Source organism: Halichoerus grypus, chromosome 5, assembly GCF_964656455.1.
Source record: "Halichoerus grypus chromosome 5, mHalGry1.hap1.1, whole genome shotgun sequence".
In the NCBI taxonomy this organism is placed as follows: domain Eukaryota; kingdom Metazoa; phylum Chordata; class Mammalia; order Carnivora; family Phocidae; genus Halichoerus; species Halichoerus grypus.
The window spans coordinates 48,097,759-48,169,847 of record NC_135716.1 but is presented as its reverse complement, the minus strand read 5'-3'; the positions used below and the strand labels follow the sequence as shown (position 1 = coordinate 48,169,847).

General features: G+C 39.2%; 2 protein-coding genes across 5 annotated transcripts in view; one reads left to right on the top strand and one right to left on the bottom strand.

The window, feature by feature from the left end:
* Window positions 1-5,267, bottom strand: part of PSKH2 (protein serine kinase H2) — a 20,554-nt gene extending 15,287 nt beyond the window's left edge. The window contains exons 1-2 of the mRNA XM_036080501.2: window positions 5,083-5,267; window positions 465-1,131 (exon numbers count right to left, since the gene is read on the bottom strand). Of these exons, the coding sequence (XP_035936394.2) occupies window positions 465-1,131; window positions 5,083-5,267 (852 nt within the window). The remainder of the gene's footprint in view (window positions 1-464; window positions 1,132-5,082) is intronic.
* A 16,392-nt stretch (window positions 5,268-21,659) lies between these two features.
* Window positions 21,660-65,524, top strand: ATP6V0D2 (ATPase H+ transporting V0 subunit d2). 4 transcript variants are annotated; one of them, XM_078072256.1, is made up of 9 exons: window positions 21,832-21,870; window positions 32,248-32,460; window positions 32,859-33,030; window positions 52,644-52,822; window positions 54,025-54,104; window positions 55,529-55,606; window positions 61,965-62,141; window positions 63,323-63,400; window positions 65,019-65,524. In XM_078072256.1, exons 2-9 carry the CDS (start codon window positions 32,430-32,432, stop codon window positions 65,178-65,180), a joined length of 957 nt encoding a protein of 318 aa, XP_077928382.1. In that variant the 5' UTR covers window positions 21,832-21,870; window positions 32,248-32,429; the 3' UTR covers window positions 65,181-65,524. The 4 variants fall into 4 exon arrangements, with proteins under 4 accessions (XP_035936395.1, XP_077928381.1, XP_035936396.1 ...); XM_036080502.2 differs by lacking the exon at window positions 32,248-32,460 and having other exon boundaries at window positions 21,660-21,870; XM_078072255.1 differs by lacking the exons at window positions 32,248-32,460; window positions 55,529-55,606 and having other exon boundaries at window positions 21,660-21,870.
* Window positions 65,525-72,089: the final 6,565 nt, after the last annotated feature.

Sequence of the window (72,089 nt, the reverse complement as noted above, 5' to 3'; positions counted from 1 at the left end):
CTCTCAGCCAGGGGTGATTCTGTCCTGCAGGGGACATTTAACAATGTCTGGAGACAATTTCTGTTGTCACAACTTGAGGAAGGTGTTGAATCTAGTGTATTTACTAGATATCCAGTACCTACCAGTATCTACCAGTAGTGTATAGAGGGTGGAGTGGAGGCCAAGGATGCCTCTAAACACCCTGCAGTGCACAGGACAGTCCCACTCCCAACCCCTACCCTACCACCCCCCGCTCCCCCGTAAAGAATCATCCAGCCCTGTCTCTCCTGCCCCCCATACAACCTCACTGTGTGGCTCTGGGCATGCCACATACCCTCCAGGACTTGTGAGTAATAAATTACTAACTCTTGTTTTTGTTCAAAGTTAAAAAAAAAAGAAGAATCATCCAGCCCTATCCAGGTCAATAGTGCTGAGGTTGAGAAACTGCACTAGGCTAACTCAATAGGAGTAAAATTATTTCTTACCTCTCCTGTATAATTATATTTGCCCTCCAGAATCTTCCTGTAAAGTCTTGTATGGCTTTCATCATCAAAAGGCAGGACTCCGCTAAGTAAAACATATGTGATGACGCCAAGAGCCCACATGTCCACTGCACTGGTATAAGGTTTCCTTAGCAAAATCTCGGGGGCTATGTACTCTGGGGTCCCACAGAGTGTCCTCATCGTCCAGTCTCCGCTTTTGTTCCCAGAGTGTGCCAAACCAAAATCTGTGATTAAAATTTTCGACTCAGCCCCTGGATGATAATATAAGAGATTTTCAGGTTTTAGGTCCCTGTGGGTTATTCGCAACGCATGCAGATACCTGATGCCATCAGCAACCATCTGGAGAATTCTGACAGCGTCCTGCTCTGTAAAGGATCCCTGAGTCACGACTCGGTCAAAGAGCTCTCCTCCCGTAGCCAACTCCATCACCATGTAAACTCGATCTTGGGCCTCGAAGATCTCCACGAGCTGGACAATGTAGCGATGGCTAACCCGCCTCAGGATGCTGAGCTCTGATTCACACGCTTCCCGGCCTTCCCTCACTCTGGTTTCCATCACTTTTATTGCAAAAGGTTTCTTGGTGATCTTCTGCTCCACCCTGACAACCTTGCTGAAACTGCCTGTCCCAATTAGAGCCTTGATGTCGTATCTATCGGGAAGAAAAGCCAAATCTGTTATCCTCTGAAGGGAAGATTCTTAAAATTATCTAAGTTGGTGCTTTATATCATCTCTTTTTATCTTTACACCCCCCCAATCCAGTTCCTTTGCTCATTGTTGCTTAATTGTATTTCTTATTTTTGAAACCCTCCCCAGATTCTTCTTTGAAATGGAGGTAAGTGATATAAAAGTAATTAGTTGGTGGAAAGATAACTATTACAACAGTCTTAAGAACAGCAGCTACCATTTATTATACGTTTATTGTGTGCCGGAAAATTTATTTTTTGAAAAAAATTCTTCTTACAATATCCCCATGGGCTAACATAATACTATCCCCCTTTTTCAGATAAGGAAATTAAGAATCATAAAAGTTAAGTGATTTCCCAAGGTCACACAGATTGTAGTTGAAATGGATAGGATTTAAATCCAACCCCTTCAAAGGTGTTTCACCTAGTGAGGGCACATGCCCCATCTCGTCCACCGGGAGCTCCTTGATAGATTAGCATTCATAACGTAAACACATCTGGTGGGGATGGGGTTACAGCCACAGTTTCCTCCCAGCTAACCCCCTGCACTTGCAATTTCTACACAAGAAACAGAATTTTAACATGGGATATATGTTAATGCATGAAGTTATTCTCCCTCTTTCTCTCTCTCTCTCTCTCTCTCTCTCTCTCTCTGGGAAAGGCCAGGAAGTCAGCTAGGATTTCAAAGGCTGGCAATCTTAAACTTGAATTATCTGTGTAAACATCTATGTGAATTTAAGAATTCTATCAAGTTTAACCCTCTATTTAAGAAATGTCGAGAAAGTGCTCCACTTAGAATCATGATTTTATAGCTGGGAAAAATATTAGAGAATGACTTAATCCAACCCCTCATTTTGCGAATGAGGAAATTTGAAGATCAGGTTAGCAAATTGGTTGTTTAAGTTCTAGAGTGAGGATGAGAACCCAGGTAGCCTTACTTTTATTGTAATTTGCTGCCCTTCCACCTTATTAAAACTTCTCCCACAAAAGGGTGCCGGCGAATGGAATGTGCTCAGGGAGTATGCAGGGGAAAGTAATGCTTTCAGTTGCATACTCAGTAACAGAGATTCAAATGCAAATATCAGTCTGTGCGGTAAATAGCCTTACTTCTTTTTGCTGACTTTATTCTTCTGGTAATTTTTTCCCCTACCTATCTGTTCCTCATATTCCTGTGCTTCCTGAATAAAAATGGCATTTGCTGTACCAGCTTACAGAAAACAGCTTTGTTCTATGCAGTGCATTTAATTTTCTGGCCAATTACTTTATCAAAACAGATAGCAATTTACTCAACTTAAATAGATTCTGTCGCCTCTTCTCTTTCCAACTTTGCTTTTTTATTCACATGCACTTTCAGGTTGATTTTTGAAGATAATCCCAGGCATTTCAAAATTCTATTGCAATATTTACATTTACCTCTAATGTGGATGAAAGCACTTTGCAAATACTAATTTATCACTATGCTTTCAAAACCGCAGGCAAATTCATTTGCTCGTGGAATTAATCATCAGATATCAGATGAATTACCATCGCTGACTAACTACACTCTTTTGTTTAAAGAAAAGGAGCTTTATTCAATACTGCTAAGGGGCCTTCATATACCAAATACTTGAAAAAAAATGCTAGTAATTTGGCAGTGAAGGGAACAGTAGGCTTTAAGCCAAAATGTAGAGTAGTGGAAATAAATGGTTTTAGATTGAACAACAAATGTCCCATAACAAATTCCTGTAACTGCAGCCTTGCTTGTGAGCCTGTGATGGCCATGGGCGGTGACTATTTTTATGACTTGAGTGGCTATATCTTCCGCAGCGCCTGGCACAGAGGGTACAGCAATAAATGTTGAATGAAAGAATCATTCATTGAACACCTATTATTTCCAAATGACCACATATATTTTGAAAACATTAAGGATCGAATCAAGCCTCGGAGAAGGCATTACAAGGTCATTCCATTCCTTCCCCTTTCCACTGCTCCACTCCTACCCACCGCCAACAGAGCAGCCTCAACGTTAATTTTGTGGGTGGTGCAGTTTTACATCATCCTCGAAATTGAAATTATTACTTTAACTTCAGCTGCGACAAACTAGGAATTTTTTGAACATGTATTAAAAAAAATGAAACCCGGAAACAATAATAATACCGCAATCTATTTGATAGAAGCAATGGAGAAAGTGCATATAGTCAGATTTAAATTCTATCATCTCTATTCTGCAAGAGTTATAAGTGGAATCACAATGGAGAAGAAAGACAACTGTACTCTAGACTCAATCCTGCCACTAACTTGGACAAGTCACTTAATCTTCTGGGGCTTAACTCCTCATCAGGTAAAGAGCCTTGAGTTAGTTACCAGAGCCCTTACACTGTTGTGACCCTCCACCTCTCTGACCCCTTCACACTCTAAAGGACTGGGACTACCCTGCAGATGGAGGTTATGAGAGTGGATAAGACTGGACCACAGCAGCCTCATGTCTCTGGCTATGGATGACCAGAGACGCCATCTAACCAATTCAGTCATGATAAGATCCTATGTCCGTTCTGATTCAAGTTCAGTTGGATCAGCCAACTTTGTCTCTGAGCTTAGCAGCTACTGGACTAATCCACAAGGTTTCCTTATATTAGAAGTTCCCAAGTAGGCCAGGAAGTGGCTCTGCATAGACTCTGTTCACAGCACTGCAATGAAGTGCGCATACAATTCGAGGGCTAGAAATGTCCCTGAGAAGCCAGACGAGCCATCCACCACTGTGTCCCCCCAAGCCCTGTAGAGTGGAAGAGGATTTCATGATTTTCTCCTCTATATGTCCAACATGGTACACTCTGAGGAAATTATTTTTTCAAGTCCAACCAACCTGTCATCTTTGCTCATTTCTTACAGGGAGTCAGCTAGGTCTTACGTGTGCCCTATGAAGACAATACTATATACCGCACTAAAATCTCAATAAAGACTTGTCATGCACCGTGCACCGCAATTTGCATATATTACTTTAATTATCCTCGCAACATTTGTGTGGGGTAGATATTATTATTATTCCCACTTCACTGAGGCAAAAACTAAGGAAGCAGAAAGGCTAAGGAACATTCTCAATCACACATGATAAAAGACACAGGAATGGATCTCAAGTCTGGCTGATTCAAAGACTTGTTTCTATTCCATGATTTATGGTCTCCTTTTCCAGAATGTGGTAAAGATCCTTCACAAACAGGCCTGTCTGGACCCAGTCCCAGCATATCTGTGGCAAGGCCCCCATCAGCCCTGTAAGGGTTGGGAGGCCTTCCTCCTTCCCCAGCTCTGAGGTCAGGGATTCACTCCCTTTCCTTGCTCCTGTTCCTCCTCTACTTTCACTCTGGAATTTTCCCAATCCTCTGCCCTCCCTGCTCAGAGGTGTCAAAGAGAATTTGCCCCAGACACTTGTTAAAAACAGTAAAGACTTTATTCCAGACTATTACAACTGGAGTCAAAACTATTGCAGTAGGGGAGAAAGACTGACTTCAACTCGGTTGAAACAAAAGGCAAGAGAGTTTTCCTCACTGGGCGGGCTTGTAGAAAAGCCCTAGAGGACCTTGAGGGGGTGGGAGGGGGGGTTGGTCCACGTGACTAGGCCACCTGTGTTTGCTAATTGGTGCTTGAGGAAGTTGGGCTCCTGCCTTCCCACAGAGACTGGGAGAAAGTGGCCTCCTGATTACATTTCAAAGAGATGGCTGCCCCGTCCTTGAGAAAGACATTCCCGGGCTGCGGAAGACTTACATCTCAAAGGGACAGAGAAAGAATTTAGGGACATCAGGGGTCTGTCATCTGAAAGAAGGTTGTTTAAGGTTTAATCAAGCTGAGGGGAACGTTAAGGCCATCTTGATGGGTGCTTGGTTTATCTTCCTCAACCCAGTCCCAGGCCAGCCCCTCTGCCACTGCTTCACCTGGCGCTTTACCTGGCAAGGACACGGGGGTCGAACCTGGCGCGGAAGCGGGCCACCTGCATCCTCCGAGCCGCCTCGGCCACGGCCTCGGGCCCGGGGCCTACGCCTCTGGAGCTGCCCTGGCCTTGACCCTCCTGCTTGACCGGGGACAGCACAGGCGACCCTGGGACCACCTTGGTGCTCACGCCGCAACCCATGCCTCCCGCGCTCGGGAGAGGGGCCGGGAGCTCTAGGTGGGGCTGCGATTTATCCCCAGAGCGGCCGAGGGGAGGCGGGACAGATCGGTCCGCCCCCAAGGGCCGGCTTGGAAAGAAACCCCACTGTGGGTCTTTGTTAGGAGAATAACTTTCAAAAGGTCCCGCTGCCATGAGGCCGCCTTGATGGTCACTGACCACTTATCTATGCGTAGAGTTTGACATGGTAAAAGCAAAGTGGACAGCGAAAAGACAGGAGCCTCGGCTTAATTCTCTGGGCCTGTTTACTCATCTGAAAAGTGAAGATGTGAACATAAAAAATTTTATGAGTCAATGAAGGATATCATCTCTCTAAAGGATCTTTATGTCTCCAAGGCTGAGCTCATATCCAGATAATATGAACATTAAATATATATATGTTTTAAACTCTAAGAGCTTATAATATTTAAGGTATGTAATATTACTGTACTGTATTGCATTAATTAAACACACTAATCTGTTTCTGGTACTCCACTAACTCTCCTACAGCTGGAAGAGCCTTCCCTCTGGATGATTCACCTGAAATAGGAAGACTGGGAGAGGGGCACCTGGGTGGCTCAGTCAGTTAAGCATCTGCCTTCAGCTCAGGTCATGATCCCAGGGTCCTGGGATGGAGCCCCACATCAGGCTCCCTGCTCGGTGGAGAGTCTGCTTCTCCCTCTGCCCCCTTGGCTTGTGCTCTCTCTCTCTCAAATAAATAAAATCTTTAAAAAAATTAAAAAAAAAAAAAACTGGGAGAAAACCGGATGTCTAGAACCCAGTCCAACACGCTATGCAGTTACAAGAATAAAATATGTAAAAATAAGAAGAAAATTATATAATCTCTCTATATATTATGTAGAGAGTGTGTAATCTTATTATCATATAATATATATTATATTAATTATAATTATACATATATAATCTTATGTTTTATATATTTCATATTTGCATTCATAATTACCATGTATGTATGGATATGCATATTTTATATATCTGATAAATATTTCTTTTTGATAAATGGTATTTTATGTATTGATTAGATATCAATATATTGATTGTATATGATTTACATTGCTAAATTTTAAATAAATGATGTGTGGAAAGTGAAATTCAGTCAAGACCAAGCAAATCAAGATCAGGCACCCCTAACAAGTTGTAGAACCAGAACTGGAGCCCAGTCTCCAAACGTCCAGGGTGGTGCTCTTTCAGTTGAGCCATTTCCTTTATAAATTCATTTAATTTTTAGTTTGATGTAACACAATATCTGTGATGAGTCAATTAGTCATGGATTTGCCAAAAGAACTGTATATTGAAGGAAAATTTGAAATATGACTTGGGGGTCGCTGAGAGAAAAATGAGCCTATCCTGCAAAGGGAGCTGAACTACCAGATAATGGACTTTTCCTGATAAAGAACCCTCAAAATCCTCCGAGTACTAGGAAACGAAGAGAGAAGATTGGTTTTAAGCAGGTTTTAAGCTGGTGCTGGTGTCTCAAGCTTTTCAAATAATTCGCAGAGTAAACAATATAAAGCAAAATGGAAAAAAAAGGGGGGGGAACAAAGGGACAGGAGTAAAACGTCAAGGTGCTGCTCAAAGAACAATGTCTGTTACTCAGACAGCCCTAGTGTATGGGTTGTTTGGATATGTGTGGCCCAGCAGCTAGGACACATCCTCTCTAAATCCTGAACCTGGGCAGCAGGGAAGGCATCAGGTAGTTAGGAGGCAGCCCTTCGGTGTGTCTGGGTCCCCCAGGCTGCACAAAGCTCCGGCGTCCTGGCCACAGCTGGCTGCACCCCAGAAAGAGCTTTGTCAAGAGCCTCTCACGAAGCCTGCACCACATTCCTTGAAAATTGGCTAATATAGTCACTGATTTTAAAGCCTTTTAAAATGAAAACAGTAACAGACACCACTGATTAGTTCTCTTTTGGAAAGTACCAACTATTAACTGGAAGTATTATTGGTAAGATAAATCTTGTGCCTGGAGAAAAAAATTAACTACTTAATGCATTCAAAACTGCTCCTTTTAAAGCTTTCACCAAATTTTGAAATGTTGAAATGTTAAAATCACATCGTAAGCATGTTCTTTTAGCCTAAGTAACCTTCGAGAAAGGGTGATACCTAAAGTAACGTGTGGAGTAATACCCTACTACACAATCTCCTACGTGTATTTCTCTTTATTGTGCATAACTGCTTCATTATTTGGGAGACCTCTCAAACATTGCTTGGGACACATGCTATTTTTACATTAATTAACTATTTATAGTTATTTAAATTATATATTTTATCTTAGGTGAAGTAATAAAATTGTTAAAATGAGCTTTAGACTTAAGGCCAGTTTTAAATGAATTTTTATTTTTACATCAAGTGTTTCGTGCCTATGAGTGGCTTCCTATAACACTCAGCTAAATAAATGGAAATGGTGTTTAGCATCTGGTTCTGGGCTAAACTTTACTCCAATGGTGTTTTCTGAAGAGAATTAAATGAATTGAAACTCCAGCTTCCGAAGGAAAAAAACCTTACCTCATTCTCAACTTCCACTCATTGCCCAAAAGTCACAAATTCTTATGAAATTGTCAGCCATAACATTCATGACAATATGTAATATATTGCTGCAATGACTCCATGCTAGGTTCCATCCTATAACTAGTTTTTTAAAAAATCAGAGGATAAATCCTAAAAATTATTCTGGGCAATACAGATTCTGAACCCATAGAAACTTCCTAAAATAATGCCCTGGCTTATACTTCATAAATAGATTTCTGTAACTTGACCTGTGAGAGCTATACTCCATAAATTATAATCCAACTCTTAAAGAGTATTCCACTGAGAGCATGTAAGGAATTATGCCAAAACAAAACCCATGAAAGACTCAGATTATCATTTAGAAAGAATTCATTTAACTCTTACATGAGCAAGATTAGTGGAAAACATGAAAAAAAATTATCAACATTTTGTATTCTAGTCTATTGTCGATCTTCAGTACAGTTCAGTAATGGAGAGCAAAACAAGAAATTAGGGCTATCACAAGGAGCGAAACATTGGGAAGCCCTACAATTCTATACCCTCCCGTATCTTAAAAACAATATATATAACCAAAAGACATTTTAAACAGATAACATGAAGAATTTGCTTCATTTAGAATTAGATCCTTCTGGAATAGCTGCAATTTGGTTGTGGTTGTTTTTCAAGTCTTACTTCTCTTAAGAGCCCTCCTGCTGGGATCCATTTTCCCTAAAGTGATCTCACGCCTGAAACATCGGTTTGAAGGTGTTCATCTGATTGACTTCCTTTTTCCCAAGGTGTAGGATTTGTGTTTGTAATGACAACTCGCATGGGGCTCTTTTAAGCCAATTTCACAAACACAGCGATGCGACTACATGCAAGCAAGAGCGCAAAGCTGCTTGCTGAGCTTTGTTCCCATGAACAAGTAATAAGAGACTCTAAGTAGGATGCCTTTGTGTGAAAGTCAGAGACGGGAGAAATTTTCCTGCTTCCCTTGGCAGACTATTTCTCATTCTCACGACACCTTACCAAAAAAGAAAGAAGAAACAAAGACCATAATCCGGACAAGTCAGGAAGAAATTTTCAATGACTGAAAATGTTTTTCCTTCACTACAGTAATGAATTATTCATGTTAACTTGCGTATCTCTGCATTTGGCACTAAATAAAGAATACTTAACTTTTGTAGAATTTCAAGTTTTAAACATTCTTTACCTTATAAGTACAAAAAAGAAGACAAATTATTAGTATATATAGTACTATACTGTAGGTAAGAGCTCTGTTGTCAAGTAAAAACACAAATTTCACTTTTTTTATAGTAGCGAACCAAAGAAGTGGACAGCCATCATGGTGAATGAGGTTTCCCTGTTTTAGTGCATCAATTCAAGTGGGAAAGTGTTTCACTATTTTAGCTGATTCACCTAAAGAAATTCTGTCTTTTCAAGGTGGCAATTTGAATCCAAAGCCTTTAAAAAATGATGGTTAGAAATGTTTAGTTACATTGAAAAACATTTACAATATCTTGGTGGGCAGAAAAAAAAGAAAGCCCTATGTGGTGTGATCTCATTTTTAAACTCACTAATGAGATGAATTCCTGTGGCAGGAAGGAAGCCTCTGGCTAATAAACAGTAAGGAATTAGGCCTGCTGACAACTATGTGAGCAAACTTGGGAACAGATTCTCCAACCCCCACTGGGCCTTGAGATGGCTAGAGCCCCAGCCTACAGCTTGATGCAACCTCCTGAGAGCTTGGCTCAGGAAATAGAACTCCCACGTTCAAGTCCCAGTGACACTCTCTACCAGCTCTATGACCTTAGGAAGGTTACTTAACCTTCTGGGCACCCCCCACAATTTTTCTCATCTAGGAACAATATAAATATAAATGTCATAGGGTTTTTGTGAATAACTTAACTCATGTAAAGCACTTAGAACAGTACGTGGAAGAGTATAGATGCTCAATAAATATCATTATTGTTGTATATTATATATAATTACAATATGTTACATTAAAAACAAATATAAGTAAATGACTTCAAGGGGTATTAGTTATCTATTATTCTGTAACAAATTTCCCCCAAATTTAGCAGCTTTCAAACAACAAGCATTTATTTTTTCCCAGTTCTAAAGATTAGGTATCTAGGAGGGGTGCACCCCAGCTGGGTGCATCTGGCACAGGGTCTCAGGAAGTTATCGTCAAGCTGTCCAATGAGGCTGCAGGCACCTCATGGCTACACTGAGCCTGAACACCCTTCCAATTTTATGTCTGTAACTATTGCAGGTCTCAGTTCCCTGCTGGCTGTTGGACAAACAGCCTCCTTGCACACGCTTCTCCACAGGTTGCCTGAATGTCCTCTCCACACAGCAAGCAGCCAGCTTCCCCCACAACAGCAGAAGAGAACCAGGGAGCACGCACCAGGTAAGGAGGAAGAAAGCACTCAAAACCGAAGCTGCAGTCTTTTATAACTCCATCTCAGAAGTGACATCCCATCACCTTTGCCATCTGTTCTTGGTCACGCAACTCTGGTACCCTGTGGGCAGGAGCCAAGCAAGGCTGTGACTACCAGGAGGTGGGCATTTGAGGGGGCCATCTTGGAAACTGGCTTCCTCACAGGTAGAACTCAGACCAGAGAGGGAAACTTCATTATAAAGAGGCATTTCGAAAGTCAAAGATAGCTAGAGAGGAAATTGCAGGCTCTTTCTCTCACTGGAGTTAAGTAGTCTCTCAAGCACTTGGCCTTGTTGGGGAAGAGAATATTCAAAGTGATTGGACTTGATGAATAGTCAAACCTCTTCCAAGCCTGGGTTTCTATGATCTTTCATGTGATCAAGTCTAATCATAACTAGATAGTAAGTCTCTTGAGGACCTGGACCACTGTGTCCATCTAGCTGTTGAAAAAAAGGGAAGATCTCCATAAATTCTTGTTGATTCAGTCTGTAGCCAATAGGCATTAAAACTATTATCAGACTGAATCAATATGAATGTATGCACATCTGTATGTTTATACATACCTTTGTAATCAAACGCTTTGATTTTGCCATAGTAAGTCCTTTATATTCACTTTTTTTTTAAAGATTTTTTATTTATTTATTTGAGAGGGAGAGAGAGAAGGAGAGAGAGCGAGCACAAGCCAGGGGAGGGGCAGAAGGAGCGGGAAAGGGAGAAGCAGACTCTCTGCTGAGTGGGAAGCCTGACATGGGGCTTGATCCCAGGACCCCAAAATCATGACCTGAACCGAAGGCAGACACTTAACCGACTGAGCCACCCAGGCGCCCCTTTATATTCACTTCTGTGGGATTTCATTTTATAAACTTTTCAAAGGTCTGAGATAACTGCAGAAATCATTTAAAAAATTAAGTTGAGATAACTACAAACACATGTGATTTCAGGTAAAACCCCTCGCAAGGAAAATGTGCAGTTGCTAGGAGATAGAGAAATAAAAATTTCAAAAAGGATCGAAGATATTTAAGAAGAAAATGGAAATACAAAGGGGATAAATGACTACCAGTGGCATCTCAGCAGAGTAGGACATTTTGTAATTTTCCATCCCTGCAGTCTCAATTCTAGCTCCATATTCTTCCTTTATGGAAAAAAAAAATGCATGTCTACTCCTACACTTCAAATTCAACCACTTTAACCTCCCATCAGAATGTAATTCTGAGAGAAGAAACTACCAAAGAGATAGTGTGTTATTCCAGGCCCTGCAAGAAGCAGGTGCCAAAATAGGACTAAATGTGCAAGAATTTTACTCGTTGAAATGCTTGTGCAAAAGGAAACAGGGAGGGAGCCAAAAAAGACTAAAAGAGTCATTAAAAAAGATTGAGTCCTAAAGTGCCATGCAGAGTGTCATCAGGCTCTGAGAAAAGAGTCCCCTGTCTCCCAGGAACAGGTCTTAGGATTCCTGCCACCCCGATGCTGGGGGAGCAGGCAGCCTCTGCGCAAACGCAGCAGTGGATTTCAAAGCACAGCGGCTAGACCTCAGTCAAGCTCCCGAAAGTAAGAGGTTCTCAAGGTGCAGTTCTCATGGCTGCCTCAGATACCAACTATCAATACAATTATTATGAAAAGAAAGCAGTATTTGAATTATCTAGACGAACTATTTTCAGATGAGCATTTTAACAAAAATCAAAACTTGTATTCAAAGAATTTTTGCAAAGTTTTCAAAAATATTTCAAATACCAGTGGCTTAGAGACTGATTTCTAACTTAAATAAACCAACGTTTTTGTTACTATTTACTGAGACATGCCCTGGATTTCCTTGCTGTAATAGTTAAGCCAAACCAAACTCTTTAAAAGAAGTCGACAGGAAAAAGAACCTTGGTTCTTGATTGACTTGTGGTTTCGAGGCATTTCCACATGTACCAGATACAATTCTCACACAAGCCTTTCTCTCCAAGGGAAATAGCTTTCTCTTCCTAGAACACCGTCCACTGCATTCTTGGCAATACTCTTCTCTCCAACTGTTAGTCTGCGACCAATGTTTTCAAGCCAACATTTTGGAGAAACCTGCTGGGGATTGAAATTGGAGGTCACAGTTTCCTTCCAAAACATTAGTCTCAGAATGTAGGACAAAGCCTTTCTACCCAAGAGGAGCCCATGGTCAAGCTGAAGCCAGCTGTGAAAGCTTTCAAGACTAATTTTCTTCACTCTATTAATAATCATCCCTTCTGGTGTCCAAACGTGTCAGGTGATGTTTGGCTTCAGGAATAGCAGAGAATGCTTAAGTCCAGATTTTATTCCTCCATTATATAAAGCTTTATTTCTGAATTGCTGATTTGTTTTGCTTATCAAGAAATTCTTTCTTGGTTTATTCACTTCAATTTCCAAATCATGCTGGTGCTTTAATGAAGTAGTAAATTTCGGGGTGGCTGGTGGGAAGATCTGAGGTTGTTAAAATTACATCACTGGTTTGTCCCTATATGTGTGTGCCTTTTAAAATGTGGAGTAAAAACCATTTGCCAGAAAAATAGTTCAGACAAGAAGTCTAATAAATAAAATACAATGCTTAAAATCATTCACTACTTCAAATATTTTTGCTCTCATTTTTCTCACCCTTGATCCCAGACATTACCAATTGTTCTCAAATTTTAATGTGCATAAAAATAACTCAGGGAGCTAGTTTAAAATGCAAATTCCAGAATGCCATTTCCCAAGTTTCAGATTCATTGAACCTGGGAAAGAGCCCAAGGCTCTTTTTTAACCCAATGCAAATGGTCTACAAACCACAATTTGAAAATACTATTTTAGACAATCAAATTTAAAAGTGAATTAAAATGTAAACCAAAGATTCACAGCCAAAAAAAAAAAAAAAAAAGATTCACAGCCATACTCAGTGCGATAACTCATAAATGGCAAAACTGGCCATCTAAACAGTTAATTCATAGCCCCCAAATGCCTTACCTCTAGGAAAATGGGGATATGAGGTAGCTGCCACAGGATGTGGGGGTGGAGAGGAGTGGAGAGAGAGAGAGAGAGAGAGAGAGAAACAACTTTAACTTATAGATGTATATAAATGTCATTCATTTCCATGTTTGTATTTTATTATTTATTAAAAATATCATGGTATATATAATGCAAAGTAACATTTTTTTCTGCCTGTCCGTATCCTTATTTTCCCATCTCAAAAAAATATACATTTATCTAAAGGATGATTTAATTTAAAAAAATTTTTTTTAGATTTTATTTATTTATTTGGACAGAGAGACAAAGATAGCAACAGAGAGCCCCTGGGAGGAGAGGGAGAAGCAGGCTCCCCGCTGAGCAGGGAGCCTGACTGCAGGGCTCTATCCCAAGGTCCTGGGATCATGCATGACCTGAGCCGAAGGCATCTGCTTAACCGACCGAGCCACCCAGGCATCCCTCTAAAGGATGATTTTAAATGGCTGACCAGCATTCCATCATGTATGTGCTCTACAATGTAATTAAGCATTCCTTTGTTATTGAATATTTAGTTCCACTGTGTAGAGGACACTGGAATGTGCTACCATCAACCCCTTCAACACAGAGGATTTTTTTTTTTTTTTAGGTATGTGCTAAGCCTGAGATCAAAAGTCTCCTGCTCTAGGGACCTAGCCAGCCAGGGGGCCCATTACACAGGTATTTTAAATATTTGTGTAAAAGTCTTTTCAGTTTTTTCCTTTATTGTTTCTGCCTCTTGCATTGTACTCCGAAAGGTCTTCTACAGTGGAAACATTCTGATGCTGAAATGCCCTGTGTAATCAGTCTCAGTACTTTTGATTAAACATTCTCGTTTTCTACTCACCACACAGATGTGAGATCACCAAAGCGAATTGTATCTCAGGGTTCAACGGTCATTGGAACTGGCTCTCACTACTTTCCCAGTAAAGTGGAGGAAATGATGACCTCACTCTCAGCAAGCAAATCCCATTCACCTAAATCTTTACAACTTCCTATCTTTTGTGACTTTGCAATTCACCACTCTTTTCAATGACCCTATTTACCCTCTAGATCTATAGGCGGTCCTGTGCCTATTGTGGGTCATTCAGTAACCTGCCATCTAGTGGTGTAAATAGAGAAGTGTAGGGTTTTTTTCCCCCAGAAGAATAACTCCATTTCAGATTATAGCTCTAAGGACAATTGAATAATAAACTCATATTTGTGTAAAATTATGAACAGCTTATAAATCACTTTTAAAATAGTGGAATGAATCAGAAACCTGGAGTCAGAATATCTTTGTTCTATCCCCAGTTCTGCCACTATGGATTTCTCATGTCTGTTTTAAAAAAAAAAAAAACCTCAACTCTTTTGAAGCTGAGTTTCCCTTTCTTTAAGGTGAGAAGGATGTTTTTTATGTTCCCAACTTCTCTGTCATTTCCCTATATGTTTTATAATTCTATTCCATGTGGCATTTGAAGCACTCTTACGTTAAGAGGTTTCTTTTCCAGAAAAAAAAAATCATTTCAAATGTTTTTTAAAAGCCATTTTGTAATAATTTTTAAGAGAATTTGGTGACCCAAATAATATTAAAAAAAAAAAAACCTATCTTGCTGAAATAGAAGAGTGTATTGGAGTTCTATGGAAGCATGCTTTTCTTTACTAGGAAGTAGATATTTTTAATACTTGGAAATATCTGAAAATTTAATGATTAGTCTCAAAAAAACATGAGTTCCTCCCTATTTCTGCAGTTGGTGTGACATTATGTTAAATGACATCCAAGGTCCCATCCTGTTCTGATTTTAAGGTTTATTAGTATAAAATCTTTTCTGATTACAAATCTTTCTTCTGTGACATTTTTCTAGCCTTATAATAATGTAAAATAATGACCTTTCTACCTATAATAATTTATTTTTCTTAGTTCATACTTCCTCATAGAAATAGTGCTCTTGGCATAATAATGCCATTTATTATACCTAGTGGTGAATTTTCCATCATTAGTTCATGTAATTACCATAGGAGCTTACCACTATAGCAAGACAGGTCCTGGGATCTCTGCCATCAAGATAGAAAAAATTTAAAAAATGGGAAACACTTATAGGAGAGAAGAAAACATTGTAAGGTTGTTACATTTTAAAATACACGTGAATTCAAAAAAATACATAATTTCTTCAAGTTACAGATACTGTTTATATAATAGTACAATATGAGCTTTATAACATTTAAAAATAATTAATGTTATAAATCAGGGTTTCCCAAATGTTCCAAAGAATACTACTTCTGGTTTTAAAGGCATGAATTACCCAAAGAAAGGGAGCTACTGTCCAACCAATTGCTTGGAAAATGCTGTTTTAAAGTTAACCAGTTTTAATCACCAAAGGACTTCTCAGAGATTTTTTATGTTAATATGCACTTTGTCCAAGGTGGGATATACTTATCTATTGCATTTCTCAAACCTATTTGTCCACAGATATTTTCTTCCCCTCCTTCCCCCAGAACATCTCTCAGGGATGCTGAAAACAAGATAAATTGCTGTGAATATAAAGGGTAAATGAAACCAGTTTGTGAAATAACAGATGAAAAAGTAAAAAAAAGTAATTTGTAGTCTAGAAAGAAGAAAAGAAGGGCTTGCATTTATGAAGACCAATGATGGCTTAGGGCATGGAGTAAGAGACAGGTCTTGGCAGGACTCCTTGAACTTAGTGAGAGGTCTAAAAGAAATCTTTTAACATAAACAACTGGAAGTCACTTGTTTAAACTTTGACGTGACATTCTTCAAATGAAAAGATTTATAGGTAAGGCAAAGCAAATGAAAAGAGGCTTACTATAATGTTATGGCGACCTCTTGTGGTTCAAAACCAAAATGACCCTCTCCTTGAAAATTTAAGTCTGGCACCGCAGTGGCAAATAGTTTGGAGCTTAAATAACATTTTCCAATGTCCATCCAAACTGTTATTAGTGGTTATCTCTTCAGAGTGGTATTAGAGGCAATTTCATCTCATGTATTTCTGTAACGGTTGAAGCTTTGCAGAAAGTATGCATTGCTTTGGTGAGCAGAAAAGAAAACAAAAAGAACAAAATATAAAATGTAAGAGGAAATGATCATCTTTCTCGAGTAATTATTCAGAATATGGAATTTGGATTAAAGTACTAATTAATGTCCTTAAGCTTTGGAAACAAATAGCCATTCCAAGATTCTGAACTTTTTAACTTTGCATAGTCATACCTATGTAAATATTGTATCTGGATATTATGAGTGATGATTGATTTTTGTTCTTTTCTAATCAGATTAAAAATTTTTGCCATAGAGCAGATTTTGCAATAAATGAAATAGGGCCACTGAGGAACAATGAGATATTATGAAGGAAGGCATGTACTGTATTCGGTCCAGGTTTAATTAATATATGAAAGCAAAAATACTCTTTTGTTAAAGTACAAAAAGTGAATCATTAGGGCAGACAGCACATGGCAAATCACTGACCGAACAGGTTTCATAGCCAGCCAACACCTGAAATACTTGTAGTTTTCTTTTCAGGAAGAAGAAAATATTAAAATACCCTTAAAACTTTGAGTAATCCAAAATCAACAAAGTGTGGATAATTCCACTTCTAACCTCAAACATAAAGTAGCCGGGAAAAGTCAATGGTTCTGCTGACAGTTCGCAAATTCTCCCGTTCACAAGAGTTAAGTGAAGCCAGAAGCGGACCGCGGCTGGTAACACGAGAGCTGTTCCGAGTCAACGTCAAGGGAGCCGTGTTGGTCTGCCTGCAGCGTTCCCGTGCCGAGTTCAGAATTCAGTTACATGCTTTCCGTGTTTTCTCGCCGTGATCCACGTTAATCAAGTCGAGGTTCTTGAAGAACATACACAGGAGTTCAGTTCATCTGGCTTTAAAACTCTTTTTTTTTTTTTTCAGGATAATGTTTTTCTTGGGCTGACCTGAGAGGTTTGCTTTGTTTTGACAAGTTCCAATTAGAACAGCTGAAGTGCAGGGGAATGTTAAGGAAAGGTAATAGCAAACCCATCTACAAAAACACTGCCTCTACTGAGCACACGTGCTCCGAGAAATCCGCCACCCCTGGTTACTGACCTTGGCTTCCAGGGAACAGCGCGGGGCCATCGCCACCGGCTGCATCACCCACGACGCTGCAGAGACTTTGCCTTTTTTCTGAACGCGGTGTTAAACCAGAGCTTTGGGAGAAATAGCTGATTGCAGGTCTGGGCAGAAACTGTACAAAATGAGCATGGAACGTCCTGTCATTACAGAAAGCAAGGAAGCTGTCAAAGACTACCAGAGTTATAGCAGAACATGCTGGCTAGGTTTAAATCCGTAAATTAAAAACACTATTTTTTATAAAAATAAAACTCTTATTGGTCACTTTTGGAGGATGCTAGGGAACAAATTCATTATTTGGAAAAGGGATAAGTAGTAGTTAATGAAGCATTTATCCTGCCTTTCTATATAAGAACTATAAGTTAGGGGCACCTGGGTGACTCAGTCTGCTAAGCATCCAACTCCAGAGATTACTTAAAAATAAGAAAAAAATCTTTAAAAAGAAAAAAAAAAAGCAGGGAGAGACAGATGTTACATGTATCCTCATGGAAATACTCAATACCGCTGTGAAGTGTTCTTCCAAAACAATCCTACGTAAGGGTAATCTAGCTTCCAGATCTAACTACCAATTTATAGGAATTACAGGAGACAGAGCAACAAGTTAAATGACACCTCAGGGGCAATCAGCAAATTCCAAACTGTGGAAACCTCTATAGAACATGTGACTCAGTTTCTTAAAAAATAGCACTAGCGGAAGGGAAAGTATACCTAGAAGAAAGTTAACAGACATATAAACCAATTGTAACGTCTCCTCCTTCAAACAAAGCAAATGTAAAAAAAAAAAAATTGCTGAGACAATTTGAACATTGGATATTTAATATTAATAAATCACTTTAGTATTATGATAGAATTATAATTTTATTATAAAAGGGTCCTTATCTTTTAGAGATACTGAAATTTGGGCAGGGTCCTGGGATCGGGTCTGCATCGGGCTTTTCCTAAAGCTGTATGTACTAGTTGTTGGTTTAGATTTTAAAGCATTACATGTCCCATAATATAATCTATATTATATATATATATATATATATATATATATATACTATATCTTCTTTATCCACTCATCTGTTGATGGGCATCTGGACCCTTTCCATAGTTTGGCTATTGTGGACATTGCTGCTATAAACATTGGGGTGCACATACCCCTTCAGATCCCTACATTTGTATCTTTGGGGTAAATACCCAGTAGTGCAATTGCAGGGTCGTAGGGTAGCTTTATTTTCAACTTTTTGAGGAACCTCCATACTGTTTTCCAGAGTGGCTGCACCAGCTTGCATTCCCACCAACAGTGTAGGAGGGTTCCCCTTTCTCCGCATCGAGGTAAGTATTATTATCCTCATTTTACACATGGAAACCCTGGTGCTTAGAGGGGAAGTAACTTAAACCCATACTCTGCCATAGTGCAAGCTGCTCTCCTAAACGTCATTGGTAGTTTAAACACTGAAACGAACATTTTTCTTTTGTTTACACCATGGGGACACATTTATAAAGAAGCTCCGGATGCGTGTCACTGTACTGGGCTTCCTCTCATCTCTCAGGAGTTGGATCTCATCTCTGATAAGTACCTTTAGCAGGAATGAGACATTTTTGTTTGTGCCAAGTTTAAAGGATTATGTGAAGAGAAGTGTTTGACCTGCCTCTTTCATGAATTTTATAATCACAGAGGAAGTTGGTATCTATCATTTTTTTATTATTTTGTAGTCTTTTAAGAAAAATTTTTTAAGTAACCTCTACACCCAACATGGGGCTCAAACTCATGACCCTGAGATCAAGAGTCGCATGCTCTACAGACTGAGCCAGCCAGAAGCCCCTGATCTATCATTTTAAAGAAACATTGGAACTTGGCTCTGCATATAAATGTAAAGGATGGCAAATTAAAATGTCTTTTTGGGGCGCCTGGGTGGCTCAGTTGGTTAAGCAACTGCCTTCAGCTCAGGTCATGATCCTGGAGTCCCGGGATCGAGTCCCGCATCGGGCTCCCTGCTCAGCGAGGAGCCTGCTTCTCCCTCTGACCCTCCCCACTCTCATGTGCTCTCTCTCATTCTCGCTCTCTCAAATAAATAAATAAATCTTTAATTAAAAAAAATAAAAATAAAAAAATAAAATGTCTTTTTGCACACACACATACACAAAATTTTTTTTGAGCATGTTGACATGCAAGGCTAGCTCTGGGCAAAACGGTGAGGATTGTGTGTTGTATTGTGTTTAACAACTGGTTCTCCCCCCAAAATATGTTTGTATATGTTTATTATAAATTTTACTATTATAAAAGATATGACCACACAATTTACAAATAACAATAAAATAATACTCCATATCGTAAATTCCATATGGTCCACCAATTTTCACAGAATGCTTTCATTGATCTTTGTTCAACTCCAGTATCTGTAGCCAAACTTTATTTCAACCAACAAATAAATGTGGTTCCAAGATGAATGATGGTTGATATATTTTTTTTAAGATTTTATTTATTTATTTGAGAGAAAGGGAAAAAGAGCACAAGCAGAGGGAAGAGGCAGAGGGAAAGGGAGAAGCAGGCTTCCCGCTGAGCAGGGAGCCCGATGTGGGGCTCGATCCCAGGACCCTGAGCTCATGGCCCGAGCTGAAGGCAGACGCTTAACGACTGAGCCACCCAGGCGCCCCTGAATGATGGTTGATATTTTTATTTACACTAAAGAGTAGAATGAAATTGAAACAATAAAGACATATATCAGAACTTCACTTGTTCCTTATTATGTGAATGCTATCTTTGCTAAATCAGGTAAGGGTTTTTGAATACTAAGAGACTATTTCTCCAAAATTTGCAATTCACAATGTAATGGCTAGAGAGATTATTAACATGTTCTCAAGTCTGGACAAACAACCAACAATAAATCAAGCCCTGATTTTTACCATTTGCCTATTTCCCCGTTCTCAACACTTCCACCGTGGTCAACTTCAAATTTACAATAATGATATCATTAAACCCTTACTTGAAGAGGGATGCATGGTAACAAGCCATTATGCAGAATATCTATCATATATATACAGTAGACATAACCTCAAATGCATAAATAATAGTAATATGCTAAAATGATTAGGGAATGATGAATTTGTTTTCTAATTTATTGAATTGTAAGTTTGTATTAAATTGAAATGTATAAAATTACTGATAGGCAACCATTTTTTGATCTACAAAAGTTATAAGTTCATATGATTCAACCTAAAACATACTCAGGGAATTTGGTGGATAATGATGATGGTAATCAAAAGAACCTCTACTGTTTATTAAATGCTTTCAAAATGCTGGACACTGTGCTAAACCAAGTCTGGCTCTCTGCGATTTTCAACAACTAAAGCAGAATTTCTTGTGATTTAATCTTATCTAGCTTCTCCCAGTTTGAAAATACTGAGACAGAGACTGGAGAATTTCTGGCACTTTAAATTCAATTAAGAATTTGACATCATATATATGAAAGTGAAATATTATATATATATATAGTGTTCAGGATATTTGACACAATTTTTGAGCTAAGTATAGGAGAGAACAAGCACTCCTTTTTGGAGCATTAAACTCAGTAAGTCCTGGCTTAATTAAGTACGTACTGTATTACGTGCAGTTTGAGCTGTCTCTCAAACTCTGAGATCTGGTTTCTTATCTGTGATTTGGGTAATAATACTATCTGCCCAGATATATGTTCCAGTGATTGTGAGATTTAAATGGGAAAAAGAAAATAAAAAGTGCCTTATAAAGGGTCCAATTTTGTAAAGGTAGTAGCTTATTATAGAATGTTTGCCTCCAGGATTGCTTTCCGGGCTCTGCTCCCAGATTTGGGGCTGGGGGCAGGGAGCAGGGGGAGTGGAGGGGTGGGGGGTAAACAGCTATTAGCCTTTGCAATGTTAAGACATTACTAAACATTTGTTTTACAAACAACTGCATTGCTGAATTAGCTTCTCAGGATTCTTCGAACTGCCTGTTCCCAACTGATCTATTTACAAAACATAATTAAAAAAAAAAAAAGCCCTCCCTTTTCTCATATTAACAGTCCTCAAGAAATTTAGGACAAATGCAATTCACAACAGAAAGCTCAGAAGCTCAGATGGAGGGAGGAATGTTCACAAAACCAAGTGTTTCAGGACTTGCAATGACAAAGCTGGGAGGGGGCTAGTTGCCCTGGGAGGGACAGAGCAGAGGCCTGACCCTCCCTCTCTCCCACTCTCCCCTCTCCCGGTGGCGGTTTGCGTCCGGGTTTACTTGGCTTATCTCGCTGATTCACTGTTGCTGTGAAAACAGGGCTGAGCATGCTGATGAAAGCCACAGAAACCAGAGGAAACTAGTCATGAAAACCCTGACTATCAGCTGATAGGTTTCTTCCTGATAACTGCTAGTACTTTTTTCCAGACTAGAGCAAATCATCAGGAGCCCACTAGGATCCAGAGCTGCTTCAGCCCAAATTGGCTGTGATCTCTTTCCCCATGCTTGAGGGCGCCGAGTTCTACTTTAACGTGGACCATGGCTACCTGGAAGGCCTGGTGCGAGGGTGCAAGGCCAGCCTCCTGACCCAGCAGGACTACCTCAACCTGGTCCAGTGCGAGACCCTGGAAGGTACGTGCTGCTCTTCTCACCATTTAAAAAGGGAACAAGGAAATGATGCTGCTCATTGGAAGCATGGAGAAGGAACTGTGTTCCCATGGCCTGAGAGTCCAGAACAGGTTCTTATTCCCAGAGTCCAGACTTCAGGGGTCCATGAACTTGGATGAGGAAAAAATACTACATCTTCCTTGTCAATTTTAGCATTTCCTTTTATTATGAATGTAGGCAACAAATCACAGTGGTTAGTACTTTGTTACCAGTAAAAATTTGATATTTTCATGTCCCTACACAATTCTTGCAGATACTTTGAAATATCATGTATATTTTCATGATTTCATAATTATACTAGGTATTCACTTATTCTTTAATCTTGGTACTTAATGTCTTAATAAAGAAGTGTATTAATAAAGTGTACAGAGTTACACTTTCTATTTTTAAATTTTTTTTTTGAGAGAGAGCACATGTGCAAGAGAAAGGGGGAGAGGGACAGGGAGAGAATCTTAAGCAGACTCTGGGTGGAGCTTGATCTCACCAACCTGATCCGAAATAGAGTGGGACTCTCAAACCACTGAGCCACCCAGGCACACCGCAGTGTTACACATCTTAAAACATCTTGATAACTATATTTGAACATGTTTTGTTTACTTTGCAATCCTATGTATTTTCATTCTACATATTTATAAATAATATTTGCAGAAGGACTTCATCAAACTGCCCAGGGAGAAATCCCCCCCGCCAAATGCTAAGAAACTTGGTCTAGAGAATTTTATTCTATACCCAGTTTCTCAGTATATATTGATATGAGATTTGTTTGAGGTTTATCTTTAATTGAAGCTTAAGAAAAAAGTCAAGAGATGGATGGGTGGTGAGGCCAGCCCTGGATTCAAAAGTACTGACTTTGCCCTCTGCCAGGGCTAGGTAGGTGGCCTAAGGCTCACCGCCTCTGAGCCTCAGAGTCCTCACTTGTAACATGCAATGGTATAATGCCTGCTTTGCCTGCTTTGTTTGGAGAACGAAGTAATACCTGAGAGATACGTTAGAAACCATGGAGCACTATGTAAATAGAAAATATCTTTTTTTAAAGCACTTTATTGAGGTATGATTGACATACAAAAAACTGTATATATTTAATGTATACAACCTGAGGAGATTAGAGGTAAGTATGCCTCCATGAAATCATCAGCATAATCGATGCCATAAATCTATCCATTACCTCCAAAAGTTTCTTCCTGCCCTCTATTACTATTTGCGTGTATGTGTGTGTGTGAGTGTGTGTGTTAACTACTTTCTGTCTGCTGTACAGTAGATCTCTAGGAATTATTTATCTTGTGTTTCTAAAACTTTGTACCCATTGACTTATACCTCCTCATTTCTCCCTTTACTCTGGAAATCATCTTTAAGCTACAATATTTTCAAAACTTTACTGAAGATTTCACATCTATAATACAGGATTTTTATTATAAAAACAGCTACACTAGTTCATTCTGAAATGTACTTATAAAATCAACCTATATCAATAGTAAGATGCTTTAAAACCACAAGATTATTGCAGAAAAAACAGGGAAGCAATAAGGATCAAAAGTGCTAGGAAAGGGGCGCCTGGGTGGCTCAGTCGTTGAGCGTCTGCCTTCGGCTCAGGTCATGATCCCAGGGTCCTGGGATCGAGTCCCACATCGGGCTCCTTGCTCGGCGGGGAGCCTGCTTCTCCCTCTGCCGCTCCCTGCCACTTTGCCTACTTGTGATTCCTCTCTCTCTCTCTCTGTGTCAAATAAATAAATAAAATCTTTAAAAAAAATAAATAAATAAAAAAGTGCTAGGAAAAGGTGTTGAAAGCAAAAACAAAAAATCTGAAGGTGACTTTGCTGAGGCTGAGTGTCCTGGGTCACTTGTTTGTGGTTCTGACCAGTTAAAGCCAGAGTTAAGGAGGAGCTGCTCAATTTGAGATAGACGCTCTCCTTTCCTTAGTAATGGAGACAGCTAGAAAAATCTTTCAGATGAGAAATAATTCTGTGATCTACAAATAATCACAATATAATCCCAAATCCTAAATCACGTCAGCATATTAAGTGAGGAGTTTGGTGACTGGAGAATGTTAATCATGTACAGAAAATCTGCATAAATATTGTGATAACTTTGTAGAGTGATAGATGGTAACTACACTTACCGTGGTGAGCATTTCATAAGGTATATAGTTGTTGAATCACTGTGTCATATACCTGAAACTAATATAATGCATGTCAACTATACTTGAATAAAAAGAGAAAATGTGCTTAAATTGAAGTAGAGAAAGTGAACGAATGCAGGGAAGAATGAGTGTTTTTAAGAAGCCACTTGAATGAATTTGTATATAGTTCTCAGTCAAGCTTTTATTTTTTTAATTTTTTTTACGTTTATTTATTTAAGTAATATCTACACCCAACGTGGGGCTCGAACTCACAACCCTGAGGTCAAGAATCCGGGCTCCTCCAACTGAGCCAGCTAGGCGCCCCCCAGCCAAGCTATTAAATGAGCTAAGGAATGCAAATTTTAACACAAACAATATACGTAAAATGCCTAAAATGTGATACGAAATCAGGTTTAGCCAGCTCACTAAAGAATTCAAAGAGAAACCACCCTCAGCTTCAATTTGGGAGAGAAAAAAGGGTTTCAGACCCTTTTGAAGACCTGAAGAAAGAATCTTCTTAAAAAAATACACACAGGTGCATTCATACAGAATTTTCCATGTGATAATCAGGGGTCATGGGCCACCCAAAGCCATCCCTGCACCCTCTTAAGAAACCCTGGCACCTACATCATTGCTTTATTGTCCTTGCACCTCAGCTTTTATCTTTCTTTCCTCCTAATACTAATTTTTTTTCAACCATTCATTTCACAGCTATGTTTGAATCTGTGTGCCAATCTGTTTGGAGACTCCCAGGAATATCAAGTGTGAGTCATTAACTGCAGGTTATAATGGCCACTGAGAAAAGAAATCTAAATAAGGATTTCCTATCTGCAGGTAATAGTTAAGAATACTGAGGCTGGGTGGCTCAGTTGGTTAAGTGGCTGCCTTTGGCTCAGGTCATGATCATGGAGTCGCGAGATCGAGTCCCGCGTCCGGCTCCCTGCTCAGCGGAGAGTCTGCTTCTCCCTCTGACCCTTCCCCTTCTCATGTGTTCTCTCTCTCTCATTCTCACTTTCTCAAATAAATAAATAAATCTAAAAAAAAAAAAAAAGAATACTGAGGCTTAGCCTGGCTGTGTCTGAGCTGACTCTCTAGTCAGGGAGTGTAGGCATATTCGCATCTCTTTTTTCCTCTAAAATGTCCGTGCCTCCTGAGCATGAACTAAAGATAAATGTTTATTGTCCATGTTGATGCCAGCTCCATTTTTTTTTTAAGATTTTATTTATTTATTTGCCAGAGAGAGAGAGAGCACAGGCAGGGGGAAGGGCAGGCAGAGGGAGAGGGAGAAGCAGACTCCCCGCGGAGCAGGGAGCCCAGTGCTGGGCTGGATCCCAGGACCCCCCGGGATCACGACGTGAGCCCAAGACAGACGTTTAACCGACTGAGCGACCCAGGCACCCCAGCTCCATTTTGATACAGAAAATAATAAGGTCTGCCCTATCTGATTATTCCATAGGACGTTGGGAAATAACTTCTGAAAAACAATACAACTGTTGCACCTGCAGATGCACTGAGAGAAACCCAGCCACCTTCTGAGGTGGATTAAGAGTTGAGAAGAGGGGCGCCAGGCTGGCTAAGTCAGTACGGCATGTGACTCTTGATCTTGGGATTGTAAATTTGAGGCCCATGTTGGATGTAGAGATCACTTAAAAATAAAATCTTAAAAAAAAAAAAGAGTTGAAGAGACGAAATCAAGGTCATTTATTGGGATAGATGTTAAGGACTTTGGGATTTCTGTTTATATTTGCACAAAATGTGCACTGTCCCAATAATGGAGGAAGAAGAGTAGGTAAAACTGTCACTGTGGTATTCCGTGTTGACACAGACACTTTCTGTAAAAGAAAAGCTAACTCGGCAAAGATTAAAGTTGCCTTTAGTCTTTTCAAGTTCTCTAGACTTCAAAAGTGTTCTGATACCAACAAATTATTTTAGAATTACTTAGAAAGAACACATAAGGTTTCAGATAAATTTAGAAGAGAAAATGAAGATTGTGTAGAAAAACTTTGAAAAGTCCTAGAATGCATACTTGTGCTTAACTGCGTGTATAATTGTGCCAGTGTGATCAGAAATACTCATCTGTCCCAAGGTCTGCCCCTGACTCACAGTGACCTGAATCAGTTCCTAGACACTCCATGACTCAGTCCTTCCCAGAGACAAAAGAGCGAAGCTGGTTCACATGGCCCCTCCCCCTCGTAGTGCTGGAAGGCTGAACCACATGGAAACTTTAAAACCTTCAAAAGTGACTTTGCAGCAAAATAATAATGCTAAAGGGACACGACATGTTCTTTTTAAAGAATTAACACTTTTTTAAAATTAAGATTTTGGTTTTTTAGAGCAGCTTTTAAGTTAACAGCAAAATTGAGGAGAAAGTACAGAGGTTTCCCATATACCCCTTGCCTCACGGACACACAGCCTCACCATTGTGAGCTTTCCCCACCACAGCCCATGGTACCACTTGTTACAATCGATGAACCTACACCGATGCATCGTAATACCCAAAGTCCATAGTTTACGTTATGGTTCACTCTTGGTGTTATACGGGTTTGGACAAATAAATAATGACATGTATCCATCATTATGGTATCGTACAAAGTATTTTCACTGCCCTAAAAATCCTCTGTTGCACCTGTTCATTCCTCTCCCCCCAACCCCACTTCTGGGAGTCACCAGTCTTTTTTGCTGTCTCATAGTTTTTGCCTTTTCCAGAACATGATATAGTTAGAATTATACAGTATGCAGCCTTTTCAGATTGGCTTCTCTCACTTAATAACATGCATTTAAGTTTTCTCCATTTCTTTTGATGGCAACACGACTATTTTCATTAGAATTTTTTTAATTACAAATAAGACTGTTGTAAATATTCTTTCCTCTTCAAAAAAGACAGGGTAGTAAAATTAACACTTTAGAGCCCTAGAATTTAGTACCTGATCTTTTCTAAAATATATGGTGAGAAGTGTCCACTGGCTCTGTGGATTGAACCCTTTCCTTTGTCCTCTCTGCCATATTTTTTTAAAAGGGAATGAGGGAATCTGATTCTATCTTACTAGCAATTATGTCCCTTTTAGGGGATATGACCTTCCTTCCTTTCTAGTAGGAATTAATTTAACAACAACATATTAAGCATTTCTGGCTAGAGTTGAGGAAGTAAAACTAAATAAGATACAGTCCCTGCCCTAAAAGGGCTCCCACTCTGGAGAATAAAAATATTGAAAAATAAGAACTCTTAATGGGGGCAATTGGGCAATACCTATCAAAATTCCAAATGCATATACACTTGGCCTGGGACTCCATATAGCATTGGTTAGAATAGCAAAAGATGGAAGCAAATCAAATGTCCATCTGCAGGGAACTGATTAAACAAATTATGTAACACTCACATAACAGAATATTCTGCAGCTATTTAAAAAAAAAAAAAAAGGCATGAGGACACCCCCTTAGAGGACTGATATGGAAAGATCACCGAGATCTATTAAGGGAGGAAAGCAATGGGAAGATCTATGTGTGGCATAGTGCTCTTTAGTAAAAAGACAGATAAATTTAAAAATATATTTTCTATATGATGGTCTAGATACAAGGAAACTGAAAGGATCCAACAGAAACTAAAAATAGTAGTTACCTGCATCTAGGAGTGAGTGGGTGGTGGTGGTGGATGACAAGTTTAGGCGACCTTTCACTTTTTACCTATATTTATACCTACTATCTATTTTTAAATGAAAAAATATATATATATAGAAGGAAGACTTAGTTCAAAGGGCTTTCTTCATGCTCCCTTAAATGCTACTTATACCTCTAATTATAGCACTTTTTCCACCTTGTATTAAAAATGCATATCCAATGCATTTCACTTTGCTATTTCAAAAATATTTCAGTGGCTTTCATCAGGCGGGATCAACTTCACCCTTGGTTCAAAAGGCTGGAGCAGTCTTGCTGATCTCTACCTTGCGAGCGTTTCCTCAGAACCCTTCTACCTTTTGTAAAGTTTTTCCTTTCAGTCACAAATTCCATTCTCTATCCTGTTTGCCTGGAGAACACTCATTCCTCTCTCAAGTCTCCACTCGAGTTACTTCCTCTGTAAATCCTTTCCTACTGCAGCCATGTTGGGGTACAATGGACAAGCCTTAACTTCGTACTCTATTGTACCTTGTGATGGACCTAATTCTGTGACATTTGCATAGATGCATCACGCCGGGGAGCGGACATTTGTCTCTCCCGACTATCTACCCCCCTGAATTAACAGTTAAGGGCTTAACTCATAAATGAATAAATTAGTCTATCTTCTCCTATATTTTAAGCTTCTTAAGGGCAGAAGGTATCAATATGTGAGTACACTGAGGTGTCAGGTCGGTGGGGGGATACTTTTACAATGTATATGTATATCAGATGTACACTTTAAATATCTTACAGTTTTATTTGTCAGTTGTACTTCAATAAAGCTGAATTTTATTTTTTTTTATTTTTTTATTTTTTTAAATATTTTATTTATTTATTTGACAGAGAGAGACACAGCGAGAGAGGGAACACAAGCAGGGGGAGCGGGAGAGGGAGAAGCAGCCTTCCCACTGAGCAGGAAGCCCGATGCGGGGCTCGATCCCAGGACCCTGGGATCATGACCTGAGCTGAAGGCAGACGCTTAACGACTGAGCCACTCAGGTGTCCCAATAAAGCTGAATTTTAAAAAGAAATACCCACTTTTAAAAAGGGGGCAGAGATGATATACTTTACTGTCCTAGTTCCTCTAGCCTAAGGCTGTGTTTTGCACATAGAAAGAATATGAAAATTCACATTAGAAAAGTGTGCATGTTTGGGTTCAAGTCCTAGCACTTCCACTCTGGCTCTAGGATATTAAGCCAGACTGCTTAACTTTTAACATGGTGCCTTCTTATCTGATACTTAGATAATATCTCCCTGGCCTAACTCCCAGTTATCAGCAGCATCAGAAATATCTGAAAATGTTTTGTAAACTGTTAAGTAAGAATTCCTGGGAAATCATAAGCACCTCCCTGAACGACAGTGTATATACAAGAACTAGTTTTCCCTCTTTTGCTAGACTTTTGAATTCCTGAAATAATTCTTCCCATCTCGTGGTTATGATTAATGGTGTTTTGTATATGGTTCTATGTAGCTGATTGTGTTCTTCAGAGAGCACCTGTTTGTTTGAATAAGAACCAAAATGAGGAGTTTCAATCCTGGTAACATGCATGGAATTATGTAATGAAGTGCTATATGGTCCTATGTGTTTTGTTGTTGTTGTTTTTAAGATTTTATTTATTTATTTGAGAGAGAAAGAGTGAGAGCAAGCACAAGCAGGGGGAGCGGCAGAGGGAGAGGGAGAAGCAGACTCCCTTCTGAGGAGGGAGCCCGATGCTGGACTCGATCCCAGGACCCTGGGATCATAACCTGAGCCACCCAGGTGCCCCAAGGTCCTAGGTTTTAATCAGAAATTAAATCTACTAATATTTGAAGATCATCTATGCGATAAAAATTGTATTAGGTGATGTAGAGAATATGATAAACAGTAAGATATTATGCACTCCCTAAACAGCTCTCTAGTTGAGAGGATATCATAAATAAGTAAAAACAATCAAAATTTTAAAATACAAGAACAATTTAAACCTATAGATCACAAATATATTCAAAAGTGAAGCAGATCTGCAGGCCTCTAGGCTAGGAAAATGCCAATGAGATGCGAGTAAGCAGTGTTGCGATGGCAGGGCGTTCTGGGCCAGGAGGGAAAATTAATGAACTACAGATTCCTCTATTTAAATAAAAGCTTTTGGTGAGGAGTAAACCAGTTTGGCTGCAATACTAGAATACCTGGAGATAAGGCCAGAATTTAGGCTGGGAAAAATCTTGAAGGACCTTGGAGATCTGATTGTGGAGCTTTAGGAAAATGAATGAGGACAAGAAGCATATCTGAATCTTCAGTCAAATACTCGCAAGCATAGAAAACATGAACATGTTATTTCTCTGGGCCTCAGTTTCTTCATCTATGAAATGGGAATATTTGTTAAGGTTAAGAGATGATGTCCATTAGAGCCATTCTGTCAGTGGTAAAACATTACAAATATTAGGAAAGTCCTTTTTAATCTGCCTACAACTGTCAGTGACTCCAATATTCTTACAAGGTCATTACAAACTCAAAATAATTCTTTGGAAAGATTGAATCTGAGGCAGGGAGTGCATGAGGAGAAATGAGCTTGGGAGAATCAATTTAAGAGCTCACAGCAGGAATCTTGATGTCAGGTGGCCATTCTAAACCAGGGGCACGCGGAGTGGAAACCAGAGAGGACATTAAAGAACAGTGCAAGGGATTTGGAGTAAGAAAGCACCAAAAAGGACTTGGAATTTTATCACCGTAGGAATGGCAATAAATTAGCAAAAATGGAGGGAGAAGTTCCGGTTTTATAGATACTGGTATAGTATTAAAATCTGAGTAATTATAAGATCTGATGGCCGACGCCAATATATTAGCTGAGAATATTCTGATGTAAAAAATAAGTACCGAAGTCTTTAGTCAACTGAATCAAATTATCGCTGAAGTAAGTGGGTCCAAGTGAGAAGAAAAAAGGTAATATTATGGAGTAGCACCTATATGCTGGCTCTTCACTTACATCCTCTTGTTTAATCCCCACAACAACCCGAAGGCATGGATTCTATATCCATTTTATAGGTGAAGAAACTGAGTTCAGAAAAGTCAGATAACTTCTTAAGTTCAGCGCCGGCAGAGAGTGGGGAAAAGGCAGGGGATGGCTCAAGGGAAGCACCCCTTGGGGTACCTCTTGAAGGTGCTTCCTTGGCATAAAGCCTACCTGGAGTGTAAAAGGTCTGGACATTCACTTTTATAGAGAGCCCCAAACAGGAAGCTGCACAGGAAAAAAAAATTACCATTTTCTAAAACTGATCTGACCAACAAATTAATAGAAGATAATCATGATGGCCCAGATCATCATCCTGCCTCACTAGCCAAGTGATCTCAGAGAATTCACTGAACCCATGATTGCAACCCACAGAAGACACATTTTTACGTGATGCCCCTGTGTGCACACACGTGTATATGCTACTCTGTGTTATATGCTCATATTTGTTACAAGAGCCTAATCTAATACTTTTATTCTTTGCTGTTTGGGACCTATTAAATGGATTTAGTTGGTAGTGATCCCAGTTTGGAAAACATTCCATTATCTCATTTGAATAAAAAAGAAAAAAACGTCACTTCTCCGGATAAAAAAGCAGTGTAATTTTCCAAAGTGTGCTCTGTGGGTGGCTCCATTGTTTTCTAGTGTTTTGGGAGGTTCTGAACCATACTCTTTTCAAAAATCACTCAATGTGTTAAAGGCTTTCAATTCCTACAGCTAAGAAGCCTGTTTATTCCAATTTATTTGACCACAAAGTCCTTTTTATTACATACCTATTTAAATAAGCACTTGGGGAAATGCAGAGAAAAAATTATGTGAGCCCATTTTGAAAACTATAAAACTATAAGCGTTGTTGATATTATTAGCAGTCTATCATCATCTCAGAGCAAACATTTCAGGTTTTGAGATTTTCTTAGAATCCTCATTCAAGTGTCCCTTGGATTGTTTTGGTGCTGGGAAAAAAAAAATTCCATTTGCCTCTCCATTGACTACAGTATTACATGATTCCTATGGGGTCTGAAACACTTGAGATGTTGAATTTCAGGATCTCACTGGCAGCTGAAAGGTTTGGAAGTTATTTTGCTTAAAAGAAACATATGCCGCATGAGCAAAATATCATGGTTTTGAAAGAAATAACATTTGTGTTTCTTCTGTTGGCAAATATTCCTCAGTGCTGAGAATGCAAACTGTCAAATTGTGTAAAAAATCTGAACTGCCAAAATAAAAGCCAAACAAGAGATGGCCAAAAAAAAAAAAAAAAAGGTATAATTTTTAAAAAATTAAGTTAATTAAACAGGTAATTAAACAAATAAATTCTGCAGTCAGATAAAGAATATTTCCAGTGCATAATCTTCTCCAGGTACTAAGGAAGAATGCCTGTCCACTGAATCTCAGATACTTAAGAATCGCTTAAGTGCCAAATTGCAAATCCACCCTCTCATCAGCTACGACAGCTATCAGTTCACAGCCTACAAGGGCTCCTGGTTATCCTCAGGATAAAGGAAGCCATGCCAAACCTTTCTTGGACAACCCTGCTTACTTCTATGGCTTCATTTCTTACCTCTCTTTCTCTCCCACTTAATGCTTCAGCACTTACTTGGCATTCAAAAACACTGCCATTTAGAGGATTCCTGGCATGGTCTTCTGGAAATGATGTTGGATTTTAAGAGTAAGAAGATCCATCTCCTAATTCAAGCCTTACTACTCTATAACTCCACCACTCAGCCCTATTGAGACTCCATTTCTTCATCTATAATAAAAGGATATTATTAATGATTGCCCATTCCACCTCCCGTACCCATGGTAAATATTACTAATAAATTTCTCATTTCCATCAAGCTGAGATGAAGCTTTAGGATCCTTCTCAATAGTTTTCTGAGCAGCTATTTCCAAATGACTACAACTGGCTCAGGTAAACTTAGGACTAGGTGGTTGTTAATGTTCTTTTCAGTTGTGTTAAATAGTTCTAGATTGTTTAGATAATTGAATTTTTTTTTGTTGTACTAGAATATCTGTACTAACATTGAATTTTTTATTGCTTTAGAGAGTAACACTCAAGGCTAAATCATACATAGACATACATATCTAATAAGATAATAATTTAATATGCATTTATCATAAAGTCACAATAAATTCAATTAATGTTGTAAAAGCTATTTATGCATGTTCAAACTTTAAATGAGGTTTCATTTAATTTTCAGATGTGAAAATTCATCTCCAGACCACTGATTATGGAAACTTCTTGGCTAATCAAACAAATCCTCTTACTGTTTCCAAAATTGACACGGAGATGAGGAAAAAGCTATGCAGAGAATTTGAATATTTCCGGAATCATTCCCTGGAACCCCTGAGCACGTTTTTTACATACATGACGTAAGTGGTAGCAGGAAGCCCTGTTAATCCCCCATGTGATTGTGCAAATGACCCCTAATAGTTACACATGGGGCATTAGGCTGCATGAAACTTAAAACCTTTTTCTCTTGTTTGTAAGTTTGAGTACATTCAAATTTTGGCAACTTACAAGCTCACAGAGCCACATATTTACTGTTGGAAAATTTCATTTATTTATATACATGATTATGTAGGTGGTGGCAGCCTCCACATAAAGTCATGTTCTCAGGGCTGCCTGGCTGGCTTAGTTGGTAGAGCACCCGACTCTTGATCTCCGGGTCATGAGTTCAGCCCCACATCAGAGGTGAAGTTTAGTTTAAAAAAAACAAACAGTGTTTTCAGTTTTCATTGTAAGAAAAATGGTAAGTGCGCTGATGTTTAAAGGGTTCTGGCTGCAGATACTGAAGGTAAATACCATGTGACATTTTTGGATCACTTGTCAGGTTGGAGCTGAAACATCACATGTTGTTGCTAAAGCCACATCTATCCTTTCCTGGTTCCCCTTGCAACAGCAGAAATAGCTCCCATCATAGTTATATATGTTTTATTTTTTTCCCTTTCCATCACCAGGAATTCCAGTCTTTCACTATGAAGGACTTTCATTCTAAAAAATGCTTGAATTTCTACACAATAATAAATTGTACTTTCATTAATCCAGTTAACAAATCCTATCCACTGCTCAAAACTTGGGGCCTCTCCAGTTGTTCTAACAGACAAGCTGGGAACAAATGTCCGCATTGATGAGCTGGTTATTATGTATATACCATTTCAGTGTAATATACACAGTGACGAATACTAGACCCAGGTCCTAGACTGGATTAGAAAAATATAAAATAAAAATATTCCTCTATTCCACATGTCCCCTTCTTCCCCACTCAGTTCCTTACCCCAAAAGGAAATGCTTCTCCATTTCATATGTATTTTCTAGAAAAGTATTTACAGTTGAGTATGTTAATTGATACACACTCAACCCACCCCACTTCCACACATCAAATTTATGAAAATGGAATCATATTCCTTCTGCATTTTTCCCACCTAGTATTTCTTAGAAATATCCTTGTCAACATCATTCTTTTTATAACTGCCTAGAATTCCATTTTGATATGTATCATGACTCAATTTACCAGGAATCTATTAACAAATAACTAATTTTTTTTTTCCATTGCAAAAAGTTTTGCAACTAGCCTATTACTGCACAGGTCTTGATTTATTTTTAAGATAAATTTTTAGCAGTGGAAGTAGTGAATCAAAGGAATGTTCTTTTTTTTATTTTTGTAAATTGTGCTAAGTAGTACTCAACAAAAGTAGCACCAGTTTGCATCCCCAAAACAGTTCATGAGAAGGCCTGTGTCCTTACACCATTACCAACATTGAATATTATCTTTTTAGTTTTTGCCCATCCAATAGGTTAAAAATTGTATCTTTTGCTTTCATTTATATTTCTTTATTATCAAAATTGAACATCATTTTGCATTTATTAATCATGTGTGTTTGCTACCTGACCAAATACTTCGGCTTTTTTTTTTTTTCTTTGGAGTATTCAGCAGTTTTTCTTGATATGGAATGGCTCTTTGTAAATTAAGAAAATTAGCCCTTCATAATACATGTTGCAAAATTATTTTCTCGGTGTGATATAATTTAATTTTTATAGCTTTTTCTTCCTGTAGAAACATTGAATTTTTTTCATTAGCTATAACCATCAATCCTTTCATTTGCTGACTTCTGATTGTTGTATCCTGCTTAGAAAGTCCTTCTTCACTCCCAGTTTATGAGTAAATTTACCTGTCTTTTATTTCATTCATTCATTATTGTTGATGTTTCTTTTTTCTTTTCTTTTTTTTTGATGTTTTATTTTTTAGATTTAAAACCTTGGTTCATCTAGAATTTATTTTATTTTATTTTATTTTATTTTTTTTTTTTAAGATTTTATTTATTTATTTGACAGAGAGAGACATAGAGCAGGAACATAAGCAGGGGGAGTGGGAGAAGGAGAAGCAGGCTTCCCGCGGAGCAGGGAGCCCGATGTGGGACTCGATCCCAGGACCCTGGGATCATGACCTGAGCCGAAGGCAGACGCTTAACGACTGAGCCACCCAGGCACCCTAGAATTTATTTTAGTGTGGGAAATGAGACTAGGGATCCAGCTCAAATTGTTTTTCCCCAATAGGTATCCATTTGTTCCTATACCATGTCTATAAATAAGTAAGTAGAAGAGATGACCTTGGTTTGAGGCAGGAAGTAATTGTTGGTATACCTGAGATATGTGATTAGTGCCTCTACACCTTGTTTGTGCAATTAGACCTCCTATCAGTGCTATAGGCTAAGTTTTTATTTATAGGCAAGACCCCAGGTGCCTATTTTTTAAAGAATCACAAATACACAGCTAGTTAGAGATGAAAATTAGGTGTGACCTGGGTCTGACTCGGTCCAAAGCCCAAGCACTTTCTTTGAGAAGGATTCTGGGAAGCCTTCCAAAGATCTGACATTGCTCCTGAATCTGGAAATAGGGTGGAATTTGGAGATGAGGGAGAAGGCTGAGCATCTGGGGTTGAAGCGTGTAGGTGGGTAGGACACAGTATGCATGATGAACAACAGGTCAGTTTGGGCTGCACCAAAAGGGGAGGGGAGCAATGGGGAAAGGAGGTTAGAAAAGTAAGTTCCAGCTAGATAATGCACAGTCTTCAATGGCAGGCTAAGGAAGTTGGGCTTTATCACCTTGGAGAGTATTTTTCATGTGTGTGTTGGTATCTGCAAGACCATTCCTTAAAAATAAAAATCTGAAGGGGCGCCTGGCTGGGTCAGTCGGTAGAGCATGTGACTCCTGACCTTGGGGTCATGAGTTCAAGCCCCATGCTGGGTGTGGAGCCTACTTAAAAAATAAAGTATTTTCTAAAATAAATAAATAAAAATCTGAAGCAGAAACCCCAAATGTAAGAGACCAAAGAAGAGGCCAGGTTTGCTCATAGGACTCAACTCCTCGTAATGGTTGGGATGAAGAACAAAGTGCTTGGGCTTGGACTGAGTCAGCTCCAGGTTCATATCTAATCTTCAGTGGCTGCCTGGGAGTGAGGCTTTCCAAGCAGCGATGCCTCCAGCAAAAATGTCTGACAGGGGTAGTTACGGAGACATCATTAAAGATTCCTCAGAAGAAAGACAAGAAGGCCCTACCTGTGTGGAAGTAGAAAAGATAGTCAAAATACTAAACAATATTTATGGAATATTACTATATGCCTCGGCTCTGCTAAGTGCTTTGCAAACATTGTCTCCTTTAAACAAATCTCGGTTCTTATCATCACCATTTTAAGGATGAGGAATGTAAAAGTTAAGTGCAGTAACTTGCCTGGGTCATGGATCAACAAATGGAGGAGTCATGCTTTAAAATAAAAATAAGATAGGGGCGCCTGGGTGGCTCAGTCGTTAAGCGTCTGCCTTCGGCTCAGGTCATGATCCCAGGGTCCTGGGATCGAGCCCCACATCGGGCTCCCTGCTCGGCGGGAAGCCTGCTTCTCCCTCTCCTGCTCCCCCTGCTTGTGTTCCCTCTCTCGCTGTGTCTCTCTCTGTCAAATAAATAAAATCTTTTTTAAATAAAATAAAATAAAAATAAGATAAATGTTGGCAGTAGTCTCTGTACACATCTTTTGCTCAGATTTTAGATGAGTTCAGAAAAATCTGACCCATGATAATGACAGAGGACAATCCAATTTTAATGGAGTCAGAAAGCTGCCAGGTTTTGTACTTTTTGCATTGAGAGACAGGTCTCACATGACAGAAACTTGCTCAAAATGTATTAGGAAGTACTTTAGCTCTAAGATGACTCTGAGTCACTTGGTCAGTGTTTCCTCTTATGTGATGACTCCATGGTTTAGTGTTTCCTAACTACAGAATCTTAAACCTGGGAGAAGCCTTAGCATTAATTAAGCAAGCTTGCTTATTTCACAGTAGACAACCATGTTGATCTAGTTAAAATGTACTCTGTTTCTAGGGGTGCCTGGGTGACTCGGTGAGTTAAGCATCCAACTCTTGATCTCAGCTCAGGTCTTGATCTCCGGGTCGTGAGTTCAAGCCCCACACTGGACTCCACTTAGAAAAAATAAATAAATAAAATTTAAAAAGTAAAATGTACTCTGTTCCTAAAACAAAATTACTTAAAAGCCCAAATACTTCTAGTCATTAACAATGTTTAAAAATTATATATAAGAATACAGGTGCTCACAAAACCTTGCATAGAATATTAATGCAAAGCTGAAAGTGGAAAGGTAATTTGGGTAGCATCAGTATTGTTAGTGGTAGTAGTAATGGACATGTTTTGATTTATCTGTACTCTCTCTCTCGGCTATAAATTCTTCGAATTAGTTCTTTTAGTATCTCTATCTGTACTTGCTAGTATGTAATGGGCACTGAATATTTGTTGAATCATTGTATACTCCTGTATTTAGCAACACCTTACACAGAGCTAGAAGATACTTGCAGACTACTCAGGATTTCATATTTTAGGTAGCACTTGAATATTGGTTAATTATTGGCCAGTATATTAGGGGTAAAGACCAGATGCCATGCCTGCAGATATATTTTGTATGACAAGGTCAGTGTTTAAAATAATTTAAAAAATATATTTAGTCGGGGCTTGCATTCTTCAGTTAGCCAGTCTCTAACACTCTCTTCTGTCTTATGATCTTCTGATCGGTCTTGCGTCTCATGATCTTAGGTTATTTACTCTCACTTAAATGTTTCATTTACATCTCCCCTCAAGAACCCTGCAAAGAAGGTGTTTATATCGCCATTTTTTTAAGTTAGAGAAACTGAGGGTCAATAAATTAATGAATTTTCTTTTCTTTTCTTTTTTTAAGATTTTATTTATTTAACAGAGAGAGCACAAGCAAGGGGAGCGTCAGAAGTGGAGAGAGCAGCAGACTCCCTGCTGAGCAAAGAGCCCAATTCGGGACTCGATCCCAGGACCCTGGGATCACGACCTGGGCTGAAGGCAGCCGCTTAAAGGACTAAGCCACCCAGGAGCCCCAATTAATTTTCTAAAGTCTCTCTCTTATTAAGAGATTTGGAAGGGGTTTGATTCCAGGTCCATCAGTCTAGAAAGCTAAAGATCTTGCACTGCCCCAGTAGTTTATTAAAAGGCAAGTGATTCAGAATTATCTGTGGCCCTTTAAAAAAGTATATTCCTTATCCCTCTTCCAGAAAATTCTGAGCTTGTTGGCCTTGGAGCGGGGCAGACACCCTTTTGGAAGACACCCAGGTTATTCGATGTACACTTCTGATTAAAAATGTCTCATCATGGCGCTTCAACTTTATGACTTGGAAGTCACTTTCCCAGAAAACTCTGAGCTTGTTGGCCTTGGAGTGGGGCAGACACCCTTTTGGAAGACACCCAGGTTGTTCGATGTACACCTCTGATTAAAAATGTCTTATCATGGCGCTTCAACTTTATGACTTGGAAGTCACTTTCACAATTATTCTCATGGCCATAGTTACCTGCACAGACAGCGTTACCTCCCTGTCAGAGACCAGATAGCTCAGCTGCACCAAAACCTAGGTCTTCTAAATCTTAGTCCATGACTTGTCCCACCCGATTCTGTGAGTTGCCAGCCCAGGCAGCATCCAGGTGCTCTGTGCAGAACCCTGACATGTGTTACCGTAACAAAAGGTGTACATATGAAAAAGAGTTCTAAAACTACTTTTCTTATTTCTCTTCTAGAATATTTTGGGAAGTCAGGTGTCTAGCACCCACGAACTTCCATCAAATTAGGATTACTTCCTGTTCTATCAGGAAGTGCCCAGGGCATCCTTTTGAAAATGTGAAGTCAACCCTAATAGAGATGATCTAAATTTAAGTTGTTATAATAAATATAATCTAAGCATTGCACATTTGTGTGATATAATTACTGTATATGTGAAACATTTTGAAAATCTGGAATGGATATTTTTAAATGCTTAATAGCAGGAAGATCTGGAGGTTTTGTATACTATAATTATACACAGTTGTGTGAAACAAAGGAATGAATCCTTAGCATTTTAATGAAGAGACTATTTAATATAGGACTAGATTGTTTTATTTTTCTTCCCTCCTACCCAGCACTTTCTGGCAGCATTTCAGCTTCTCATCCCTTTTGAGATTAGCCATCTTTTAAAAATAATCTTTCAATATTCAAAATACTCCACCTCAGGGGATATACATTTTCTGAATATAGGAAGATCAAGGAAGAGCAAGATGAAGATCAAACATAGTCTTAAGTACTTGGACTATTATTAGCCAAGACCTGTAGGTTAAGGACCACACATTGAAAAAATCTTTAAAGATTTATTCGTAAAGGCTAATCAAAGTTCTTGACTATTCTGATGATGTATTATAAACCTTCTACAGGCTTTTCACTGCACTGTACGTTAGGAGGCTGTACACCTTGGTTTTCCCGGAGGGGTTTCTCAGGATGCGGGTCTTCCTCTGCTAAAACCAGGAAAGTCCTCAGCCAACTGGATGAATTGGTTGCCCCATCACTTTACTAGTCACAAAACGAGTAATATAATTCTGGGTCACTTACATTCTTACATTCTAATGGAGCAACCTGATGTATTCCCAGATGGTGAAAAAATAAGACAGAATTAAGCAACAGCTATAATAGAGGCTTGAACATTCAGTTGGAGGAGCCTAGGGGATGGAATAACTTACTGTGATTTTAAAAGATTTGGGGCACCTGGGTGGCTCAGTCAGTTAAGCATCTGCCTTCGGCTCAGGTCATGATCTCAGGGTCCTGGGATAGAGCTCCACATCAGGCTTCTTGCTCAGCAGGGAGCCTGTTTCTCCCTCTACCCCCTGCTCGCTCAAATAAATAAAATCTTAAAAAAAAAAAAAAGATTTGCAGAAAAAAATCGAATTTGAAACAAAATTTTAAATGGGCATTATGTTGAAGGAATAACTTATTCATTAGTGAGGCATGAGAAAATTTTGTTATTTGGAAATGACAAGTCATCTCGGATGTGGCTGAAGCCTAGACAAGAGCAGGAGGAGCATGGGCTGGTAAAAGAGAGTAAAGAAGCTGGCCAGATGAAGGGCTCCGACCCTAAGTCTCTATGAGTAAAAGTCAGTAAAGGAAGGCTTTTCAGAAAGGGTTCCATCGCTGGCATGCTCCCTATGTGCTATTGACGTACCCCTCACCGAATGGTCACCACCTTGTAAGGTGGGGCATGTTCTGCGGGAAGCCATCGGGCAGAGCCTCGGAACAGCTCCTCTGCCTCAGGCAGTGTAATGTGGCATTAGTTTCTCCTCTAACCAATGGGGAAGTATCTGTTCTTATTGTGTACATAGTGTTTGTTCAGTAATTGATAACTGTTATTATTATGCCCATTTCCTGGGGCATGTAGGGACCTTGTAGCTGGTGAGTAGAGAAGCTGTGATATCAGGTCACTCCGGATAGCATTCCAATGGTGCTACTTTCTCTTCTTTGTTTGTTCATTTGTTTTTACTTTTCAACACTTAACACTGCCTTGAAAAGTGAGGGGAGGATCTTAACGTATATTTTAGAAAGATGATTCTGGTGGAATTGTGAAAGATGTGTTGAAGGGATGGAACTGGAAACAGAGAAGCCAGAGGGAGATATTTTAAAAGTTAAGACTAGAAATAGCAGCCGAGATAGAAAGGAGGGGACAGTAGTTAGATACATTTGGGACAGAGATGTAACAGAATTTAGCATCTTGCTTTATGACCAGTGAGAGAAAACAGGCAATAATTCCTGCAAATTCTAAGCTAAGGAAAGAGAATCTGCAAGTGAGATAAAGGATTGTGGGTTTTGTTTCTAATCAAAAAGAATAGGAAGCCCACTGTAAATTAGAGACAATTATACAGATAAAACACCCTTAACCTCACCATCATTTGGCATTATTTTCATATTCTTTTTTTCATACATTTTGAAAGAACTAAAATCACTCAAAATATAACTTTGAATCTTAACTTTTCTATATATACTATCAGCATTTTTTCTATGTCAAAAATTTTTCTGACATTTATAAATGACTATATAGCCTTCCATCTGGTCATGAACATTTTAGAAGGGCTGAATTCTGTATCTTCCTTACTTCAAAGTCTCCACAGTATTTAATTTATTAAATTTTGATTCCAGTAATCAAGTTCCCAATAATATTATGAAATTGACCATTTGACACCACTTTGCATTTGTGATTCTGAATCTCTGGCCAGAAAAGTCCTTCTGAAATCTTAGGGACTGTAACATCTGACAGGTTTTATATCCAGAGATTCCATGTGGATATTCAGTGGCAAGCAAGTACAGGGCAAAAATATCTCGACTGTAGCTGCTGATAAGGCCTCCAGCATTTCAAAACTCTCAGCACTTTGAGAATTGAAAAACCCTGGTGCTATCCTGCAATAGCAATACTTCATCTGTCTGGAACTGAATGACATTCACTTAATCAGCATACCATATACTAAGTGACTTCCAGGAGTGAAGGCCTATGCTAGGTTTTAAAATTAGAGGTGAATTGAACATAAACTTGTTCTCTAAGCCAGTGGAATAGTTACTTAAGGTTCAGATTCCAAGACCATACCTCTAAAAATTATGTGTTATCAGGTCCTGGAATGTGGTCTGTGAATCTTCACTTTTAATAAGCCCTTCAGGTGACCCTGTTGCAGGTGAGAAATTCTTGGAACCATTTGGTAGACTCTAACCTGAGTCTACAATACACCAGCTGTGGGATCTTGGAAAAAAGTTCCTTACTCATTAGAAGTCTTGGTTTCCTCATCTAGAATAGTAATAATTATATTCAATTTGGAATTGTGAGTGTAATTTGAAAACAGGGCCAGCTTGTATTTTGTGAGGCCTAGTGCAAATGAACATACAGGGCCCTTGTTAAATGTTTAGTCATTTCAAGAGAGCAATAGCAGAGAATTTAACCAAGCGTGGGGCCCTTCTCTGTGTTGGGCCCTGTGTGACTACACAGATCGCACACCCCTGAAAACTGGCTGATATTACAATATAAGAATATATCTACACAATATATGAATTTTTTCTTAATTTAATTTTATTTTGTTATGGTAGTCACCATATAGTACCTCATTAGTTTTTGATGTAGTGTTCTATGATTGATTGTTTGTGTATAACACCCAGTGCTCCATGCAATAATGTGCCCTCCTTAATACCCATCACCGGGCTAACCCATCCCCCCACCCCTCTCCCCTCCAAAACCCTCAGATTCTCAGAGTCCCTAGTCTTTCATGGTTTGTCTCCCCCTCTGATTAGCCCCCCCTTCATTTTTCCCTTTCTTCTCCTAATGTCCTCCATGCTATTCCTTATGTTCCACAAATAAGTGAAACCATATGATAATTGACTTTCTCTGCTTGACTTATTTCACTTAGCATAATCTCCTCCAGTCCCATCCATGTTGATGGAAAAGTTGGGTATTCATCCTTTCTGATGGCTGAGTAATATTCCATTGTATATATGGACCACATCTTCTTTATCCATTCGTCTGTTGAAGGGCATCTTGCCTCTTTCCACAGTTTGGCTACTGAGGACATTGCTGCTATGAACATTGGGGTGTATATGGCCCTTCTTTTCACTACATCTGTGTCTTTGGGGTAAATACCCAGTAGTGCAATTGCTGGGTCATAAGGTAGCTCTATTTTTAATTTTTTGAGGCACCTCCACACTGTTTTCCAAAGTGGCTGTACCAACTTGCATTCCCACCAACAGTGTAAGAGGGTTCCCCTTTCTCCACAACCTCTCCAACATTTATTGTTTCTTGCCTTGTCAATTTTTGCCGTTCTAACTGGTGTAAGGTGGTATCTCAATGTGGTTTTGATTTGAATTTCCCTGATAGCTAATTATGATGAACATTTTTTCATGTGTCTGTTAGCCATTTGTATGTCACCTTTTGAGAAGTGTCTGTTCATGTCTTCTGCCCGTTTGTTATATCCACACTTACAACATATCCACATACACATACTTTTAAAAAATGCAGCTACTTTTTTGCATTAGAGTATAATCACTGGTGAAAGCGAGAAAAGATTGACGAAAGGAGGTGATGCCAAAGCTGAAGACTTGAAGGATGAGACCGTGTGTGCACACGGATGTGCCTGGGAGGAGGCAAAGCAGCGGGTACATGGACTGCTTACCCAGTACTACTGTTGCGTTGCCAATGCCAATGATATGAGCAAAATTAGCGTCTGACTGTTAGCGGAGGTTAAGGTAATGGATGTAAAAGAGCTTAGGATACCAACCCTACAAGAGTTCTCCCCAAGGGGAAACGAATCAGGGCCAAGAGAGATGCGTTTTTTTTTCCTTCGTTCTTTGTCCACAGTCCAGGTGGGGTAATAACCAACCACCAGGGGGCATGATTGATCCCAGTAGCCTGTTTGTCCAAAGCATTGCTCGTTCCCCAACAATTGGTTAGTAAAAGAAATTTGAGGCTGTCTCATAATCTGGAGGGATTGAAACCCACCCTGGTACTGATCCAGATACCCACTGCCTTAGTTGTATTTTATTTTATTGTGTTTATTTTATTTTTTTTAATTGAAAAAGAAAACTGTGCCTGTTTTAAAGAGTTTTTTTTATTAAATTTTATTTAGTGCTCACTACAAGCCAGCACTTCTATAATTACTTCACATGTATTAAATTCATTTAATTCCCATGACAACCGTATGGGTGGCACTAATATTGGCGTTTTAGAAGTAAGGAAACAGATTAAGTAGAGACTATATTTCCGAATGCATTTCCCAAAGCCCAGAGGTAACCCTCATAAGTGTTTTTTGTTCTTGTTTTTATTTTTTATTTTTTTTAGATTTTATTTTTAAGTATTCTCTACGTCCAAGGCGGGGCTCCAACCTTCAACCCTAAGATCAAGAGTTGCATGCTGGGGCGCCTGGGTGGCTCAGTTGGTTAAGCGACTGCCTTCGGCTCAGGTCATGATCCTGGAGTCCCAGGATCGAGTCCCGCATCGGGCTCCCTGCTCAGCAGGGAGTCTGCTTCTCCCTCTCCCGCTCCCCCCTCTTGTGCTCTCTCTCTCTCAAATAAATAAATAAAATCTTTAAAAAAAAAAAAAAAAGAGTTGCATGCTGTACTGACTGAGCCAGCCAGGAGCCCCAACCCTCATTAGTTTGATGCATCATTTTTTTCTATGGGAAGAAAGATTAAAGTGTATGCAAATGTTTATATGTGACCAAATATAAGTATACATAGTTGGTTTTATTGTTTGTTTTAGAACATCAAGATCATATTACATGTATTACCTAGACTTTGTCTTTTTTTACATAATCTAGTCAGAATTTTCTACATGGGCACCAAGGTCTATGTTATTGAAAGCGCATATTGTATCCCGTTGTGTGGCGTCTACCATCCTTTATTTAACCATTTCCCTTTTGTCCATCTAGGTTGTTTAATTTCTTTGCTACCCCAAGTAATGTTGCAGCAAACATCATTGTACATATATCTTTGCTTTCTCACGCCAGAATTTCTTTAGCATGGATTTCCAGAAGTGAAATTGTCGATAGATGTGCAGGTCTTAGATTGTGATAGATACTAGCAGATTGTTCTCTCATACCCCAACAATATATGAAAATTTTCTTCCTTTCTTAGTCTCTCAGCTGTTTTTTTTCTTTTCTTTCGTCATCAGAAGATAAGAGATTCCCCAATATCTATTGTGACTGGTGTTTTGAATATAATAAAGATGAGATCCACCTGTTAACTGTTCTTGACCAAATGAACAGGCTATGATAGACACAGCTTATTTAAAGCCATCTAAATGGCAAGAAGAATCACTCCACTGGTGTTTTCCTGTGAATTACCGTAGTATTTATATGCATGCCAATGAAGGGGTGAAAGTGGAATAATTTCCCTAGTGTTATAATTCTCCTCAATGGAAAAGCATAGAAAAAGCAAGGAATAGGCGGCTATGACCCCTAGAAAGGGAGCTCAGGCTAAGATACCCGGTAGCCAGTTATCTTCTTCACTTCTGTTTACCCTGTGTCAGAGTTAATGTACTTGAATGACCATAAAGAAAAATTTATTCATTGATTGAAAAAAAATCATCATTGTGTCCCTATTCTGTATTAGTATGGTTCAGGCTTCTTGGGAGGTCACAAAAAATGTACTGAACAAACTCCTATAACTAATAAAGATTGGTAAGAATTATCTGCAAATAACTGTATTTGAAATGAATATGCAAAATGACTTATCTAAAAGCACACAGTTGAATAGTGGCAGAATTAGTATTAGAGTCCAGGTCTTATTTCCTCAGATATGCAGTAAATACTTGTGAATGAATGAGCTAATTATTCATGTTCACCATTGATACTGCTGCTATATTTAGAAAATTAATATCACCCCAGGATAAATATAAATACAAAAATTTAGAGAAAAAAAGATCACTTCTAGCTGGAGATACTTTAAAAGCTTAATGAAAAATGTGGTATTTGAATATGACCTTAAAGAATGAGAGGGATTTTGATTTCTAGCAATTGGTGGGGAAGGAAGGTTTTATACATCTAGAGAATAAGAACAAAAACACTTATGTAGAAAAGGACAAATAAGTTTGAGGAATTTTTAAATCCAAACAGATGGGTTAAACCAAGATTGTAGAGAAGTACTAGAGAAAAGAGTTTCCTATTACTTTTTCTAAAGATTCAAGAGCTACCAAGGGTTTGGGAAATGCATAGTGATCAGCATTCTCATTCTAAAATATGCTATTATAGGCAATGCTGACTTCTGAGCAATTTTTGCAGTATTTTGTTTTGTGAGAAGGAAAAATGAGTGTGACAGCAAAATTAATTGCTTTTTAAAATTATTTTAATTTTCACTTCTATTTAAAAAGGGGAAACTTTAGGGAAGTAAGAAATGCTACCCAAAAAAGTCAAATTTCAAGAGGGAGCAGATGTTTGTGGGGGATATTCTAAATCTCAACAGTCTATTTAGCAAGTCAGACTAAACACAGAACTGCCCCCTGTGAGGATATGGAATTAGCATTGGATTAAATAAATCAGGGGTTGCAGAAATGTTTACCAATGTGATCAAGGACACTTTCATTTGAAAATTAATACATTGAAAAATACTTCCAACACGGCCCTATTGTCCATGTCACAATAAATACTGCTGGGCCTGTTAAGGGTGAATTGGCACCTTTCATGAGGAATGAAATAACTTAGAGTACACCAAGTGTATTTCACACATAGCCCAATCCTTGCCGTGAACAATTACTCTTTATTATGCATTTCATGTCTCTGTCCCTGTGTATGCCATATGCACAAGTGTGACCTAGCAAACATATCACAGTTCTGGCCACCTAAAACAGAATCGTTGTCATCAAGAACACTATAATGTGTTGCAGATGAAGGATGCTGACCCAGCTTCTTGGTAGAAAGGAACCGGTAGCAATCAAGTCCTGATACCAGGATGTGGCTCTTAAAACAAAGCCAAATCGAAGTCATAGTGCTTTCAGATAATGAATCTGTTGTAATCACCAAGTTCACCAAGTTATTTACTATCCAGTCACACCCACATGGAGAAGTTCAGCCTGAGTCTTAAAGAGCCTCCATCTAACAAAGGGATTCAGCCCTTTTAATATATATAAAAGCAGTTATCATTTATGACAACTAGTTAACAGGCATTGTTTTGAGATTAATGATTACATTCCCAAAAGATAAACATTAAACTGAAGTTCTGGTATCTTAAAGGAAACATAATGAAGTAATGACCACACAAGGCTCATTCTAGTGTTATACGATGCCGAACAGGATGGTCACAGGTTTTCTAAAAATAGGTATAAGTCAGATTTAATATTTAATATCCCAGCAAATAACATAATTTATGGTCTTGTGGATGATCTAATCTTCCACTCAGTTCCTTGTCTCTATACCACAAAAGGGTTAATAACCTCTTATCTTCTAAGAGCAATGGGCAAATTTAGAAAAGATTCTATTGGCTAGAACTAAGTGTAAAACTACAGAAATGTAGAAATCTCAGACAATAAAAGAATTTAAACATTGTAAATTTTTTATATAAACGATTATGTGGCTTATAATTTCCTGTTCCCCTTCCTCCAAAGTCTGGTTTATTATCTTCTTCTCAGAGTGTATGATCACACCCTCCTTCTTTACCTGAGGCACTCTACCAGTCTTTCATATGTGTTACTAATCCAAATGCCAACCATTCAAAGTTGAACAAATATTTTCATTTTAAGCCTGAGAAAATGGAGCTCTTGTCAAACAGGCTTTTAGGTGACAGAGTTGGGTTTAGAATTAGGTTTCTCTGTTTCAAAGCCTGGGCTCCTTCTACTGTGACAACTAAACAATTTATAACATGTTGTCACATGTATGATTTGATTTCGTTTGCACAATGACCATATGAAGACAGTGATACTCTACCCTTTCCCATACCTTGATGCTAAACTTCTTAAAAAGGATAGTCTATACTCACCTGTTTTCTCACTTGTTTACTCAAACCACTTGAGTCTATTTTCCTACCTCATTGTACCCCCAAACCACTCTAGTTGCTAGGTCCAACGGATATATTTTCAGCCCTTTCACAACTTGCTGTCGTATTCAGTTGTTGATGTCCTTGTCCCTTGCATTCTGCGATGACACTTTCTCTTTTTGCTCCTTTGCCCATTCTGGCCCTTCCTCAGTCTTCGTTGCAAAATCTTATTCCTGCCCCTTAAGAGCTTTTGGGGGGGTCTGTCTATTCACTTTTCTAAAATGCATACTTTTAAAAATGATATTATTCATACCCACAGCTGGATAAGTAATCAGAAGCCAGGTAATAAAGAGCTTTGCATACAATGATGAGAAATTTCTGCTTTATTCTAGAGGCAAAAGGAAGCCATTGACAGATTTTTAGGAGTAAGAGTAGTGATGCTGCTGATAGAGATTATAGAAGAAGGAGAAACACTGGGGTCATTCAGGTTTTGAGATAAGGTGTCTGAGGTGTCTATGAGAAAACCAGGCAGTCATAGCCACAAAAAGGAAGTAAAAGAGTCTGGATCTGAGCCTGGGCAGAGAGGTTTTGACTAGAGTTGAAGAATAATTCCTCTAACTCACCAAATTATGGCTCTACATTGTTTGACCGTTCAGCAACTGTTGTATCAGCCCAGAATTTGATAGTTAGCATACAGGAAATGTGTTTTAGTTAGCTTCAAGATCCTTAAGTAAGTTCAGGAGCAAAAAGAGAAAGAACAGCACTAGGACCAAAAGGAAATGTTAAAATATCGTCTGCCTTGAGCTGTTTTTTTTTTTCCGAATCTCATAGGAGCCAGAGTTTCGGCTTTGGGGTGCCCCCTCTGCCTCTTTCTAGCAGTGTGACCTTGGACAAGGTATTTAAAGTGGTGGTAATAATGGTCCTTACAGCACTGAGTCGTGAGGCTTGAGTGAGAATACACGTGCAATGCCTGACACACAGGGAAAACCGCAAAGAGGGCTGGCATTTTAAAAATTATAATTTTACAACCTAAAATTTTTGAAATTGAGTCACTATCAAAATTTTCGGTGACTTCATGATTTTCACAAGTGCCAGCATTAGAGTTATAGAATAAAATATTTAGCAGGGGCTCTAAATGAGGATGTTTGTTTAGACCAGTAGTAAGAGAAAAATTAACCTAGCTCATCCTGGCCTGTCACTACATATGAGCACAATTATCTAAAACATGAAGACTTTGAACTAAATGAATACCCCAGTGTCTTCAAGCTCAAAAATTACTCAAGCAGTATCAGCAGTGATTTTATTCCTAACCACTATATGTGTGGCCCTGAGGATCTATAAAGATTATAGCCTGACAGTTTCTGGGCACATCATCCCCCTGCCACCCCAGAGAGCCAACGAGAATTATATACCCAGTGCACATGTGTGATGGGGATGAAGGAGGACACAGGAAAGAGACCCCTTCCCTTCTACCTCCTGCCATGGGCTAAGCCCTGGGTTTTCACTCCATTTCCCAACAATGCTATGACAACTGGTGTTATTGCTCCATCTTAGAAACAAAGCCATTTAAATAGTGAGTTGAAATAAAACAGAATCCAGTCGCTATAGTCCTTGCTCTTTGCAATATAGGGTCTAGATTCTTAGTAAAAAAAAAATTTGTTTTCATTTTTATTTTATTTTTTTAAGTAAACTCTGCCCCCGACGTGGGCACAGACTCAAGACCCCGAGACCAGAGTCTCATGCCCTACCGACTGAGCCAGCCAGGAGCCCCTAAAAACAATTTTGTGCACACCCATGCACACACTGCACAGACGTAGGCTTGAGTGTTACCTGTGGGCTAAATCCTTACAGCATTGACATGTGCACACCCCCACACACACACTGCGCAGACGTAGGCTTGAGGGTTGCCTGTGGCCTAAATCCTTACACACTGACATGTGCACACCCACACACACACACTGCGCAGACGTAGGCTTGAGGGTTACCTGTGGGCTAAATCCTTACACACTGACATGTACACACCCACACGCACACACTCGCAGACGTAGGCTTGAGGGTTACCTGTGGGCTAAATCCTTACACACTGACATGTGCACACCCACACGCACACACTGCGCGGACGTAGGCTTGAGTGTTGCCTGTGGGCTAAATCCTTACACACTGACATGTGCACACCCACACGCACACACTGCGCGGACGTAGGCTTGAGGGTTACCTGTGGGCTAAATCCTTACACACTGACATGTGCACACCCACACGCACACACTCGCAGACGTAGGCTTGAGGGTTACCTGTGGGCTAAATCCTTACACACTGACATGTGCACACCCACACGCACACACTGCACAGATGTAGGCTTGAGTGTTGCCTGTGGGCTAAATCCTTACACACTGACATGTGCACACCCACACGCACACACTGCGCAGACGTAGGCTTGAGTGTTACCTGTGGGCTAAATCCTTACAGCATTGACATTGGTTGCCCGTCAACATTGGTCTAATAGTCCTCTGCAAGTTGAGAATGTTGGCAGCTCATAGGCTTTTACATTACGGAGGTGCTGTGGGGAACAATTAAATGTCTGGAGCCTGCTAAGGATTATTAAGTGCTAACGATTCCCCTCTCAGGTAATAGCTTTTGAGCCATAAAGGGACAGTTAAATAAGCACTTCCATTTTAATGTCATTTTCAAGAGATAAAAAGGAGTGTAAAATTCTATAATGTCTAAATTTGGTACTGCTGTTAGGGAGGTGAAGAAACTTTAGAGTCATGTGCCTTTTATAAAGGGATAATTGCCTGCTTCTAAACTTGTTCAGATAGAATTTTTTTATTGGAGTAAATTGTAGAAGGTCCACAATGAAGGAGACTCTCTTCCAGCTGGAAATGCACTCTTGCACATGAAGTCTGTGACCCACGCAGCCAGACTCCAGTGACAATGCTTCTGAGTGGCTCGGCTCATTTTTATCCAGTTGTTTTTCAAGCCTGAATTATGGCAGCGGTTTGTCCCGTCACCGTCAGACCTGGAGGACCTCAGCTCCTCAGTTGGCTTGCCCCTTCTCTGGCCTGATCTGAAACCTCACCCTCTTGGCTCCCGCTTTCTTCTTAAAAACACAAAGACCAAAGTCCAAAGCCCCTTGGCCCCTGGTCTCCATAGAGCTATCTTCCCCTTCTTTTAAGGTCAATTTGTAGTTTGAACTCTTTTTTTTCTTTTTAGACCTCTTTATTTCCCACTCACTTTAAACACACGAGATCACATTTCTGCCACCATTTCCCCTTTCCCTTCCACTGATAAACTCTCCTGGAAGTGTTTTCACTGTTGTTGGATGACCTGTTAGTTGCTGCATCTTATGGACGCTTTCAGTGTCTACCTTGACTTTCTTGTGGCCTTTGATGCTCTGACCACTTCTTCCTAGAACTTCTAGAACTCCCTCCCCCGGTTTTCCTCCTTCTATCTGGTCATTCTTTCTCAGGTTCCATCAAGGTCCTCAAATGTTGAGGTTCTCCAGGGTTCTCAGGGCAGAACTCTTTATGTGCACTTTAGGATGTGATCCCAACCATCTCCAAGATGACTTCTTCCACCTTTAAACTTCCCCCACTAAGCCCCCCAAACGTCTGGTCCTGGCTGTCTTCGGGACTCTGACTTCTGAAGCCTACCTAGCATCTCCTCTTGGATATCTCCCAGGCATCTAAACTCATTCTGTCCAAAGCATCCGCTCCCACTACAACCTGCTCTTCCTCCAATGCTCTCATCTCAATAAATGGCTCCACAGTCTGTTAAACCTAGAAATCTATGTATCATCCTTGAAAGCTAAACACAGCATAGATTAAGGGCTAAGAGAAAGATTCCAGAAGCAGACTGCTTGAGTTTCTCAGCTGTCTGATTTATTAGCTGTGTCATCATGAGTGGGATTTTTACCTCTCTTGGTTCCTCAACTGTAAATTGGAGAGAAGAGCAGTACCTATTATCCTCACAGTGTTGTTATCCTGATTAAATAACTTTTGTAAAGCACCTAATAATCTGTTTGTTTACCCCTTCTCCTGTTTTAATCATTATTCTGTATCGATCATAACACCCACTTCTGTTTAAAGGCATTCCGTATCTTCCATCGCCCTCCACGCCCAAATTCCTCATTTTGTCTGTCAAAACCCTGCATGCTCAGCCTTGGCCCCACCACTGCCCAGCACCGGGCAGAAAACTCCTTGTATTCTCTGGGGCTTTTTGCATGCTCTTCCTTCTGCCTTGAAGACTTCTCTCCCTCAATTCCCAGCCACTTTTGTCTAGACAGCTCCTACTCATTCTGCAAGTTTCAGCCTGAATATCACTCCCTAGGAAGTCTGATCCCAGACTGCTTTGGTGCCCCGCTCTGAATCTCCACACCACCCTATAATTTGCCTAGCATCTGTGCTTCGTTACAATTTACCGTAATGGATTCTTTGTCCAGTTCCTCCCTCAGACTATAGTCTCTGTGAAATAAGGAACTCTTCCTTTTACTTCTTAACCTCATTGCTTGGAATATCCTGGGTGCTGAGCACATGAGTGAACAAGCATATGCACCCAGGATATCCTGGGCAGAGCTTCTTATATTGAGCAACATAATCACATAAAATAGGAACCTATGGACTCTTGGGAACCTAGGGAGAAAACAGAAAGTTCACTACCTGGTCTCATAGGAGGAAAAGAATACAGGATATTTTAAATTTTTAATAAATGTTAAATATTTTAATATTTAGTATTTTTATTTTAAAATATTTTAAATTCTGAGTCAATGATGGGCTTTATTGCAGATTTAAAAAGTCAGTTTTTAAGATAGAGTGAAATGCTCCAGGTCTGTGTTTCTCAACTTTTTAAGACCATAGTCCGTTCTGAGAAACCACACAATTTCATACTCATCCTCACCCTACCACATTTGACAATTACAATGTAGGGGTCGTTTTCTGCCTATTCCCACCAGCCTAGGTTTTATTTAGCTTTACTTAGTTATGACAACATTGATTTTCAAACTATGATATCCCCATTCACATCTCTCAAACCCCAAAATTTAAAATAAGACTCATATATTTCCTTAATGAAAGAGTATGTGCCTGAACTATATTTTTCTTTTTTTTTTTTACTTGTGGTATGCATCTTATTCTCATACAGTTGATTTCCTAATGATCGAGCCTTCTTCTAAACCAGGTGCAGTTACATGATAGACAATGTGATTCTACTGATGAACGGTGCATTGCAAAAAAAACCTGTGAAAGAAATTCTGGCCAAGTGCCACCCGTTGGGCCGTTTCACGGAAATGGAAGCAGTCAACATTGCGGAGACACCTTCTGATCTCTTTAAAGCCGTTCTGGTGGAAACACCATTAGGTATTGAATGTGTAAGCAATTGTATCACTTCTAGTGCGTGTTATCATAGTCATCAGAAAATGTACATTCACTTCACAGTTTTCTCCATGAATCCAATGTCATACTATACAGATTCCTAGGCGTGGAAGGGACATTAAGAAATCATTTAGTCCAGCTCCCTCATTCTTCCGATGACAACAAATGAAAGTAACCTTCCCAGAGTCACTTAAGGGACCATTTGTAGCCAAGTAGGAGCTGGGGCTCATCTCCCAACCTCCAAACCTTGTACGTTGTACCAGATCATAGTAAATAAATGATAGCACTTGTAATTTTTCAAAAAAAAAATTAATTTTCTAGCTGGATTTTATATGATTAATTTTGTTTTAAACTTCTGTCTAAATAAGGCTGTATAGAGGCAGCATTTTGTTTTAGGAAGTTTAGGAATGCCATTTTTCTGAGATGCTCAGGGGCGCCTGTCAAATGACCTGAAGCAATGATGAAATAAATGCTAATTTCATTATAATTTAGCACCGATAATAGTTCTAGCATTCAAAATGCTAATGGGATAATTTTATATACATTATTGTCAGGAAAACTGGAGAGTAGCAATTCATAGCAATTCACTGTTGATCATGTGTCAAAATAGTTGCTGTTGAAAACAGAAATTTTAAAAAGAAAAAAAAATGGGTCATCATTAAATGTGTGGTGCAAAGGGAGCGTGACGGAAAGAGAGTAAGTCTATAATCATGGATATTTGATTCCAGGCTCTGCCTGGTCCCAACATGGTGACTTGAGGCAGTGTGGTTCCCCTCAGTTTCCTCATTTTAAAAAATAATAGTATGTTAGTATAACAGAGCTTTGAAAACTAAAGAAGACACAGTTTTAGTACAACTCAGTGCTTAGCACATAGTAAGGTTGCAAATGATAAATACTATGAGATGGGGGTGGGGAGGCTTCAAAAAGTAAGCCATAAAGTGAATAGTTCCAAGGTGTCGTGAGGATCAAATAAGGTAAAATACATGCATTGTTTAGTGAACAGCTTGCACATAGTAAATATTTAGTAAATAATCACTCTTACTGTCATCATTACTGGTAGCTTGATCCATTCTGTGGCTTGCCACTCTACAGTGTTCTAGTCAGGAGTGAGCCCAGGGTGATGTGTTCAGGAAATGTTTATAATCATGCTTTGGATTACTTTATTTTGTGGTAATTTCTGCTTTCAGCTCCATTCTTTCAAGACTGTATGTCTGAAAATACCCTTGATGAACTGAATATTGAATTACTGCGCAATAAACTGTACAAAGTAAGTGTCTCCCAAAACACTATGTTTTTCTTTATGACATAATACATCTTGGCCAGAGTTCTTTATTAAAAGTTACTTTGCCCATTAGCCAACTTTTGCAGTTATGATGCTTTGCAGACTTGGAATACAGCTTTTATAGTCCTGGTCTTCTAGTTCAATACATACATGTCAGCTTCCCCTGAAGCAGCAAGATTCTTGGGAGGAAGTTATGCACCCCATTCTTCTCTTCATTCCTAGCTCCTTGCCTGGTGTGCCTGGGACATAAAAGGTACCAATTGGATCGATGGATGGTGGGTGGGTGGACAGATGAGGAAGGCGAACCATATCCATTTTGAAACAACCAGCATACAGGGGTGTCTGGCTGGTTCAGTTGGTAGAGCCCGCAACACTTGATCTCGGGCTTGTAGGTTCGAGACCTGTGTTGGTCGTAGAGATTACTTAAAAATAAAATTTTTAAAAATTTCTTAAAAAATAATAAAACAACCAGCATACATAGTGATCCTTGTGTTATGTAGTATCCATCTCTGTCCTCGAGTTTCACCTTGCACAACCTGGCCAGCTATCTGTCTGGACTATGCTGCCACCATTTGAGTAGCTGTATGTCCATTGGGCTGAGCAAAATCCGTCCATTTTCACTCATACAACCATAGCATCTTTGGACAATCTCACAGAGTAACTGAAGGAGTATATGTTGTCATGCTATATAAATAGCTGCTTCTGCTAAAACATATGGTCCTTTCAAAGGCACCGTGTTGCAGGCAATTTTCCTTTTTATAAAGAAATGTATGGACTTAGAGGAGGCATCCATGAGATAGCTAACAGAAAGCACTGTCCTAAGCAAATTATAAGCATTAATTCACTTAATCTAGCCAGCAAAACTATCTGCTATCCCCATTCCTCAGATGAGAAAACGGAGACATGGAGAGGTAAGCTTTACTTGGCAGAAGTCAGTTAGCTAGTAAGTAATTGAGTTGGGAGGCAAACGCAGTCAAACCGTTCAGCCCAGACTCTGCCTTCCCAATGTGTCCTCCATGTTCAAAGCCATCCCAAACATGTCTCCTGAGCACCAAGAGAGATTAAATGTCAGCACAGGACCAAATCTAGAACTATTTGTTGAGCTCATAAAAGAATTTGGCACTCTTACTAGAGTACCAAAAATTAACCATGTGAAATAAACCCAAGAACCATGCAAAAAAAGTGCTTGTTAAGGAATCATAAGGTACGATAAATATAATTTGGTTCTTTTTTAAAGCTGTGCAACATGCTTCAGTGTGAAAGTTTGTATCAAATTTTTAATAAAATATCACCCTGCAGGACAAGTAATTCAACCTCCATTAAAGTATTTAATAAGCCATGAAAAGCTGATCTAGAAATTTCCAAAGGAAAATATCTTCATTTTATTGTTTTATGGTCTTCTTTTTAAGTCTTACCTCGAGGCATTCTATAAATTCTGTAAGAATCATGGTGATGTCACAGCAGAAATCATGTGTCCTATTCTTGAGGTAAGAAAGTCCTTGAATTTCTTTATGCCAAATAATGTGCTTACACACTTTTCACTTATATAATCCTACTTATATTTCTTTATGTTCGAAGCTCCTTTAACTACAGGTGCCTGGGTGGCTGTCAGTTAAGCATCTGCCTTCGGCTCAGGTCATGATCCTGGGTCTAGGGATCAAACCCCACATTGGGCTCCCCACTCAGCAGGGAGCCTAATTCTCCCCCTCCCTCCACCCCCCTGCTCATGCTCACTCTCTCTCATGCTTCTGTCTCTCTGTCTCTCAAATAAATAAAGAAAAACTTTTTTAAAAAGCTCCTTTATCTAAAAATAAAATAAACAACATATATTATTGTGTATATCATTTGATGCCTTCAGTTAAGAGTGGTATTTTCCAAGTTTTCTAAATAGAAGAGTTATTTTGGAATTAGAAAAGAATAATGCTTATAAAAGTTTTGTCATGATTCATTTTGATGTAATATAACAAAGTAGAATATAGTTAGTTAAAAATTTGGTATTCTATGAGCAATTGGTAGACTATGAGTACTTGTAATAATAACCCAACTTCCCTCCAACAAGGAACATTGGGCAAGCTGGGAATTCTCACAGTGTGGAACCAAAGTCCACTGTAGGCCTTGTTCCTTATATAAATCCTAAAATAAAGGACACTCAAACAATCCTCAAGCATTCCAGCTCTGAGTAGGAAGACTCTTCAGGTTAGGTGATTCACAGTTGGCATGCTCACTAAATTATGTGTCAGATGTGACCACTGCTTTCTACCTCTCTAGTTGATGCTATAATCTTTTTAATTTCTCTTTATCATCACAGATTTCATCTATGCTCAGTGATCCTCTTGCTTGCATGTGCGATCTCAGAGATTGAGGCCAGAGATCAGAAGGATCTGGGGACATCCTGGGCATAGTTTGTATTGTGTTTCATATAGATCTCTTTTGCTGGCTTCACTTGAATGAGGGGGGGCGCAGATACCATTCTAGACTTAGAAAAGCCCTTTGCTTTGCCCTGTGAAACTAAGTTTTGTCTAAAGAATACCTTTAATCATTAGATTATCTGTCACAGTGACTTCATTGGTAGGTAGATTAAATAGTTCAATGACTTCTGATTTCAAGAAAAGCCTGATAAGAACTGCCCTTTAGGCAAAAAAGGAAAAAACAAAAAACCTGAATAACTTCATCTGCGTATATTTTAACCTAATGTTCTGAAACTGCATATGATAAAATGAGTTCCCCTCAAAACATCTAATCATTAAAATTTTACAGTTAAAGATTCTTTGCTATCCCCTGTTGAAATGCTTCAAGCAAAATCTGTCCTTGAAGTAAAAATTTATCACTGGGAAACTCCAAAAAATCTTTTTTGCCTTTATCTGTATTACACAGGAAGTAGGCATTGATAAATAAATAACATTTTTTTAAAGATTTTATTTGTTTATTTGATAGAGTGAGACAGATAGTGACAGAGATAGCGAGAGAGAGCACAAGCAGGAGGAGAGGCAAAGGGAGAGGGAGAAGCAGGCTCCCCGTGGAGCAGGGAACCCAACGTGGGGCTCGATCCCAGGACCCTGGGATCACGACCTGAGCCAAAGGCAGACACTTAATGACTGAGCCACCCAGGCTTCCCAAGTAAATAACACTTTTTTATGGTATACTAAATGTCAGAAAGTGAGCTAGTCTCTTTCAGACATTCTGATCACCTAACATAAGTAACCTACTGGCCCTATGAAGCACTCCCCTTTCTGGTCATAAATTTTTAACTACTAGCCACACTGTAAGAAGCCACATTATCTATGGCTCGAAAGTGTAATTTCTACTGGCATAATTTCTGTGGTTTAGAAATGGCTTGTGTGCTTTATGTCCACAAAATAGGTGAAATAAGAGCTATGGTAAAACTCATAACCCTACAAAAGATATACAATAACACTATTAATAGTTAACATGTATTATGTGCCAGATACTATCCTAAGTGCTTTATATACTTGAATTCGCTTAGACTTCAAAACAGCACAATGGGGGCTCCTGGGTGGCTCAGTTGGTTAAGCGTCTGCCTTCCTCAGGTCATGATCCCAGGGGTATTGGGATCAAGCTCCCTGTCGGGCTCCCTGCTCAGTGGGGAGTCTGCGTCTCCCTCTTTCTGACCCTCCCCCCTGTTCATGCTCTCTCTCTCTCAAATGAATAAATAAAAAATCTAAAAAAACCCAGCACAATGAAAATTTAAAAACAGCACAACAACATGGGAGTTTAGTATCTGTTTTTCAGAACAGGCAATGAGGCACAAAGGAGGCTAGTAACTTGGCTGATGACACACAACTAATAAGTGGTAATGTCAGAATTTGAAGCCAGGTAGCCTAGCTCCAGGTCCTCTGTGTTTATCTACTATATTACCTCTACATTAAATTCACCATTCGCAATTCTTGTATAAAAGTTAATGCTAATTCAGTGTGCCTGGATGGCTCAGTTGGTTAAGCATCTGCTTTCCCCTCAGATCATGATCCTGGGATCCTGGGATACGGCCCTGTGTTGGGCTCCCTGCTCAGTGGGAAGCTGCTTCTCCCTCTCCCTCTGTCGTTCCGTTCCCCCTGCTTGTGCTCTCTCTCTCTCTCTCAAATAAATAAATCTTTTTTTTGAAAGTAAGTGTTAATTCATAAGCAAGATCATATTGCATGTGCTATAAAAATCAGAAATAGATAAGAATTATGTCTCTGTAATCCTCAGTAATGCAGAAAGGACAGCATAGTATTAGAAGAATCCTTATCACTGTAAGGGTTTGATCAAACTACTATATACCCAGTGTTCCCATTATCCCTTTCCTATACCCATGATACTACCACATTAGATTAGGTTTTCTTCAAGCTGTGTTAAAAATAAAAGTCCATTTAACTATCTTTATACATTATGTAGAAGTATTAGTTACACATAGCATGCAATTATAACGTTTCTAATGATATGATCAGAAGAGATTTGTCAGATTTATATAAATTTATATATTTATATAAATATATCAGATCGTGTAATTACCCCCCATTTTATTTGTGCAACAGTAGAGCACTTCCAGTTACAAAGTTCTTCCATTTATGTTCTTATTTAATCTCAGTTGACAGGAGACTTCAAAAGACTTAATATGGTAAAAGAGAGCATTAACCTGGCCTTGCATGCAAAAATTTGACCTAATTACAAGATTGTGACTTCATATGGAAAAAAAAAAGAAATTGACTTATATTCAAGGCAATGCACTGCAGCGTACTGTTTGCTTTCATGCCTTTTATTATTTATTTGTCTTTGCTCTTCTAACAACCTATATGTTTAACGAGACAGTGAAAAACAAGCACAGAAGAAGTGTGTTTCATCCTCCCGAGCTAGCGAGGCTGGGCTCAATTCCAGTTCACTTCACTCTCTTCCCCTCCACCCAGTGCCCCCACAAGGTATTCCTGTCCTCCAATAATGAACCGGCAAGAATGTGTGACCTGACAGCCCAACTCTATCATGTGCAACTGATAATGATTTTGATTAAGTCAACAGTACACTTTACAACAACAACAAAAAATAAGTTATGGTTTTAAAATGAATGCGTGTAAGGAAGAGTGAAAGGGGTTAGGACATCTGGCGTCACCTGTGCGCCACACAGGAAGCCAACCCTCCGTAAATAAGAGAGGGCTTGAGTGAAATCGAATACCACCCTATTTACTCTCGTCCATAATCAGATGTTGTGTCAGACTGTCTGCTTGGGGATGGTCAAACACCAGATAGCCCTTTTACAATTTCAAGATTACAGTTCTTTTCACTAAGAATACACACACTCACACACAAAGAGCCTCTAGAATAGAAGGAGGTACTAAGGTAAACATGCAGGCAGTTATAATAAAAGGGAAATTAAAGTATAATAAGGATCAAAGGAGATCATATCCAATTGGGGAGGAAATAGAAAGGCTTCTTGTAAAAAAAAAAAAATGGCATTTGATGGGACCCTCCAGTGCAAGTAAGATTCCAACATGGAAGGTTCTGGAATGAAGTACACATACTGTAGGCAAAGGGAAGAAGTATTTACAAGAACAGGTGTTGGAGTGTTCAGGGAACCTATTGTATAATCAAAGTCCTCTCTTGGCATGGCCCGTGAAGCCTTTCCTGTTCTCTTCCCAGCTACCTGTCCAGCCTACTTCTTCACCTGCTTTCCCAGTGCTGGAGCAATGACAATTCCTCCAAAATGTCCTGCTTTATAACTTCATGCATCTTCCTCCTCTAGAATGGCCTCTGCTGCTAGGCATGTCTGCAATGCTGCCTATTCCACCCCACTTCTCTCCTGAAAATCCTAACATCTTCTACAGCGGTGTATGTCAATTATTGCTCAATAAAACTGGGGGGGGAAAGTGAAAAAAAAAAAACTCTAACATCTTAGAACTAGAAAACACATTAAAGGGCATGTGGGACAATTAACTCTATTGTTGCTCCTCCTGCTCTAATTTTTATTCCAAGGTTTCTGATTGCCATGAAATCTTCCTCTTGCATTTCTTCTGTCCCTGAAAGGTCTAAAATTCCTGACAGTTACATTCAGTAGCCAGGGGCAGCTGCCTTTGCTTCTAAATGAGGCCACTCCCTGCTTCTGGGTCACCCATACTTTCCATGAGGTCAATCAAAAGGATCAGAAGGAACCAACTCTCACCCTCCTGATAGGAAACACCTGTTCTAACAAAAGAGTTCCAGTAAAATCTGTTGCAAGTCTGGATTTGTTAATTCGTCAAAAGTAAGCTGATCAAAGGATACTGTAGAGCAATCTATTTCAGCTATTGTGTGTGTACAAATAACCTTGGAATCCTGTTAAAATGCAAGCCCTGGTTTAGTAGGGCTGGACTATGGCCTGAGACTCTGCATCTCTTTTTTTCATGACCTGAGCTGAAAACAAGAGTAGGACGTTTAACCGACTGAGCCACCCAGGTGCCCTGAGATTCTGCATTTCTAACAAGCTTCTAGGTGACATCAAAGCTACTGACCCAAGAAACACACCTTGAGTAGCAACATTGTAGAGAATATTGGAGAATTTTGAAAGTAGTAGAATCACAGACCATTCTGTTGGATTCAGTAAACAGCTGTGATCTTCCTACGTGTCAGGCACTAACAATAAACAAGAGCAACATGATTTCCCGCAAAGATTTTACAGTGTAGTAAGGAGAAAAATAATTTCCAGATTTTAAAATAAAGTAAGTGCAGGGTGTTTCAGGTATATAGAGAAGAGTTTCTCAGCTCAAGGACACTATGACAAACTCCCATGATGGGCAGAGAGGATCCCACGAAGGACAGGCTGAGGAGGAATGGTCGCAGGAGGTAGGAGAACCAAGAGACAGAAGAAACATGAAGACCAAAGGAATAGTGAGAAATTTCAAGAAAAACTGAGTGGTTAGAGGAAATTGGCCTGACGTGGAGCTGTTTGCTCAGGTGCCTGGTGGTGCTCAGCACAAAGACAGGACATGAGTATATGTGACCCGCCTGAAAGATCATGAGGTCCAACCCTATCGTCTTTCAAGTGAGGAAACAGGCCTGAGAGGAAGGTAACTTGTCCTGAGCCACCTAATCCTGAGCTACACAGTTAAATTGATTGATATCCAACTTAGAACTTTCAAGAAGAAAACCAAAACTATCAAAGTACAAACAAATGGTAAGTAGCATAAAGTTTCATTAGGTTAAAAAAAATCATAAACATCAAGAACCAGAGAGAGATGTTAACATTTATGACATGAACCCTTTGTTCCAAACACCCTGCCAGGCACTTCCACTTACATTATCTTGTCCTATCCCTGGACAGACCCCAGCAAGTAGGTACTATTCCCATTTTTTATGGAAGAGACATTTGAGACTCCAGTGACCTATGTGACGGAGACCCATGAGTAACGAATTGCAGAGCGCTTGGGAAGTAAAGTTCAGTGGGGTTTCAAGAGTCATGGACCATTAACACTGTGTGATCCTTCTCTGGCAAGCAAAATTACTCCATTATAAAAAGAGGCTAAGGGTTGGGCGCCTGGGTGGTTCAATTGGTTAAGCATCTGCCTTCGGCTCAGGTCATGATCCCAGGCTCCTGGGATCGAGCCCCACGTAGGGCTCCCTGCTCAGCGGGGAAGTCTGCTTCTCCTTCTCCCTCTGCTCCCTCTGCTCATGCTCTCTCTCTCTGTCAAAATAGAGAAATAAAATATTTTTTAAAAAAAAGGCTAAAGGAACATTAATAACACGTTTGTATTATAATTAGACATAAATCTGGAAAAGAAAGAAAAGCAAATCACTCTGGAAATGAATTTGTCTACATAGGGTTTTGTTTATAGCATTTAGTACATGGTTAGATTTCACTGATTTTATGTCTTGCAAATTCAGTTTGAGGCTGACAGACGTGCTTTTATCATCACTCTTAACTCCTTTGGCACTGAACTGAGCAAAGACGACCGGGAGACCCTCTACCCGACGTGTGGCAAGCTCTACCCTGAAGGGTTGCGCCTTTTGGCTCAAGCAGAAGACTTTGATCAGATGAGGAGAGTAGCAGACCATTATGGAGTACGTAACTACACCAGGCACCCCAAATGTTTCACATTTCATCACCTGTACTTGAGAAGTTCACACATCAAATTTACATGTTTTCTCTAAATCAGTTATGTTTGTAAGGTAGAAAGCAGTGCCATTCTAGAACTGTCTCTCCCAAAGAAGTACTTCAAGTTTCTAATCCACGTGGGTTGGTTTTTTTGTTTTTTGTTTTTTGTGTTTTTTTGAGGTTCCTGCCAAGTAAGTACTTGTTTAAATCTCCAAGGAGCAGTCATTTGAGCACGTCTTTTGAAGTGCTTGATAAAGCAAGTTCCCCAAGGGACTGGTGCAGTGTTCTGGATATGTGAGCTCATGTCAAAGTTACATAAAATATCCTGACCCAGCAGTCCTTTACCCATTGGGTAAACAGACTTAGGTACAGAATGTCCTCTTGAAATACAAGGGAGAATATGGACATATTGGTTTCTGCCATTCCCTTTAATCAGTAGCCAGGAGTAGGGAATGGAAGAAGGGCTGCTGTGTCCTTCCCTTACTCCACATCCAAATGCTCTCTTAAGAGCCTGCGGTTTCTCAGCTCATCCCGATTCCATTCCTTCTGGTTTATGTTAAAATAATGCTCTCCAGGTAACTTTTCCAGAACTGTAATGACACTCTTATCTTTTCTTATGTGTTTCTGAAGCTTCCAGGAAAGAGAAGTCAGCAAACTGCATAAACCTTTGTAGGAGCTCATGTCATCACAAGAGGCTTTTTAGCATAATACTAAATTTTGAGCTTCTCCCCAGTTTCCACCCCTTCCGCACTTGAAATTCCATGTGAATCTTATCAGCTGTCATTTCAAAGAACCCATGAACCCATTGGGTTAAGCCACAAGCATTCATTTATCCTCTGTAATGTGCCCCACTAGCCCTAAGAACCTAATGCAGAAATTAGCTCATACAAGGTATATTGAGAGTAGAATTGCTCTTGCGTCTTACCCTGTAAGGCCTGAATAAGCCAGTGGGCTAGAAATCCATCCATACTCTTTTATCTGGATTTTTTGATATTTTTTCAGGAGGCCAAAGATCCTACCAAAAACATTCAGTCCTTTTGGATAGATTTTTTAGAACAGATACATCATTTCTATATTGCTAGGAAAATATCTTCATACATATTTATAATAAATGAGAATCTGTTTAAAAATAGCCTCTGTTTTTTAGGTGTACAAGCCTTTGTTTGAGGCTGTGGGTGATGGCAGTGGAGGAAAGACATTGGAGGATGTGTTTTATGAGCGTGAGGTATGATATAAATGGGAATGCTCTTAGTTTATGTATGCTTTTACTCTCTGTTTTAGATGTTTTCTTACTTTGGGTTTTCTTTTGGGGGGCTTCTTTTAACAGTTGATAAGTTCAGTTGATTAAGCACATTCACAATTAGTATTAGTATCTCTGCCTTGGAGGCCCAGTGGTTCACAAATGATGGCTTCCTGGAATGCAGCTATTCCATAATTAACTAGAGAATCAGAGCTAGGACATTTTCATGATCATATATTGACTATCCTCATGGTGTATACTCTTTTAGGTGCATCTCACTCTCTAATCCATCCCTTCCTCAAGAAGGATTTGTCTACAGTTATAATTTAGGAGGACGATTATAACACTTAGGAATTATTTGTATGGAAGTCTCTCTGGAGAGTCTGGACTATTCTCTTTCCCTGAAAAACAGAAGAGTACTTAATCCATTTATAGTCAGTTCCTGGGCTACTGAACTGTTCAACAAAACGGCTTTTTTTCAGAGGGATGGGGATACCAGATAAGGTCTCTCAAATCTAGAGAACTTTTCTAGTGTATTTTATTCATTTCTCTAAAACCACTGGCCCTTCCCTTTCAATTGATTGACAGAAAACCCTGAAATTTATCCAAATTTTAGGGTAGGACTGGCTTCAGAAAGCAGTTCGGGCCCCTTCCTATAAGTCCTACTCCAGACATTTCCCAACAGCTCTCTAGTGCCTGTCACAGAAAGAAGTAAAAACAACACAAGTTATCCCATATATTAGGGATGTTTTTAAAATTCCACACTATTGCACAACTGCTTCAAAGAAGGCTGTTAAGAAAGCTGCCCTTGGCAGGAAAAATAAGTGTCTGTTTCTGAAAGCAAGGACCTCCACTTCCTGAATACTTGGCTTGACGTTTTCAGAACTGCACGAGGGACTTAGTACCTCTCATCCATTTTTCAAAGTGGAAAAGAATAAAAGAATTGTTCCATTTCAGACTTTACCTCAGTTAAACAATTTTTTTTTAAATTTTCTTTTACTGATCTACCTTCTGCAGGAAAAAAAACCCAACTCAACCATATGTCAAGTTGCTGCAGAACATCTTAAGAAAGCTCATAATGTCACTCATTCCAAATTCCAGGGGCCTGTGACATTGCCCTGGAGGAGAGTTAGGCAGCCTATAAACCTTTTTAACATTTTCAAAGTTGTGGCCAAGGAAAAATAGTTTACCTAAGTGAGACAAGCCCTCTAGCTAGAAGCCAGCTATATATATTACTACAAAGTTCCGCACATACATACACACACAAACACCAAGATTTTCCCAGGAATCTTTGTGCTAGCAGTGCTGCAAAGATTTGGAGTTTGTCTAGTGATTCTATAAACCTACTTTATTTATTTTTTATAAAGTTACTTTTTAAACTACTATTGTCTGTCTTTATCTGGAGAGTGACACTAAAGTTCCCTTTAGCATTTGATGACTTCCTACCGTTTTCCTCTATTTGACCCAATTTGGACATTGCCTGTTTAAATACAAATAAGCACTGTACAAACACAAGCCAGTCTGGAGTTTAATATTATTTCATAAATGTAGTACGCTCACGCTCCCGGTAAGTGACGGTCTGTATTGTTTTCTCCTTCCTCAGGTACAAATGAACGTGCTGGCATTCAACAGGCAATTCCACTACGGTGTGTTTTACGCATACACAAAGCTGAAGGAACAAGAAATGAGAAATATTGTGTGGATAGCAGAATGCATTTCACAAAGACATCGAACCAAAATTAACAGTTACATTCCAATTTTATAACCCAGTGTGGGACCTCCAATGCAGAACATCTTAAATATTAAGAAGAGCTTCCAAGGAAAATAAAAAGAATTGTGTTGTGTTATCAGGGTTACACAAAAATAATTCACATTGCAGCTTCATGAGTTGCAGACCCACTAGAAACATAGTAAACCAACAGAAACAAAGTGATTCTTTTTTTTTTCCAGCAGCCTTAAATTTTGTTTCAACATTTATGTCTCACTTTTTACCAGACCTTAGACATTAATTCTAATTATTAACCCTTTGGTACTTTTCCTATTCTTGTTTGGTTGTATTAACAATCAGATCTAATTAAAGTGTTTTACTCTTGCTTTCACTTCTCTGCAGGCCCCCTTACTGTCTGCTTTACTTTTCCCTCACCTAGGTCCACAGAAATCCTGGGTTGTGTGAGGCCAGCACTGACCACATGTGATGAAAATATTGTTTTGTTTTTAAGATTTTATTTTATTTTACTTTGAGAGAGAGAGAGCGTGTGCATGTGCACATGGGTAGGGGGTGGGGCAGAGGGAGGGAATCTTCAAGTAGACTCCCCACTGAGCATAGAGCCCAAAGTGGGGCTCAGTCCTACAACACATGAGATCATGACCTGAGCCAAAACCAAGAGGTAGATACTCAACCAACTGAGCCACCCAGGTACCTCCAAATGGTAAGATATTTAAAGTATACAATGTGATGATTTGATACACATATACACTGTGAAAGGATACCCCCATCAAGTTAGTTATACATCCATCACTTCACATAGTTGCCTCTCCCCACCCCCACCCCCCCACCCCTGCCTAGAATATTTGAGTTCTACTCTCTTGGCAAATTTCAGTTATACAGTAGTGTTATCAACTATAGTCACCATGTTACACATTAGATCCTCAAACCTTATTTATCTTATAACTGAAAGTTTGTCCTCTTTTACTAACCCCTCCATATTTCCCCATCCCCAGCCTCTGGCAACGACTTTTCTACTCGCTGTTTCTAGGAGTTAAATTTTTTCCTTTTTTTAGATTCCACATTTAAGTGAAAATTGAAAGGTGTAGCTAAGATTTTAATAATCTATGATTAGATTAAATAATATTTTTCTTAAGATTTATGGAGGCATGGAAGAGTGGATGATGGTGATTCTCAGCTCTCAGTGTCCAGATCATGTGGTTGTACATAAGGATTCACCTTGGTGGTGTGATGACAGTGATTTATATTGAACAAAACTTTCAAACCCTCAAAGGCTTTTCAGTAGAAAGATCAGAGGAAAGTTATGCAATATCCACACATGCAAATACATAAACATAAAGCAGAGAGAATAAATACTTCACAGTTTAATTGTCCCTTGTGCTAGGTATAATTCTGTGAAATATCAGGAATATCTGAGCCATAGAATTTAACATGAGTGGTTAACAGTGGCTTTAATCATTTGGGTTCACATAACCCTTTAAGAATCTGATGAACATGGGGCCCCTGGGTGGCTCAGTCGTTAAGCGTCTGCCTTCGGCTCAGGTCATGATGCCAGGGTCCTGGGATCCAGCCCCACATTGGGCTCCCTGCTTGGAGGGGAGCCTGCTTCTCCCTCTCCCACTCCCCCTGCTTGTGTTCCTGCTCTCTCTATCTCTCTGTCAAATAAGTAAAATCTTTAAAAAAAAAAAAAATCTGATGAACACTATGGCCACTTTCCCTCAGGTTAATAGACATCTGCGCATTCACCCAAAATTTTGCATAGTTTTTGAAAAGACTATGGATCCTCTAAAATCCATTCGTGTGCAACCTAGAGGTCCAGAGACTCCACGTTAAAAACCTCCATTGCATAGGCCAAGGAATAAAAGAAAACAAAGTCATGGATGAGAAAGTATTTAAGAAATATAAGTACTCATATACCCCTCCATCTCTTGGAAGGGCATCCTGTTTGGCTGAGCCAGCATTTTCAGGGTGGAGGCACATGCTTTGGTAGAAAGGGCTCCTCGGCAACCTGGGTGGCTCAGTTGAAAAAAAAAAAAGGCTCCTCACCTGGCCAGCAAGGTCAGTCATGTCAATCATGGAAATGATGGAGGGAAAGAGGTCACAAGCAGTTTGCTGTCATACTAAATTGAAATTATGATCCAAAACATCCAACTTTGCTTTTTGAAACTATTAATGTTCATAATCCATCCAATGCGCTAACCAATGTTACTATTTTTTGCAAGAAGAGTAGGTGAAAACTTTCTGGACTGGTTAAAAATAAATGCTGATCTATAGTCAACTGATCTTTGACAAAGAAGCAAAAGCAATACAATAGACCAAAGATAGTGCCTTAGCAAATGGTGCTGGAACAACTGGGCATCCATATGCAAAAAAAAAAAAAAAAAAAAAAGACACTAGACACAGACGTTATACCTTTTACAAAAATAACTCAAATGGATTATGATTTAAATATATGACCTATATAATGACCTAAATATAAAACATGAAACTATAAAGCTCCTAGAAGATAAAATAGGAGAAAACCTATATGATCTTGGGTATGGTGATGCCTTTTTTGATACCACACCAAAGACACAACCCAGGAAAGAAAGAATTGATAAGCTAGACTTAGTAAAAATTAAAATTTTCTGCTGTGCAAAAGACAATATCAAGAGAATTACAAGACAAGCTATAGACTAGGAGAAAATATTGGCAAAAGACACATCTGATAAAATAATGCAATCAAAAATATATTAAAAAATAAGAAAGCAAACAACCTAATTAATAAATGAGCCAAAGACCTTAACAGACACCTCAACAATGAAGTCATAACAGGAGGCAAAGAAACATGAAAAAACGTTTCATGTCATATGTCGTCAGGGAAATACAAATTAAAACAATAAGGTACTATGACACTCCTATTAGAATGGCCAAAGTCCAGAACATGGGCAACTCCCAAAGCGGGCAAGGATATGGAGCAACAGGAACTCTTAGTCATTGCTGGTAGGAAGGAGTTGAAACTTATGTCCACACAAAAACCTGCACATAAATCTTTATAGCAGCTTTATTCATAATTGCCAAAACTTGGAAGCAACCAAATGCCCTTTAGTAGGTAAATGGATAAACAGTGGTACATCCAAACAGTGGAGTATTATTCAGCACTAAAAGGAAAAAAGCTATCCAGCCATGAAAAGACAGAGAAACCTTAAATGCGTATTGCTAAGTGAAATAAGACAATCTGAAAAGGCTACATAATATCTGTTTTCAACTATATGACATTTTGAAAAAAACTATGGAGACAATAAAAAAGTAGTGGTTACCAGAGGTGGAGGGGATTGGGGGAGGAGATGAATAGGCAAAACAGGATTTTCAGGGCAGTGGAAATACTCCGTATGATATAATAATGGATATATGCCATTATACATTTGTCCACACGCCTGTCATATACAACACCAAGAATGAATTTTAAGGGGAACTATGGACATTGAGGGATTATGATGTGTTAGTATAGGTTCACCCTTGGTTAAAAAGGAAAAAAAAAAAATGTACCACTCTGGTGAGCAATGTTGATAATGGGGGAGACCATCTATGCATGAGTGGGAGCAGGGGGTAAATTGGAAATCTCTGTACCTCCTTCTCAATTTTATTGTAAACCTAAAACTGCTCTTAAAAAAGTCTTAAATAAATTCTAACAGCTGATATTTCCTGAAGCTTATCTTCAGGATTGAATGATCAAATGGGAAAAATTACTTTTAAGCCTTCATCTTTGGTGAAATAGAAGAAAATTGTGCTCTCACATTTCCTCATGGCACCTAGAAATGAATCATTTCTATCTTCTCAGTCACCTTTTATTGCTTAAAGCCAAATAAAAGTAAATCAAGTGGAATAGTAAGGAGTGGGCAGCACAGATGCATAACCTCCTTGGTAAATAATGTAAATCCAGAAAGAGCAGGTGGAAATTTAAATCGGTGTATTTCCTAGAAGGAAATGTATATCTTTATGTTCAGGAAGTAGCCTGTGCTATCCTGCATTGATGAGGCCATTTTCAGGCAAGATTTTGGAGAGACGGGGTCGTATGTAAATCCAAAACAGCTGGGCGTGGGCTAACCCCCTCCTGAGCCACATGGAAAGCATAAATCGACTTAAGATAGGAGTAATTGTAAAATATGGGAGGGCAGCAGCGAGGAGAGAAGGGATGCCTCTGTAAAAATAAAGCAAAGGTCAGCACTCAATTCAGAGGAAATGACTTCTTTCAAAATCAGCTCTCCGTTGAAGCCATGAGAATAGACTCCTTTGAGAGATAACTTACCCGAGGAAAAATAAGTAAAAGTAAATGTTGTGAATGTTGAATGAGGAGCATATTCCTTTTAAGTCAAATTAATGCTTTAACCTTTTTCTCCCTTAGTCCTTTTAGGTTTTCCCTACATATTTTCCCAGTAGGATATAACCATTGTAAGCACTAAATTAATTAGGAAAGAATAGGCTCAGAACAAGAAAATAAATGCTGATTTCAAATATAACTCACAGGCACTATGGAAACAACAGGGTTTAACCTTTCGGAGATCAAGGTAAGGCAGTATGACATTTTTTGTTGAGCATCCAAAGGACCTACCCTAATAGCTACTTAAGTGCTCTACACACAGCTTATGAAGGCTTATCTCAAAATCAGCAAGTGGTTAATAGAAAGTGACCCCCCGCCTCTAGCATTCTATGAATGTGGTTGCAGATATAAAGGAAAAGCTCCCTTTTTATTAAATAGACACTACAAAAGAGTCTACTTATTGTATAAAGCTGATGCAAACTGAGGGTCTGTCTTTTCAAGATTGTGAAGTGCTAACATCCCTGTTAAAAGTGTTTTAGGGACCTCTGATAGTATACCTGATGTAAGCCCAAAGCAAGAATTCAAGAAGAGAGGTTTTTGAACATTCGTTAAGAAAAGTAGTAACAATGGGGACATATAAGTCACATATATTTTTTAAACCAGAGTTTCTCAGCCAGGATGTCAAAGCACACAGCTATGCCTCACATGGGTAATGGGGTAGAGATGGTGATTCCAGGAGCCTTGGGGTGCCCATGGTCTCCAGTCTCCTCTGATCCACAGCAGCCTTTGCTGCTTGCCCCAAATGCCAAACAAATACTATCATTTTATGTGTACACAGTGATATGGAAAGGAACCAAGTAAGATAACAGATGAGTAACCCATGGTTCCTCCAAAGAGATAGAAGCAAGACTAGCAGAGCCCATTTTTATATTTTTATGATACCCTTTATGGACCTAAGAACCCCTGGTCAGCAAATTTGATTTGTATGTTCCTGAGAGATTAGCATTCTCCACATTCTCTGCAGCTGAGTCCTTGTCTTACAGCATAAATTCAAACTACTTATCAACACATCTCCATAAAAAATTGACATATATGTATGATCCACTAATTTTTTACAGTAAATTTCTCTACTTTAATGGTTATATCCTAATCTGACCACTTTAGTACATCAGGGTGAATATTCTTTTGTTTCCTTATTCAATATAGCCATCTAAGGAACATATTTTTATTTCCTCCCTGGTGTATCTATCCTAAAAAGACCAAGAAATAAGATAGATGATTTAAGCTGGATACTGAAATACTAACATCGGTACCAAGAAACAGAACTTCAGAAACATAATGGACACTAGTTTTCCAAATAAGGGAACTATAGTCAGAATAAGAGTAGACGAATCAAAACTAGATTTCAAGCGTCCTGACTCTTTCCATTGTGTGTGTGTGTGTGTGTGTGTGTGTGTGTGTGTGTGTGTTCTGCTTTCTTTGTGGTGGTTTCATTTTTTATTTTCTCCTTAAGTTATAGCTTCCAGTTTAAGACTAAGGTCCTTGTTTGGTCCAAATACATTTTGTGAAAAAGAACAGAAATCCGGTGTGCCTGGCTGGCTCAGCTGGAAGAGCATGTGACTCTTGATCTCAGGGTTGTGAGTCTGAGCCGTACACTGGGTGTAGAGATTACTAAAAAATATAAATAAACTTTAAAAAATGATAGAAATCCTATCAAACCATCTTGAAATCCAAAAAGGTAACATATTGCCTCGTGTCATTGGGAATTTGAATTGCTCATGGAACCAGACCCAGGGTGTCAAAGATTTCATTAAGAACCGTCCTTTTGATCAAGAAAGGATGTTGTACTTTGTCAAGTACATAAAAGCCATCTATGAAAAACCCACAGAAAATATCATTCTCAATGGGGAAAAACTGAAAGCTTTCCCCCTAAGGTCAGGAACACAGCAGGGATGTCCACTATCACCACTGCTATTCAACATAGTACTAGAAGTCCTAGCCATCAGACAACAAAAAGAAATAAAAGGCATCCAAATCGGCAAAGAAGAAGTCAAACTCTCACTCTTTGCAGATGATATGATACTTTATGTGGAAAACCCAAAGACTCCACCCCAAAACTGCTAGAACTCATACAGGAATTCAGTAAAGTGGCAGGATATAAAATCAATGCACAGAAATCAGTGGCATTCCTATACACCACCAACAAGACAGAAGAAAGAGAAATTAAGGAGTCGATCCCATTTACAATTGCACCCAAAACCATAAGATACCTAGGAATAATCTAACCAAAGAGGCAAAGAATCTGGACTCAGAAAACTATAAAATACTCATGAAAGAAATTGAGGAAGACACAAAGAAATGGAAAAACGTTCCATGCTCATGGATTGGAAGAACAAATATTGTGAAGATGTCAATGCTACCTAGAGCTATCTACACATTCAATGCAATCCCTATCAAAATGCCATCCACTTTTTTCAAAGAAATGGAGCAAATAATCCTAAAGTTTGTATGGAACCAGAAAAGACCCCAAATAGCCAGAGGAATGTCGAAAAAGAAAAGCAAAGCTAGTGGCATCACATTTCCGGACCTCAAGCTCTATTACACAGCTGTCATCATCAAGAGAGTATGGGACTGGCACAAAAACAGAC

Excerpts from the sequence above, each read along its gene's own strand:
- ATP6V0D2 (XM_036080502.2), top strand. The coding sequence starts at position 21,741 with ATGCTTGAGGGCGCCGAGTTCTACTTTAACGTGGACCATGGCTACCTG. Across the intron at positions 33,031-52,643 it reads ACGTTTTTTACATACATGAC|GTGCAGTTACATGATAGACA; the intron begins GTAAGTGGTAGC and ends CTTCTAAACCAG. Across the intron at positions 63,401-65,018 it reads ATGTGTTTTATGAGCGTGAG|GTACAAATGAACGTGCTGGC; the intron begins GTATGATATAAA and ends CTCCTTCCTCAG.